Source organism: Lutra lutra, chromosome 6 (genome assembly GCF_902655055.1).
Source record: "Lutra lutra chromosome 6, mLutLut1.2, whole genome shotgun sequence".
Lineage (NCBI taxonomy): Eukaryota > Metazoa > Chordata > Mammalia > Carnivora > Mustelidae > Lutra > Lutra lutra.
In genome coordinates, this window is record NC_062283.1 from 31287084 (window position 1) to 31359172 (window position 72089).

Below are 72089 nucleotides of genomic sequence, written 5' to 3' on the forward strand. Positions count from 1 at the left end.
TGGTATCTCACAATTGTTTTAATTTGCACGGTAATAAACCCTTTATTAAAGGGATATATGCAGCCCTGCGTTTATAGCAGCATTGTTTATATTTGTCAAGGTATGGAAGCAGCCTAAGTGTCCATTGATTGATAAAAAGATAAAGAATTTTCCACAATGGAAGATTAGCCAAAAAAAAGAATGAAATCTTGCCATTGTCAGTGACATGAATGGAGCTAGAGAGTATAATATTAAGTGAAATGTCAGAGAAATTCAAATACCGTATGATATCACTCATATGTGGAATTAAGAAACAAAACAAGTGAGCAAGGGGAAAAAAAGAGAGAGACAAACCAAGAAACAGATTCTTAATTATAGAGAACAGATTGATGGTTACCAGAAGGGATTGGGGTGGAAGGATGGGTGAAACAGGTGATGAGAACTAAGGAGTGCACTTGGCATGATGAGCACTAGATGATGAGCTAAACTGTTGAATCACTTTATTGTATAATTTGAAACTAATATAATACTGTATGTTAACTACCTGGAATTACAATAAAATTTTAAAAAATTAGTGTGTTTATTAGCCATTTGTTTATATAACATCCCTTGTTACATGTATTATTTGGCAGTGTGTTTTTTTCATGTCCTATTAAATTATATTGCATTTAATTTCATTTTTAAATTAGCGATTAGTGGAATATGAAAATATCATTTGTTTTGTATAATGAAAATGCATCTATTTTTTGTTCCAAAATTCTGTGAACACCTTACTTTCAAATAAGGTCACATTCACAGGTACCAGGGATAGGGACTTTAATATATCTTTTTTGGGAACACAATTCATTACATAACAGATATCCATATGCAAAAAAGGTAAACTTAACTCAAACTCTATACCTAACAAAAATCTAATTCCAAATAGATTATAGATCTGAATATAAAATGTTAAATAGTTAAACTTTAAAAAAAATACAGCAGAAAATCTTTGATTTTTTTAAAGTCTAATAGTTTTTGAAACAGCACAAAAATCACGATCCATAAAAGACAGAAAGGATAAGTTGAACTTAAAGTAAAAACTTTTATCTGCAAAATGTACTGTTAAAAGAATGAGAAGACAAGCTGGAGGCTGGTAAAAAATATTTGCAAATTATGTTCCAATAAAGGACTTGTATCTAAAATACATAAAGAACTCTTAGAACTGAACAATGAGAAACAAACATGCTTCTCAAATGGACTACTTTCAGAAATAGATCCACACATACATAGTCAACTGATCTTTCATAAAGGAGCAAAGGCAAGTCAATAAAGAAAGGAGATTCTTTTCAACAAATGGTGCTGGAACAACTGGACATCCACATGCAAAAAAAAATTAATCTATAGATAGACCTTACATCTCTCATAATGACTAGAATATAAGCATATGAAAAGATGTCCTACATCATATGTCATTACAGAATTTGAATTTAAACAATGAGGTACCATGACACACCTGTTAGAACATGAAAATCTAAAACTAAATACCATCAAGGATATGAAACAACAGGAACTCTAATTCCTTGTTGATAGTCATACACTAGGGTACAGCAATCATACTCCTACATATTTACACAAATGAGTTGAAAATGTATGTCCACAAATGATTTACACTTGAGTATTTATATCAGCCTTATTCATAATTGCTCCAAACTGGAAGGACCCAAATGTCCTTCACCAGGAGGATGGATACACACACCAAGTATGGTATGAAGAAATATTATTTAACAATAAGACAGAGTGTGCTATCAGGCAACAAAAAGACATGGTAAAACCTTAAATGCATTTTTCTAAGTGAAGGAAACCATTCTAAAAAAGCTACTTATCTGTATAATTTCATCTATCTGACATTTGGGAAAGGCAAAACTATTGAAAGGGCAAAAAGATAAGGGGTTGCCAGAAGTCAGAAGGAGGAGAAGAAGAAGAAATGGGTGGAGCACAGAACATATTTAGGGGCACAAAACTATTCTGTATGGTACTGTAATGCCATGACATTACTTATTTGTCAAAATCCCCATAGAAGGTACAACAAAGAGTGGGTCTAATGTAAATGATGTAATTTCGTTAACAATAATCTATCAAATTGGTTCCTCAATTCTAACAAAAGCACTACTTTAAGACATTACTAGGTGAAATTCCACTAGGGAAGAGTGGATACATATATAAACTTTTTGTACTTACTGCACAATTTTTTGGTAAACCTAAAACTGCTCTTCAAGTAACATCTATTGAAATGTTTAGAAAATAGACTATGGATTAAACAGACACTTCATGCAGAAGATGCACAAATGGTATACAAGCCCAAGAAAAGATGCTTTACTACCTATTAGAGAAATTCAAGCAAAAATTTAGTGAAATATCGCTATAAATTATTATAAATAATATTAAATAATAAAAGAAAAATGAAACAAACAAACAAACAAACAAAAGGTAAACTGACAGTACCAGGCACAGGTAAGGATGTGGAGCAGCTGGCGCTCTCATATGTTTCTTGTGGGACTTCACAATGGTAAAACTCCTCTGGAAAGAGTCTCACAGTTTCTTACAAAGTTGAAACCACTCTTACCAGATGACCCAGTAATTCCATTTTTAGGTATTTATTATAAAAACGTGAAAAATAATGTCCACACAAAAAAAGTACACGTGAGTGTTTATAGCAGCTTTATTGATTACAATCCCAACATGGAAACAACATAAATGGTATTCAGTGAGTGAAGAGACAAACTGTGGTATATTCATTCAATAGAACACTACTCAGCAAATATTAGAAATGAAGTACTAATGCCTACATTAACATGGATGAACATCAAAAGCCTCATTCTGAATGAAAAGCAATCTCCAAATATAACGTTTTATTTTTGTGACATCTAAAAAATACAAAAGCATAGGGACAGAAATCTGTTTTTGTTTTGTTTTGTTTTGTTTTGTTTTTGCTGGTAGGGCATTTACAAAAAGTTTGACTACAAGAGAACAACATAAAAGTGTGTATGGGGACAAAGGGACTTGTGTCCTTATCTTGTATCTTGAGTGTAGCACTGGCCACATGAGTTTCTAAAAATGTTAAAACTCACAGGCTTGTATTGTAAAAAGTCAATTTGACTACATGTAAATTAAGAAAATGGCCTCTAAAAATATAAATGGTGATAGGAACAGAAAGGAATGCATCCATATTTCATAAGAGAGTAAAGAGAATAAAAAGTGTAAGAATGAATTTCATGAAAAGAAAATGATAAATTGAGGAATAAACTAGGAAATATTTGCTTCCCTGTGAATGTCTTACTGATTAGACAACTGAGAACACTTCAATTATTCATGTATTTGAAACTAATTTTATTTTTCTGCATATCATTTTATAAGCATAGTTCAAAACCCAAAGATAAAAAAGAGTATAAAATATAAGGTTATTCTCCTTATTTCTACCTTTGTCAGATATTAAAGAAGTTTCAACATTGTTTGGGCAATCACACACACTAGTTCCTTGTGTACATTTATAGTAATAAAATGGTTATATTATATGAATGTGCATATGTTTTATATGTATATACATTTTCATTTTCATTAAACATAGCATAAGCAGCACACATTTTTCCATGCTGCACCATGCCTTTGAGGAGTCATTGAAGGAGATAAAATGTTAGGGAGAATCAAAGAAAAGGACAAGAAAAAATAATTTGTTTCTGGTATAGGAGAATTCATGTCATGTCCTCGTACTTCAGTCCAGACTGACCTGCAGGTCTTAGGATGCTGATAATATAGAGGAGGGATCACAGTAAAAGTTATGCTTCAGGCACTGGACAGATGGTCAAATGTTTTGAATCATTGAGCCAAAGCCTGAAAAAAGGCCTTACAGACCCATTAAAGGAACCTTGAGAGAAGGTGTGAATGTGGGATTTATCTGTCATATTGTAGAATGAGATACGTCCATCCTCATATTCTAAGAAAATACACATTCTGGTAGGGTGCTTTCTTACAGTAAGCTGCATTTCTGGAGAAGTGAGTGCCCAGTACTCATCTTTATAAAACCTGATGGCCCAGAAACCATCCTCAGGTTTTACACAAATCCTCCCCTGCCTCATTACATTATTCCTGCATATTCCCAGGTCCCAGGCTCCACTATCTCTGATGTCTACTTCCCAGTAGCACCTCCCTGAGGTGATGATTGGGTGTCCTAGAACACAGGGAAGGGAATTAAATCTCTGTGGGTCCTTAGGTAGATCTTGAGGCTTCTTTCCACAGCTTACACATCTGTTCTCTTCAGACAAGATGAGTGCAGGATGGGCTGTGACTGGATCTAGAATAACATTTGCTGCAAAGACAATAATATTCTCTGAAAGACAGAATAATATTCTCTGAAAAGGTTAGAGTGATCCTGGAAACAGAGATAGCTGTGTTAGCCTGAGATATCTTGGGGCTGTGGGAGGTGTATATATTCTCAGTGGAGTTTTTCATCTGCCCTCCAGAAACTTCTCCAGAGACTGAGTTGGAGCATAAGGACTAGAGGCCCTCTTAGACCACCAGGGAATGACTCACCAGCCTGGAAAAATTCTTTCCTCCAGTCTGAAAAGAACATAAATATGCATCATCAGCCCTAATATTTGAATCTATTGGCACAAGAGGTAATTTCTTCCCTCTAACACTTATTTTGTTTATTTCCCAAATTTATTCAGTAACTTTTGCTTGACCTAAAGTTTTCACTGCTTATCTTGTTAAATATTCCCATAAGAATTAATTCCTCTAACTTGTATTTTCTTTGGTATTGAATAGAGATGTCCCAAGATAATTATCCTCTTTTTAAATAGGCAGTGAAGTTACATGTTTCCATTCCCCATCCCATTGCATTTAGGTGAGTTTATGTAACTGAGATATGGTCAATAAAATGTGCACGTGGAAACATACCATTTATACTTTTGACAATAAAATAGTTCCTATGATATTTTTTTTTTTCATTCTCGTTCCCATTGTAACACTTTCCCACTCCTTCCCTAGGTACAAGGCTAAGAGCAAAGACTCTAAAAATGGATAATATAGGAGATCAGAAGATTCCTGGTTCTCAGAGGTACTATTTTGAAGGGAGTTGCCCAGGAGAGCCATAGAACCAGATATTCTCATATTATCATTTGCAAAAGTGAGGAATACCAAGCCATTGTGTTAACCATGGAGATATAGGTATTTTTACAAAAAACAAAATTAATTATACTACTCAATGCAGAAAGTACAGCCTAAAGATGAAAATGCTACTATCAAACAAGAAAATGTGTGGTCTGGTTTAGTGCTTAGGCAATAGACATGAAAAAACAGATAAAACTGACCACAAACATGGACATCCATAATAAGTAGAGAAAACATTTGCTAAAACTGTTTCCTATGATCATTTGGAAAGCATATCATGTGTTCCTAAACACTGCAGATATGAAGGAATGTATTTGAAAAGAGAGCGCTCATTGAATCTGTTATTGACATCTTATTGAAAAACCTATTCATTCTCAAAATAATTATTTACTTTTTTCTGGCATAAATCAAAATAAATAGAAAAACTCCAATAAATGGGCAATTATTAGAATTTTAAAAGGTGATCTTTTCTAAACCAAGAATCAGCCCACCAACTGTCTTTGTAAATACAGTTTTATTGGAAGACAGCCACACTAATTCATTATGTATTGCCTATGGCTCTTTAGTGTACAAGGCACCACTGAGTAATTGTGAGCAGACCATACAGCCCACAAACCTTAAACTATTTATAATATGGACCTTTACAGAACAAGTATGGCAATCACTTTTCTAGACCACTCCGGAGAAGAGATGAAGTTAAATAATGTTTTTTTAGCACAAAGGAAGAGCGCAATTTCTTTATTGAACAAAGTGACTTAAGGAAAAGAACAAGTTAAAATGATGAATTTTTCATAGTTGCTTCAGGTGGCTTCAAGAAACCAACCATAAAAGGAGATGTATAAGAAAATAAATCAGATCTGCAAATATGTCTACAGTTATTTTGGATATAATTATTGCTACATGAAGCTAACTGGGAGGAAATATATGAGAGGTTTATGAAATTCAGATGAAAAAGTTTTCAAAAATAACATGAAGCAGGGCTCCTGGGTGGCTCAGTGGGTTAAAGCCTCTGCCTTCGGCTCGGATCATGATCCCAGGGTCTGGAGATTGATCCCTGAACCGGGCTCTCTGTTCAGCAGGAAGCCTGCTTCCTCCTCTCTCTCTCTGCCTGCCTCTCTGCCTACTTGTGATCTCTGTCAAATAAATAAATAAAATCTTTAAAAAAAAAAGGAACATGAAGCAGAGGGCTTCTGTAATGACTTAATGAATGGCTTGATAAATTCTCTCTCCCAAAGCAACAATAAGACTGGAAAAGTTCTCAAATTGGAACTTTTGAATTCTAGAAATGCACAAAGGCAAATGACAAGGGCACACAGCAAATTGAGATACACTCAGGAAAAACTAAAATTATTAATAAAAAATGTCCATAAAAGGATCTTATCTCATTACAGTGGAATCAATTTGAAAGTGAAAACAGGAGCAAATTTTAGAAATAAAGAAAAATTTGGTATTAAACAATATATTTATAAATAATCTGTGGGAAAAAAAGGAAATCAAAGGATAATTTAGAAGCTATTTTGAGTTTAATGAAAATGAAAATATTACATACCAAAATCTACTGGCTGCAGCTAAAAGCAGAGCCTAAAGGGAAATGTGGAGTTTTAAATGTCTTCTATAGAAAAGGAGAATTAAACCAATTACTAATTAAACCAATAAACAAAGCTTCTCCTTAAAGAGACCAAAAAGTAAGTAATAAACTGAGCTTGAAGCAATCAAAAGTAATGAAATTAGAAATCAGTGAAGAAGGGGCATCTGAGTGGTTCTATCGGTTAAGCATATGCCTTTGGCTCAGGTCATGTTCTCAGGGTCCTGGAGCCATGTTGTGGACTCTCTGCTCAGTGGGGAGTCTGCTTCTCCTTTCTCCTTCTGTGCCTCCCCCCCTTCATGCTCTCTCTCTCTAATAAATAAATAAAATCTTTATAAAAAGATCAATCAATGAAGAAAACCTTAAATTCAATATTTGACTGTGTCAGTCAGTTCAATAAATGTTCCTTAGAAAAGTCAGCAAAGGTCAATAATAAGAAGCACAGGCACTTGTTATATTGAGCACCAGGTGTTGTGTGGAAGTTCTGAATCATTAAACTATACATCTGAAACTAATATTACACTGTGTGTGAACTAACTGGAATTTAAAAAAAATTAAAAACTTAAAAAAAAAGAAAAAGAGAAAAAAAATTTAAAGCCACAATAATCAACTCACACTTACACATGAGGGGGTTTTGCAAGACGGGACATCACTATTAAACTCTCAGAAATTAGAAGGCTAAAATGGGATTTCTATGAAAATCCCTATGCCACTAAATTAGACTTAGATGAAATGCAAAAGTTCTTTAAAATACAAATTACTGACAATGACTTAAGGAATAGAAAATCTAGATCGAGCTCTAACAAGCAATATTTAATATCTTATTTATTAATTTATTACCAATAAATAGTAATATTAATTAATTAAGTATTAAGTATTAAGTAATAAAACTTATTAATTTATTAATATTTACTAATTTGTTAATTTGATAATTTACTTATTTACTAACTAAAATTTACTAATTTGTTAATATCTTAGTTACTTATTAGTGATACAGTTATAAGAATTATTAATAATTATAAAATTTCATCAAAGAAATTTCCAGTTTCAGTAGGCTTTACTAGTGTACATTACCAAAATTTTAAAAAATAAATAATAGCAATATTCAACAAAATCCTCTGGAAAATAAAGGAGGGAGAGATATTTCTAAACTTATTCTAGGAGGATTGTATCACACTGATTTCAAAGCTGGAAAAAATATCACAAATATCTTTTATGAATACAAATGCAAAAACTATCAATAAGAACTAACAAATAGAATATAACAAGACATACAAAAAGGATTATAGATCACTATCAAGTGGGGTTTGTGCCTAGGATGTAAGATTAGCTTAATGTGTGAACATCAATTAATGTAACAAGCCATACTAATAAAATAATCAACAAAATGACATAATCATCTCAATAGGCACAGAAAAAGCATTTGATAAAATCCAATACCATCATGATAAAAAAAATCAATAAACTAGAAACAGATGGGCAGTTTTCAACCTAATAAAGTGTATCTATCTATGAAAAATATACAAGAGATGAAATATTTAATAATAAAATAATGTGTTTTTTTCACTTCATGGTAGGAATCAAGGCAAGGATATCTGCTTTCGCTATTTTTATTCTATTCAACATTGTAATGTAGATTCTATGCAGTTAGTTTAAAAAAAAGAATCCAGATTTGAAAAAAGAAGCAAATCTCCTGTAATTCACAGTTGACTCAATATTCCTGTAGAAAATCATACAAATCTCCACAAAAGTCTACTTGACCAATGAATTAAGTAAGGTTACATGATTAAAAACAAAATTGACACACAAACTCTAATCATGTCTAAAATGAAATTAAACTATTCATTCACAATTTCAAAGAATGTCAAATAAGAAATTTAATGAAAATGTGAAAGATTTGTACACTAAAACTACAAAACATTGCTGAGACAACACAGACGATATAAGTAAAAAGCTAAACATTCTATGCTCATGAATAGAAAGTCTAATATTAAAATGGCAATTGAGGGTTAAGCATCTGCCTTGGGCCAGGTAATGATCCCAGGGTCCTGGGATTGAGATCTACATAGGGCTTCCTGATCTGTGGGGAGTCTGCTTCTCCCTCTGCCTGCAGCTCCCCCTCCTTTTTCATGCTCTCTGTCTTGCTGTCTCTGACAAATAAATACATAAATAAATAAGTCTTTAAAATGGCAATTCAACCCAAGGTTACCTATAGATTCAACACAATTCCTAACAGAATTATTCCAGGTTTTTGTTTTTGTTTTTCTTTTTGAGAAACTTTCAAGTAGATTCTAGAATTCATATGGAAATGCAAGGGAACCAAAATAGCCAAGATACATTTTTTTAAACATCAAAATGAGAAGACTTAACATCTTCAAATTTTATCTTCAGTTTGGACTAAAAATAGCAGAGAACCAAGCAATCGAAAAAGGAAGCACACCTAAAGCATGAGAGTCCAACATTCATCAGTGTTTCATCTTCAGTTCGAACTAAAAATAGCAGAGAACTTAACAATTGAAAAAGGAAACATCTTCAAATTTCAAAACATACTATAAAATGATAGTAATGAAGAGAATGGCATGAAGACAGACAAATAGATCAGTAGAACAAAAGTTTAAATCCATTAATAAACTCATGATCAATTGATATTTTCAAAAGAACCAAAGCAATTCAATGGGGAAAGGTATAGTCTTTTCAAGAGTTGGTGTTGACACATCAGATATCCACATGCAAAAAGATGTATTGGGATGTTTCCCTCATGCCACACAAAATATGAACTCAAAAAGTGTCATAGACCTAAAGACAAGAGCTAAAACCATAAGACTTCCAATAGAAAAAATTGGAGAAAAAATATTTGAAACCTCAAATTATGCAAGGTCTTCTGAAATGTGAAGCCAAAAGCTTGAGAAAAAATAAACTGATATGTTGGACCTTATCAAAATAAAATCTTAAGCATTGCAAAATACACCAATAAGAAAATGAAAGGATGATATATTCTTCTAGTGAGCACATAACCACCAAATGCTTCTTTTTTTTTTTTTTTAATTTTAATTTTTTTATTTTTTTTTCAGCATAACAGTATTCATTATTTTTGCACCACACCCAGTGCTCCATGCAATCCGTGCCCTCTACAATACCCACCACCTGACCACCAAATGCTTCTTTAAAATTAATTAATCTTTGGGGGGGGGGAGCAAGATGGTGGAGGAGTAGCAGACTGAAAAATGATTAGGTCCCAGGAGTTCAGCTAGATAGTTATCAAATGAGTCTGAACACCTACAAATTCAACAGGAGATAGAGGAGAAGAAGAGCAGCAATTCTAGGAACAGAAAATTGTCCACTTTCTGGAAGGTAGGATGTGTGGAGAAGTGAATCCGAAGTGAAAAGAAGTTAGACTACAGGGGGAGGGACTGGCTCCTGGCAAGCAGTGGAGAAGTGGAGCAAAAAAATCAGAACTTTTAGAAGTCTCTTCCACTGAGGGATATTGCTCCAGAGGCTAAGCAGTGGTGGAGCCTCCAGGGGACCATGTGGTCTCAGGACCCACAGGATCACAGAAAGACTGGGGGTGTCTGAGTGTGGCAAGCTGCCAGGTATCATAGAAGGGAAGCGGCAACAGAGATGGAGCAAAGGAGTGAGCTCTCAGCTTGGGTTACCTTAAACTGTGATCCAAGGCACAGTCAGACCACTGCTTTTCAAGCAGGACCCCCACAAATGACAGATCTGGAGACACTCCATCCTTCCTCCTCCAGGAGGACTAGTGCAGGAGCATGAGGCAGTAATCTGCTGGGTTAGGAGAATCCAAACGGGGATGCACACCAGAGACAGAAACACTTGGTCACAGGATGTGTGAGCATGGAATGCAGCCAGGGACCAGGGAGATGGGAGAGATTGATCACTTTTCTCTGAGGGTGCACTGAGGAGTGGGGCCCCGAGCTCTCTGCTCCCACAGGCCAGAGACTGGGAGGCTGCAATTTTCATTCCCATCATCCAAAGCTCTACAGAAAGTGTTCAGGGAACAAAAGCTACCAAGAGTGAACCTGAGCAGATTACTTAGCCTGGCCCCTGGGAGGTGCAATTTTGCCTCGGGCAAAGACATTTGAGAATCACTGCAACAGCCCCCACCCCCTCCAGAAGATCAGCAAGAACATCCAGGCAAGACCAAGTTTACTGACCAAGGAGAGCTGCAGAACTCCAGAGCTAGGAGAAAGAAACACATAGAATTCATGGTCCTTTAGTCTTGCAAAGTTAATTTTTTTTTAATTTTATTTTTTTCTTATCCTATTTTTTTTAACTTTTCCTCTTTCCTCTTTTAATGTTTTTAAACTATTTTATCTTAACAATAGTTTTTAAAAAAATCTTTTAAAATATTCATTGTTATAGTCATATTTTATCCCATAGTCATATTTAAGCTTATTTTTTGTATACATATGGGTTGTCCTTTTTTTAAAAATGTTGGGATACAATTTCTTCTAATAGATCAAAATATACCCTAAATCCAGCACATGATTTTGTTCTAGTCTCCAGCCTGATCACATTCTCTCTCTCTCTCTCTCTTTTTTCCCCAATCAACTTATCTTATCAATTCCTTTTTTAGAATCATCTTTTACTTTTCATCTTTACAGTCATATTCTATCCCTTCATCATGTTTACCCTTATTTTTGTATTTGCATATATATATATGTGTGTGTGTGTGTGTGTGTGTGTGTGTGTGTGTGTGTGTGTCTGTGTTTCTTTCTTTAAAATTTTGGGGGGAAATCTTTTCTAAGAGCCAGAATACACCCAAAATCAAGTGGGTGCTGTGCTCTATTCACAGTGCTCTATTCAGTCTAATATATATTTTTAATTCTTATTTTTTTTATTTTTATTTTCCTCCCTTTTTTCTCCCCCTAGATTTGGGTCTCTTCTAACTTGGCCAGTGTATATTTTACTGGGATCTTTGCCACTCATTTAGTATTTTATTCTCTTGTTCATATATTCTTATCTGTATTAAATGACAAAGCAGAAAAACTTACCACAAAAAAAAAAAAAGAACAAGAGGCAGTACTGATGGCTAGGGATCTAATTAATACAGACATTGGTAATATGTCAGAACTAGAGTTCAGAAAAATGATTATCAAGGTGCCAGCTGGGCTCAAAAAAGGCATGGAACATATTAGAGAATCCCTTTCTGGAGAAATTAAATACCTTTCTGGAGAAATAAAAGAACTACAATCTAACTAAGTTGAAATTTTAAAAAAGCTATTAATGAGGTCCAATAAAAAATGAAGGCTCTTACTGCTACAATAAATGAGGCAGAAGAGAGAATTAGTGAAATAGAAGACCAAATGATGGAGAATAAAGAAGCTGAACAAAAGAGAAATAAACAATTACTGGACAATGAGGGGAGATTTTGAGAGATAAGTGATATCATAAGGGAGAACAATATTAGAATAATCGGGATCTCAGAAGAAAAAAGAGAGAGGGGGGCGAAGGTGTATTGGAGCAAATTACTGTAGAGAATTTCCCTAATATGGCAAAAGGATCAAGCATCAAAACCCAGGATGCACAAGAAACCCCCTCAAAATCAATAAAAATAGGTAAACCCCATCATCTAATAGTAAAACTTACAAGTCCTAGTGACAAAGAGAAAATCCTGAAAGCAGCTTGCAACAAGAAGTCTATAACATACAATGGTAGAAATTTTAGATTGGCAGCAGACTTATCCACAGAGACCTTGCAGGCCAGAAAGAACTGGCATGATATATTCAGAGCACTAAATGAGAAAAATATGCAGACAGAATATTATATCCAGCTAGGCTATCATTGAAAATAGAACGAGAGATAAAAAGCTTCCAGGACAAAGAAAAAATAAAGGAATATGCAAACACCAAATCAGCCCTACAGGGAATATTGAAAGGGTTCCTCTAAGCCAAGAGAGAGCCTAAAAGTAATGGAACAGAAAGGAACAGAGACAATATGTAATAACAGTCACCTTACAGGCAATACAATGGCACTAAATTCATATCTTTCAATAGTTACTCTAAATCTCAATGGGCTAAATGCCCAAATCAAAAGACACAGGGCATCAGAATGGATACAAAAAACAAGACCCATCGATATTCTGTCTACAAGAAACTCATTTTAGACCCAAAGACACCTCCAGTTTTAAAGTGAAGGGGTAGAAAACAACTTACCATGCTAATGGATATCAAAAGAAAGCTGGAACAGCAATCCTTCCATCAGACAAATAAAAGATGAGGAAGGACACTATGTCATACTCAAAGGGTCTGTTCAAAAGAAGAGCTAGCAATTTTAAATATATCTGCCCCTAACAAGGGAGCAGCCAGTTATATAAACCAATTAATAACAAAACCAAAGAAACACATCAACACTAATACAATAATAGTAGGGGACTTTAACACCCCCCTCACTGATATGGACAGATCATCCAAGCAAAAGATCAACAAGGAAATAAAGGCTTTAAATGATACAGTGGACCAGATGGACATCACAGATGTATTCAGATCATTCTATCCCAAAGCAGCAGAATACACATTCTTCTCTAGTGCACATGGAACATTATCCAGAATAGATCACATCCTGGTTCACAAATCAGGTTTCAACTGGTACCAAAAGATTGGGATCATTCCCTGCATATTTTCAGGCCACAGTGCCCTGAAGCTAGAACTCAATTGCAAGAGGAAAGTTGGAAATAACTCAAATACGTGGAGGCTAAAGAGCATCCTACTGAGGAATGAATGGGTCAACCATGAAACTAAAAAAGAATTGAAAAAAAATCATGGAAAAAAATGATAATGAAAACACAACTGTTCAAAATCTTTGGGACACAGCAAATGTAGTCCTGAGAGGAAAGTATATACCAATAGAAGCCTTTCTCAAGAAACAAGTATGGTCTCAAGTACACAACCTAACCCTACACCTAAAGGAGCTGGAGAAAGAACAGCAAAGAAAGCCTAAACCCAGCGGGAGAAGAGAAATCATAAAGATCAGAGCATAAATCAATGAAATAGAAATCAAAAGAACAGTAGAACAAATCAATGAAACCAGGAGCGGGTTCTTTGAAAGAATTAATAAGATTGATAAAACCCCAGCCAGACTTATCAAAAAGAAAAGAAAAAGGACCCCAAAAATAAAATAATGAGTGAAAGAGGATAGATCATGACCAACACCAAAGAAATACAAACAATTATAAGAACATATTATGAGCAACTATATGTCAGCCAATTTGACAATGTGGAAGAAATGGACACATTCCTAGAGTGATATAAACTACCAAAAGTGAACCAGGAAGAAATAGAAAATCCAAACAGTCCCATAACCAGTATGGAGATTGAAGCAGTCATCAAAAATCTCCCAACAAATAAGAGCCCAGGGCCAGACAACTACCCAGAAGACGCAAACATTTAAAGGAGAATTAATACCTATTCTCCTGAAACTGTTCCAAAAAAATAGAAATGGAAGGAAAACTTCCAAACTCCTTTTATGAAGCTAGCATTACCTTGATCCCAAAACCAAAGACCCCCATCAAAAAGGAAAATTACAGACCAATATCCTTGATGAACATGGATGCAAAAATTCTCACCAAAATAATAGCCAATAGGATCCAAAAGTACATTAAAAAGATTATTCACCATGACCAAGTGGGATTTATTTCTGGGTTGCAAGTTTTTTTCAACATCCACAAATCAATGTGATACAATACATTAATAAAAGAAAGAACAAGAACCATATGATATTCTTAGTAGATGCTGAAAAAGCATTTGACAAAGTACAGCATCCTTTCATGATCAAAAGTCTTCAGGGGGGCCTGGGTGGCTCAGTTGTTAAGTGTCTGCCTTCAGCTCAGTTCATGATCCCAGGGTCCTGGTATCAAGCCCCACATTGGGCTCCCTGCTTGGCAGGAAGCCTGCTTCTCCCTCTCCCACTCACCCTGCTTGTGTTCTCTCTCTCTCTGTGTCTCTCTGTCAAATAAATAAATAAAGTCTTTTAAAAACAAAACAAACAAAAAACAAAAAACCTCTTCAAAGTGTAGGGATAGAGGGTACATACCTCAATATCATCAAAACCATGTATGAAAAACCCACAGTGAATATCATTCTCAATGGGGAAAAACAGAGCTTTTCCCCTAAGGTCAGGAACATTGCAATGATGTCCACTATCACCAGTGCTATTCAACATAGTACTAGAAGTCCTAGCCTCAGCAATCAGACAACAAAAGGAAATAAAAGGCATCCAAATCAGCAAAGAAGAAGTCAAACTCTCACTCTTTACAAATGATATGATACTTTATGTGGATATCCCAAAAGACTCCGCTCCAATATTGCTAGAACTCATACAGAAATTCGGTAGTGTCAGGGTATAAAATCAATGCACAGAAATCAGTTGCATTTCTATACACCAACAGCAAGACAGAAGAAAGAGAAATTAAGTAGCCAATCCCATTTATAATTGCACCCAAACCATAAGTTACCTAGGAATAAACCTAACCAAAGAGGCAAAAGATCTGTACTCAGAAAACTATAAAGTACTCATGAAAGAAATTGAGGAAGACAAAAAAACTGGAAAAACTTTCCATGCTCTTGGATTGGAAGAACAAATATTGCAAAAATGTCTATGCTACTGAGAGCAAGCTACACATTTAATGCAATCCCTATCAAAATACCATCCATTTTTTTCAAAGAAATAGAACAAATAATCCTAAAATTTGTACAGAACCAGAAAAGACCCTATTTAAGCTAGAGGAATGTTGAAAAAGAAAGCCAAAGTTAGTGGAATCACAATTCCAGACTTCAAGCTCTATTACAAAGATCAGCAGGACAGTATGGTACTAGAACAAAAACAGACACATAGATCAGTGGAACAGAATAGAGAGCCCAGAAATGGACCCTCAACTCTATGGTCAACTAATCTTCAACAAAGTCAGAAAGAATGTCCAGTGGGAAAAAGACAGTCTCTTCAACAAATGGTGTTATGAAAATTGGACAACCACATGCAGAAGAATGAAACTGGACTATTTCTTTATACCACACACAAAAATAGACTTCATATGGATGAAAGACCTCAATGTGAGATAGGAATCCATCAAAATCCTTGAGGAGAACACAATCAGTAACCTCTTCAACCTCAGCCACAGCAGCTTCTTCCTAGAAACATCACCAGAAGCAAGGAAGCAAGGGAAAAAGTAAACTATTGGGACTCATCAAGATCTAAAGCTTTTGCAGAGCAAAGGAAACAGTCCACAAAACCAAAAGACAACTGATAGAATGGGAGAAGATATTTGCAAATGACATAATGGATAAAGCGCTAGTATCCAAAATCTATATAGATCTATCAAACTCAACACCCAAAGAACAAATAATCCAATCAAGAAATGGGCAGAGGACATGAATAGACATTTCTGCAAAGAAGACATCCAGATGGCCAACAGACAACATGAAAAAGTGCTCCACATCACTCAGCATCAGGGAAATACCAATCAAAACCACAATGATCCCAACAAAAAAGAGAACTGAACACAGATGCAAAAATTCTCGCCAAAATACTAGCCAATAGGATTCAACAGTACATTAAAAGGATTATTCACCACGACCAAGTGGGATTTATTCCAGGGCTGCAAGGTTGGTTCAACATCCGCAAATCAATCAATGTGATACAACACATTAATAAAAGAAAGAACAAGAACCATATGATACTCTCCATAGATGCTGAAAAAGCATTTGACAAAGTACAGCATCCCTTCCTGATCAAAACTCTTCAAAGTGTAGGGATAGACGGCACATACCTCAATATTATCAAAGCCATCTATGAAAAACCCACCGCAAATATCATTCTCAATGGAGAAAAACTGAAAGCTTTTCCGCTAAGGTCAGGAACACGGCAGGGATGTCCGTTATCACCACTGGTATTCAACATAGTACTAGAAGTCCTAGCCTCAGCAATCAGACAACAAAAGGAAATTAAAGGCATCCAAATCGGCAAAGAAGAAATCAACTATCACTCTTTGCAGATGATATGATACTATATGTGGAAAACCCAAAAGACTCCACTCCAAAACTGCTAGAACTTGTACAGGAATTCAGTAAAGTGTCAGGATATAAAATCAATGCACAGAAATCAGTTGCATTTCTCTACACCAACATCAAGACAGAAGAAAGAGAAATTAAGGAGTCCATCCCATTTACAATTGCACCCAAAACTATAAGATACCTGGGAATAAACCTAACCAAAGAGACTAAGAATCTATACTCAGAAAACTATAAAGTACTCATGAAAGAAATTGAGGAAGACACAAAGAAATGGAAAAATGTTCCATGCTCCTGGATTGGAAGAATAAATATTGTGAAAATGTCTATGCTACCTAAAGCAATCTACACATTTAATGCAATTCCTATCAAAGTACCATCCATTTTTTTCAAAGAAATGGAACAAATAATCCTAAAATTTATATGGAACCAGAAAAGACCTCGAATAGCCAAAGGAATATTGAAAAAGAAAGCCAACGTTGGTGGCATCACAATTCCGGACTTCAAGCTCTATTACAAAGCTGTCATCATCAAGACAGCATGGTACTGGCACAAAAACAGACACATAGATCAATGGAACAGAATAGAGAGCCCAGAAATAGACCCTCAACTCTATGGTCAACTCATCTTCGACAAAGCAGGAAAGAATGTCCACTGGAAAAAAGACAGCCTCTTCAATAAATGGTGTTGGGAAAATTGGACAGCCACATGCAGAAAAATGAAATTGGATCATTTCCTTACACCACACACGAAAATAGACTCAAAGTGGATGAAGGATCTCAATGTGAGAAAGGAATCCATCAAAATCCTCAAGGAGAACACAGGCAGCAACCTCTTCGACCTCAGCCGCAGCAACATCTTCCTAGGAACATCACCAAAGGCAAAGGAAGCAAGGGCAAAAATGAACTTTTGGGATAATATCAGGATCAAAAGCTTTTGCACAGCAAAGGAAACAGTTAACAAAACCAAAAGACAACTGACAGAATGGGAGAAGATATTTGCAAATGACATATCAGATAAAGGGCTAGTGTCCAAAATCTATAAAGAACTTAGCAAACTCAACACCCAAAGAACAAATAATCCAATCAAGAAATGGGCAGAGGACATGAACAGACATTTCTGCAAAGAAGACATCCAGATGGCCAACAGACACATGAAAAAGTGCTCCATATCACTCGGCATCAGCGAAATACAAATCAAAACCACCATGAGATATCACCTCACACCAGTCAGAATGGCTAAAATTAACAAGTCAGGAAATGACAGATGCTGGCGAGGATGTGGAGAAAGGGGAACCCTCCTACACTGTTGGTGGGAATGCAAGCTGGTGAAACCACTCTGGAAAACAGCATGGAGGTTCCTCAAAATGTTGAAAATAGAACTACCCTATGACCCAGCAATTGCACTGCTGGGTATTTACCCTAAAGATACAAACGTAGTGATCCGAAGGGGCACGTGCACCCGAATGTTTATAGCAGCAATGTCTACAATAGCCAAACTATGGAAAGAACCTAGATGTCCATCAACAGACGAATGGATAAAGAAGATGTGGTATATATACACAATGGAATACTATGCAGCCATCAAAAGAAATGAAATCTTGCCATTTGCGACGACGTGGATGGAACTAGAGGGTATCATGCTTAGCGAAATAAGTCAATCAGAGAAAGACAACTATCATATGATCTCCCTGATATGAGGGAAAGGAGATGCAACATGGGGGGTTGAGAGGGTAGTAGAAGAGTAAATGAAACAAGATGGGATTGGGAGGGAGACAAACCATAAGTGACTCTTAATCTCACAAAACAAACTGAGGGTTGATGGGGGGAGGGGGTTGGGAGAGGGGGGTGGGGTTATGGATATTGGGGAGGGTATGTGCTATGGTGAGTGCTGTGAAGTGTGTAAACCTGGCGATTCGCAGACCTGTACCCCTGGGGATAAAAATATATGTTTATAAAGCTGTAAAAAAAAAAAAAAAAAAGAAAGGAAAAAAAAAAACAACCACAATGAGATATCACCTCACACCAGTCAGAATGGTTAAAATTAACAAGTCTTGAAACGACAGATGTTAGTGAGGATGAAGAGAAAGGGTAACCCTCCTACACTGTTGGTGGGAATGCAAGCTGGTGCAGCCACTCTGGAAAAATTCCACTCTGGTAATGCAAGTGGTGCAGCCACTCCACAACATGAAGATTCCTCAAGAAGTTGAAAATAGAGCTACTCTAAGACCCAGTAATCACACTGCTGGTTATTTACCCTAAAAATACATATGTAGTGATCCAGAGGGGCATAAGCACCCGAATGTTTATAACAGCAATGTCCACAATAGCCAAACAATGGAAAGAACCTAGATGTCCATCTATAGATGATGGATATAGAAGTGGTGTGTATACACACACACACACTCACACACACGCACGTGCATGCACGCACACACACACACACAATGGAATACTATGCAACCATAAAAAATGAAATCTTGCCATTTGCAATGATGTGGATGGAACCAGAGGGTATTATTCTGAATGAAATAAGTCAATCAGAGAAAGACTATTATCATATGATCTCTCTGATATGAGGAATTTGAGAGGCAGGGTGGGGGTTTGGGGGTAGGGAAGGAAAAAAATGAAACAAGATGGGATCAGGAGGGAGACATACGATAGGATACCCTTAATCTCACAAACAAACTGAGGGTTGCTGGGGGGTAGGGAGGTAGGGAGAGTGTGGTTGGGTTATGGACATTGGGGAAGGTATGTACTATGATGAGTGCTGTGAAATGTGTAAGCCTGATGATTCACAGACCTATACCCCTGGGGCAAATAATATATATGTTAATCAAAATAATTTTAAAAAAGAAAATGAAAGGATAATGCAAAGACTAGAAAAAAATATGTTCAAACAATTTATCTGATAAAAAATTTGTATCCAAATAAAAAAGATTTCTTAAAAGTCAAAAATGGGATGAAAAACATTCCAAATGAAAAATGGCAAAATAGGGTGCCTGGGTGGCATAATTATTTAAGCTTCTGCTTATGTCATGATCCCAGGGTCCTGAGATCGAGCCCCTTGTCAGGATTCCTGCTCAGTGGAGAATCTGTTTCTCCCTCTCCTCTACCCTTCCCTTCCCTGCTCATGCAAACTTGCTCACTCTCTCTCATTTGCTTTCTCTTTCAAATAAATAAATAAATTCTATTTAAAAAGTAAAAATTAAATTTAAAATGGCAAAATAATAAATAGATATTTCATCAAGGAAGGAATACAAAGGCTATAAACCACATCAAATAATATTCAACATCATTTTACATTAGAGAAAGTCAAACCAATACCACAAAAAGATACACTTCACATCCACTAAGAAGATCATAATGAGAATTACAGATAGTAATAAATGTGGTCATGTATTGCTGTCCAAAATGTAAAATGGTACAGACACTTTGGTTAACAGTTTGACAATTTCATTGCATGTTAAACATAAATTTATCATATGATTTAGAATTCCCACTCCTAATCTATAACCAAGAAAAAGAAAAATATATTTTTGATCAAAGATGTGTATGTGAATGCTCCTAGCAGAATTGTTCATAAGGCTTCAAATGTGGAAACTGGTGCATCCACTCTGGAAAACAGTCTGGAGTTTCCTCAAAAAGTTAAAAATAGAACTACCCTATGATCCAGCAATTGTGCTACTAAGTATTTAACTGAAGTTAAAAAAATATTGGTTTGAAGGGACACATGCATACCGATGTTTATAGCAGCATTATTTACAGTAGCTTAACTATGGAAAGAGCCCATATGTTCATTGACTGTTGAATGGGTAAAGAAATTGTGGTGTGTGTGTGTGTGTGTAATATATATATATATATATATATATATATATATACACAAAAATGTATACATACATACATATATATGTATGTATATATGTACATACAAAATGTATACATATTTGTATACAATTTGTATATACAAAAATGTATACATACATGTATGTATGTATATATGTATACATTTTTGTATATATGAATGTATACATATACATACACACACATATATATAATGGAATATTATTCAACCATAAGAAAGAATAAAATTTTATCATTTTGCAACAACATGGATGGAGCTAGAGTGTATTATGTTAAGTGAGGTCAGTCAGTCAGAGAAAGACAAATACCAGAGCTCACTCATATGTGGAATTTAAGAAATGAAATAGATGATCATAGGGTGAGAAAAAAGAGAGAAAAACCATAAAACAGGCTCTTAATGACACAGAACAAACTGAGGATTTCTGGAGGGGAGGTGGGTTCGGGGAATGGGCTAAATGGGTGATGGGTAATAAGGAGGACAATTGCTGTGGTGAGCATGGGGTGTTATATGTGAATGAATTACTAAATTCTATTTCTGAAACGAATATTACACTATGTGTTAACTAACTAGAATTAAATTAAAACTTAAAACTATACAATAAAGTGGAAGTATTCTAAAAACCTATTATCTAGGGCATAAATAAGCATAATGTGGCATATCCTTACAATGGAATACTATCGGGCAATATAAAAGAACAAAGTACTAAAACATGCTAAAAGGAGAGTCTCAAAAACATGTTAAATGAAAAAAAAAAAAAGAAAAGAAAGACCATTTATTACATGATTCCAATTATACATGTCCAAAAGGCAAAGCTATAAGAGAGAGTAAGTAGACTAGGGATTGCCTGAGCCTAGGAAAGCACTGGCAGAAAATGGAAACAAAAGATCTTTCCAGGTGATAGAAATCTTCTAAAACTGGATTTGATGATTGTTGCCCAACTGTGTAAATGTATTAACAAATCATTGAATTGATTTTCAAAACATGAGTGAACACTTAATTAGATGTGTAGTATGTATATTATATCCAATAACATTTTCTCCAAAAAAAAAAAAAAAGAGCTTAGAGTAAAACATACTGTAAGCATGAAGCTGCCAAGCATATTTTGAAAAAAATTTCAACGAGCCAGAAGAGTGCTTTGCCACTATGCATTTGAAGTGGGGGAGAGCCAAGGGCTATTGAGGAAAACTGGAAGCAAGTTACATCTCAAGAGCAGAACAATGATCTACATAATCAGGAAAACACTTCCACCCTCAGAATAGGGGGCCGTCACAGTATCCCTGGTGGAAATTCTTACTGCTGTTGGTAAATGATGACTATGGTGCTTTCTCCTTCCTTATTCCAAACATAATTGTTATCCATGTTTTATTGCATTGTCTAAGTATGGAATGAAGGGTGCAGACAACTCCTGTCTATGAGTACACAGATTTCAAGATCCAGAAGAGTTACATCCACTGACAGAAGACAAGTGGGCATCTCGTAGAGATCTTGGCCTTAGAGTTAGTTGCAGTGACTCCATGGACCCTTGGCTTCTCTTTTTGAAAAAGATCAAGTTAGATAGATACAGGAAAAGAAGCATTAAATTGATCTTTGGTTACCTGAAAGTCAGCTTGTTGTAGAGATGGCAAAACTCTAACAATACTCATTGCTTTTCTGTTTTCTGGGAAAACAGCTAAACCACCTTTCCCAGCTCCCTTTTTGCCTAGGTGAAACCACATGACAGAACTGGCCTATGTACGTGTACATGGTCAATGCCCTGTTAACCCCTGCCACAAAATGCTATAGATTTTGGTGATCTTCACGTTTCTTTTTCTCAAAAAATTGTGACTGTCTTTGAAGGACATCTAGAATATTGGGAAGTTACACAATGAAAGAGTCTAGGTCTAAGTCTTTGCTTAGAGGGCATCTTCCAAGTAGATCTTCTTCTTTTTTTTTTTTTTAAGATTTTATTTATTTATTTGACAGAGAGATCATAAGCAGGCAGAGAGGCAGTCAGAGAGAGAGGAGGAAGCAGGCTCCCTGCTGAGCAGAGAGCCCCATGAAGGGCTCGATTCCAGGACTCTGAGATCATGACCTGAGCCGAAGGCAGCGGCTTAACCCACTGAGCCACCCAGGCGCCCCCCCCAAGTAGATCTTCTTAAGCAGGAATATTTGTATACACATTAAAGATACACTCTAGCTTGCTAAACTGTTTCATGTTTTGATGCTTTTTTGAAAGAGTAGCTAGGATTAATTCACAAAAATAAAAAACTTCCTTTAATTGTGATAAAGAAAAAAGAAAATTTGTTAAATTGACAAGATACTATTTTTATTTCTTAGTATCTTCTTTAGTTAACTTGTAAGTGTCCCACGAGACACAGGCTAGAAAAAGATGGAAAGAAAAGTAATTCATATTTCTTGGTAAGTTTTCTATGGGACAGAAGTTATGCACAATACATTTTTTCCCCTCTGTCATGTGGTAGTTGGTAGCATGAAATCTTGCAGAATTGGGGAGCTTAGTTACATATCTTAGATTCAGGGAAAATTATCATGGTCAGGATAATGTACTCACCAGGGTACAATGATGCGTTCTGCCAGTCTGCAGGTGAACAAAATTATGAAATATTATTACTCTCTCCTGGTCCTTCTTATATCTTTTCCTCTCTTCTCATCACTGACATTCTCTAAGCATTCAGTGACATATATATCTGTCTGTTGCTTTTCTTCCTCACAAGCATGTGACCATTCCTTTCTTAAACTAGAAAATGGTTGAGTTGTGTATGTATGTGGAAAAATATAAAGTCAGGAAAAAAAGCAAACTAAAAACAATAAAAAGAAGAAAGGAAATAAGGGAGATAGAAAATGAAGAAGTAATGATAGGAAGGTGGGTAGTTTGAGATAAAGATAGATAAGAAGGATGGGAAAATGGAAGGAAAGAAGAGAGGTGAAGGAAGAAGAAAAGGAAGGAATTAGGAAGAACAGAGTAAAGGAATAAATAATTGAGAAAGTGAGATGAAGTGTAAAGGATATTCCAAATTAGGGAAAAATGAGTTAACTAACTACAGATTCTCTTCCATTTATTCTCCTACACAGTGAATACAGGCAATGGTATAATACGCCTGACTCTCTGGGAACAGGGTTTAGAGCTGAGTTAGGAGTCTTATTATTTATGGAATTTAAGAACGCCATGAAAGAACTTCTGAGCTACTTACCATTCCTAAATTGGGCTCTTCTCTGATCTGAAAGGAAAAGTACACAGAAGACTGAGACTCTTGAGGAGATAAAAATGCAAATAATGACATGCATTCTTTGATAATCTAATTATCACTATCATATTAGTCAAACCATTGCTCCTTATAAATTATCTCTTACGGATATAATAAAGATGACTCACATGATTTTTAGGACTTAATCAAGGTAAACAGGTAAATCATTCCTAGCATGATAACTACAATATAGAGAGGCTATAGGAAAATTAAAAGACACCCAAAATAAAGAGGTAAAGAAACAGGATAAAGTGAAGCATGGGATTTCCACAATATATCTTGCAAATATTTTAACTATTGGAATACAATTACCAATTTCCTTTTGCAATTCTCCTGAAATACAAAAGTGAAAACCCCATTTTAATATCACAGAGAAAAGAAAAATTAAAGTTTTTTAAATGAATTACACGTGAAATAAGTTACTTTAATTAAAGTTTTTTTAAAAAGCCCTCACTTCTTTAGAACAGTTAACAGAAACAAAACAATACAAAAATATATCACATGCTTACATGGATAAATTATTTTACATTTGAAATTCAAGAGAAAATTCCCCAAGTCCCCAGTGATATATTGTTTTTGAAGTAGTTTAGAATGCTGATACTAATAAATATCATCACCTGCGATGTGATACTATCCATCATCTGTGCGGTAACAGCTACAATTTATTCACTGAGATAGGTATTATTTAATGGCTTTATATTATTACCCAATTGAATGCTAGTAAAATAATGGGGAAGTAGTATTCCTCTGTTTACAGAATAAAGATCTGAGAATCAAAGGGGTGAACAACATGGTGAAGTTTCTGTTGGTAAATGGACAGATCAGATTTAAATCTAAGTAAATTAAACTGCAAATTAAAGACTCAATCACTATGCCATAATCCTCCACTTTCCATCCAGCCAGCTGATGCTTCAGTCAAAACGTAGAGTAGTAGTGTTTGTTCTGTATAAGGAACAACCTATTGCACATTTCTTTGATAAAATAGTGTCATATTTAGAAGAGTTTCAGTTTTGCTTAGAATCAGGTTGTGGGCACAGCAAACATGGTGAGAGCTCTTTCAAATTTATTGTCAGATTAGATTTGACTTATTTCAGAGCCAAGAGAAGAAGTTATTGCTAATGTCATGGAGACGGCTGAAAAATAATACATTAAATTAAGACAAGGGTGAATGAGAGAAGTGAGTTAACTAATGGGAGAATAACAAAGAAAGAAACAGGAAGGAAATAGTAATATAATAAACATGAATGAAAATCGTGAGAGAAATTATACAGAGAAAGTAGGGGGAATGGAAAAGGAAAAAGCAACAAAAGTCCATATGGGAAGATCATATCTTGAAAATAAGTTATTAAATTTTACCATTTTTCTCCTTGAGTTCACCTGAAAACAAAACAGAGCGATATGAAAATCACTATGACATAGACAATAGGAATATCATATTTTGTAAATAGTCATTAAATTTTACCATTTTCTTTCCTAGGTTCACCTGAAAATAAAACAGAGTAATATGAAAATCACTATGACATAGACAATAGGAATATCATATTTTGTAAATAGTCATTAAATTTTACCATTTTCTTTCCTAGGTTCACTTGAAAAATTAAAAGAAAGTAGCATAAGAATCATTATGAAACAAACAAAATGAACAAAAAACCTTGCAAAATTCTTTTCTCCTGTTGTGTATATCATAGGTTAGCCACTTCAGAGAAAAAAAGATTACGTTTATTTTATAGGTGTTTTACTGAAAAGCTTATGGGTTTCCACATTGTTTTATGTGAAATGGTAAAGCAGAAAAATAACTTTAAATTTCTTGTGACTGAACTTAACATCTCCCAAAATAATTTCCTGAAGTCTTCTGTAGGCATAATATCATTGTCATAATAACCATCACCATCATCATCATCATCACTATCATGGTCACCATCATCCCCACATCCCCACTGACATTCATTAACCCCTTTCTCTGCATTAAGCTCTGTGATACATGTTTCATAAGCAGCATCACATTTGATCACCAAAAGTGCTTCAGATATCATGATGCTTATGCAAAAGAGTAAAGTGAAGTTAGAGCAACAGAAGTGATCTGCAAATAAAGTAACAGAAGGTCAAATCAACTCATTTACTTAGGGACAATGTCCTTGGTTCAACACAATGCCAAGATGCCCAGGGCTGCTCTCATACAGTCAAGAGCTGACAATATTTAATTGCATGATTTGTACTTATGTGAGGATAAAATGGCTACCTTGCTCTTCTTTCTTCCTTTTCTCTGAAAAAGAAATTAGACAAAAATTTAGACAGTTTAGAAAAAAAAAACAGGAAAGTTTTATTACATATTAAACTGAAACAAATTACAAGCATAACAATAGAGTTACCAGTAGATTGGTGTACTAGGAAGAAAGTTTTATTTGGTATAATGTCAAGATACCAAACACCTTTTCTTTTTATTGTCTGAAACTGAGTTTGCCGCAATGTTATCCTTTCTAAGTGATTTAAGATTTGAAACTCATCATCTTTTATTTTCTCTGAAAATCAAATGAGAATTTTTTTTATTTTTTAAATTAACATATAATGTAGTATTAGCACCAGGGGTACAGGTCTGTGAATCGCCAGGTTTACACACTTCACAGCACTCACCATAGCACATACCTTCCCCAATGTCCATATCAAATGAGAAATATTGATTAAAATAATTGAAGTAATTCATAAATAAAAGTACAGAGGATCAAATATGAGTTCTTTTAGGGGCAAACTATTTTTACAAAATACCAAAGTACCAAAAGCATTGCTTTTCTATAATCCAGGACAGGGTTTCCTTTAGTAATACATTTTCTGTTCTGGTGGAGATAAATTTCCCTTTAACTTCCTCCCTTTCTCTGAATAAATTCATTAAGCTTATTTATTTCAAATAATTGATACAACATAAAAATGAACTCAAAAGGGTAAAATTTATTAGATCATTAATTAAATTGCTTGTGGATGAAGAGAAAAAACATTTTCACATTTTCAAAACAAAATAGAAGAAATTTTTGAATTTCAGAATTTACAATCTCTTATTTCTATTCACATGTTTCTCCCTTCTCATTTGCTCCTTCTGTTATTTCCCTTATGTTCCAGAAGTTTCTTTAGGATTTCTTATGAGACAAATCTGGTAACTAATTTATGTCTTGTCTTTCTTTTCTTGACTTTTCTTTCTTCCATGCATTAAAGATTTTCTTTTGTTTTTTTGCTGAAGTCTCTTTTCACTGAATATATAGACTAGTGGGTTGACACTTCTTTCTTTCAGTATTTTAATGACTTTGCTTTATTTTACTCTTGCTTCTATGATTTCTGGTGTGAAGTCACCTGGTTTTGAATCATTTGTCCTTTCTCATTTTACTTTAGATAAGTTCAAGAGTTATTTCTTTATTTTGGCTTTCAAAAATTATGATCATAATAATTCTAGGCATGTAGGTATTCTTTAAGTTTATTTTGCTTATACTTTGCCAAGCATTTTGCATCTTTAAGTTTACATTTTTTACCAAGTGTGAGAGAATTTTGACAGTCTTCTTCAAATAGATTATATGCTCCAATCTTTCTCCTCTCTTCCTGGGAATTTCTTTATTAATGTGCAAAAACTTTTTTTTTATTTCCAAATATCTTTATGCAGAAAACTTACACTGTAAATATTTCCACTTTCTTTTCCTTTGTAAATTAATTTTTCTACTTTAATGTTAATATAATTAACACACAGTTATATTGGTGTCAGGTGTCTAATATAGTGACTCAATGATTCTACAAGCTACTCAGTGCTCATCATGATAAGTATACTCTTAATCCCCATCACCTGTTTCACATATTCTCCCCACTCGCCTCCTTTCTGGTGACTCTTGATTTGTTAAGAGTCCACGTTTTTGAGTTGTATTTCTTTTACTTTGTTCATTAATTTTGTTTCTTAAATTCCACATATGACTGAAATCTTATGGTATTTGTCTTTGTTTGTCTTATTTCATTTAGTATTATACTCTCTAGCTCCATCCATATTGTTGCAAATGTCAAGATTTCATTCTTTTTTATGGCTGAATAATATTCTATTTTGTATATATTCCTTTTGTTCTTTATCCATTCATCTATCCATGGAGATTGGGCTGCTTCCATAATTTGTCTATTGTAGATAATACTGCAAGAAATACAGGCTATGCCTATATCCTTTTGAATTAGTGGTTTTGGATTCTTAGGGGTAAATAGCCAGTAGGACAATTGTTGGATCATAGGTTAGTTCCAGTTTTAACTTTTGAGGAACCTCCATACTGTTTTCCAGAGTGGCTGCAACCAGTTTGCATTCCCACAAATAGTGCGTGAGGGTTCCCTTTTCTCTACATACTCATCAAGACTCATTGTTTCCTGTATTTTTGATTTTGGCAATTCCATTTTCTGGTCTTTTTCCTTATTATCTACATTTTCCTATTGTGCTAATGCAGTTGTATTTAAATTTCAGATATATCTTTCAATTTTAAAATTTTGATTTGACTATTTTTTCCTAGTTTCCATGTGTCTGGTGTGAATTTTCATTCTTTTTATTTCTAGTCTCTTTTATTTTACCTGATGAAGCACAGGAATCATAGTTTCCCCCTCTTTTTAATGTTTTTATATAAAGCCCTATATATCCTTTACCCAGATCCCCTAATGAAAGAAAACATCTCCTATAACTGTAGTAAAATATCAAAGATATTTTATATCAAAGAAACTGACGTGGTTATAATCCTGTTAACTATACCTCATTCAGGCTTCACCATTTTTGCATGCATTGATGTGCACATGCACGTGTGTGTTGATGCATTTTCTGCCATCTATAGACTCAAGAAACTATAATCAAGATATAAAACTGGTCCATAACCACAGTCTCTTAGGCAATCTCTTTATATTCTCAGTCTCCACTCCTGTTCTTCCTTTGTCCCATGGCAGCCACTAATCTATACTCCATCTCTATAGTTTTGTCAGTTTTCACATGTCATACAAATGGGATCATACAGTACACAATCTTTTGAGATATACTTTTTTCCTACTAAGCACAGTGCTATTGAAGCCCACCACATTGGTTGTATGAATCAATACTCTGCTCCGTTTTTTGCTGAATAGTATTCCATTGTACTCATTTATCATAGTTTAACTCTGCATTCACTGAAGAGTATTTTTTTTTGTTTCCAGTTTTTTGCTAATATAAGTAAAATTGTTCTGCACTGAAGATTCCATATGAATGTAAGGTTTTATTTCTTTATTCTTTATAATAAATGCCTAAGTGTGTGATTATTGATTTATACAGCAAGTGCATATTCATTTTTTTATTTTTTTAATTGTGTTATGTTAGTCACCATACAATACATCATTAGCTTTTGATGTTGTGTTCCAAGGTTCATTGTTTATGTATAACACCCAGTGCTCCAGGCAATATGTGCACTCCTTAATACCCACCACCAGACTCACCATATTCATTTTTACAAGAAAATGCCACATTATTGAATAGAATGGCTGTACCGTTTTATATTCTTACCAGCAATGTTAGAAGTCCAGTTTCCTCATGTTCTCAGCACTACTGGGATAATTAGTCTGTTTAATTTTTTTTAATTTTATTTTTTATAAACATATAATATATTTTTATCCCCAGGGGTACAGGTCTGTGAATCGCCAGGTTTACACACTTCACAGCACTCACCATAGCACATACCCTCCCCAATGTCCATAACCCCACCCCCCTCCCAACCCCCCTCCCCCCATCAACCCTCAGTTTGTTTTGTGAGATTAAGAGTCATTTATGGTTTGTCTCCCTCCCAATTCCATCTTGTTTCATTTACTCTTCTCCTACCCCCTTAACCCCCATGTTGCATCTCCTCTCCCTCATATCAGGGAGATCATATGATAGTTGTCTTTCTCCGATTGACTTATTTCGCTAAGCATGACAAACTATGGAAAGAACCTAGATGTCCATTAACAGACGAATGGATAAAGAAGATGTGGTATATATACACAATGGAATACTATGCAGCCATCAAAAGAAATGAAATCTTGCCATTTGCGATGATGTGGATGGAACTAGAGGGTATCATGCTTAGTCTGTTTAATTTTTAATTTTAGTCATTTTAAAAGATGTGTAGTGATACCTCATTGTGGGTTTCTTTAGGTTTCTCCCATTTGTGGACATTTCGGTATCTTGAATCTGTAGAGTTTTGCATTTTACCATAATCTCATCTATATGTATATTTTTTCAGCTCTATACTCTTTGTAATTTCTCTGAGGATTCTGATAACAAAAATGATGGATTATTTTTATATCGTCTACACATTACAGGTCTCTGTTTCTTCTTGTGTCTATATTCTCACTTATTTCCTGATTAGATAATTTCTATTGATTTTTCTTTTGTTTGGTTTCTTTCTTCTGTCATCTTCAATTTAGCATGCATTGAGATCATCAAGTAACTTTTCTATTTCAGTTATCATAATTTCTAGTTCTGTAATTTTCCTTTGGTTATTTGTAAAATCTATTTATCTCCTAAAATTTTCCATTGTTCTTTGTTTCAGGAGTTTCTACAATTGCTCATTGAATCTTTTTTTATCATTGCAGCTTTATCATTCATACCAGATACTTCCAACAGTTGTGTCATCTCAATGTTGGTTTCTGACAATTGTCCACTGTCATTCAGGTGGTGATTGTCTTTGATCTTGACATGATGAGTGATTTTTTTTTTTATTTTATTCTGGACACATTGGATATTCTCACACATGTGAGACCATAGATCTTATCTATTCTTCTGTATTAGCCGGCAGTCATTGGGTTTATATATAGCAAGTGTTTCCAGGGTGGGAGTGTATATAAATTCCCTCTTGGTCACTGGTAGAAATGGAATGCTGACTATTACTGCCACATTGGCTACTAGCAGAAGCCTAATTCAGCTTGCCCCTCTGCCCCAGTGATACTTTCCTGAAGAAAGCAGATCATCACCTCACATCTCCTCACATCTCCTCCTCACTCTGTATATGGATGAAAGCTTAGCTAGAACACACAGATGGCTGGGTGGAATGAAAACAGAATGCCACCTAACACAGCCTTACACTGCCTCCTTTTGCCTCATGCTGCCAGCTAGGAGTGGAAGCTTAGTTATTCTCTAAGGCTGAAACTATTGGGAGGTTGGGGAAAACGGTTGTTACTTGTCCTAAAGTAAGGCAGGTGTTATCCTAAAGCTCTTCTGTTCTGTTAGGCCATAGTTTTCCTCATAGTTTTTCTAAACAAATTCAGCTAAGTTGTAGAATATGAGATCAACATACAAATGGTTTTCTCCTACATATAAGTGATGAACTTTCCAAAAATGAGACTAAGAAAACAATTCCATTAACAATAGTTCCTAAAAGAATAAAAAGGTTAGGAATATATTTAACCATATCCCTCCTTGGTTAAATATATTATATATTTATATTTAAATATATATAAATACATAAATATATAAATATATATAAATATAAATATATATAAATATATATATATATATATATATATATATATATATGCACACTCAAATTTTGCTTCTGTTTGTACCAATATACATTTTTATTATTGGGGTGAATATATTATATTCATTTAAATTTATTTTTTAATTAGGTCTTGCTTTTATTTAACAGCATTTATTTAGATCTAGTGTGTTTGTTTTCAGAATAAAATATACTTTATAGGATTTCATTTATTAATAACAATTTATTCCTATTGCCATCTATAAACACTGAAAAAAAAATCCCAATTTATTTATTTGGATATCTCTACCTGTTCAGGATTTTTTAATTTGTAGGAACTGCATAGTGTACTTTTCTAAGGAGGTAATTTTTTTTTGTACGAAAGAATGCTAAAAATTATGAAAAATATGGGAAAAAACATTTCCCCATAAATGTTATTTGAGAATTAAGGATTCCTTTCTTATACTTTCACATTGCTTATGATAAAATATATTATATTTTGATCTTCCATCTAACTGAAGATCCATTCTCTAATATAAGAATCTATTCTCTAATTAAGATAAACAAGTCCTTTATATGACCATTAAGATTTCCATTAAATGCTATCAGTGGTAGTGAACTCATGACTTCCTTTGCAAAGTACTCAATAAGGAGAAAAGTCTTATTATTAAACTTTTTCTTTATATAGAGCTCAAATATTACTCTTTACAACTTTAACCAGTTATTTCTAATCCTAACAGTTGAGATAAGTTATCAAATGACAACTTATCAAAGTAATCAAATATTTTACAAGTAACTCAAGTGTTGTAGATTTCCCTGTTAAACATTATTTATACTGTTAATTTTAGAGACATGTTTCCAGAACCTTTACAGTTTGGGGAATAATATACTTGATGAGTTGCAGTTTGTTAAAATCTCTCTTAAATATGTTGATTAGAAGTAAATGTGAAAAGGTGAGAAGTAAACAATAAAGCGAGACTGTCACAACTCTCACCTCCAATTCTGTTTTTATAATAAGAAGGTCAGATTCCACTTATCTCTGTTATAATCACCACTTATATGTCAAAATCAGTGAGAGTAGTGAACCCTTAAGATACCAGGACTTTACATATTTTCTAACTTACCATGATTATGATAATTCATCCACCAAAAAATAATGATGAAGATGCCTAGGTGTAGGAGAGGATTGGTGATTATTAAATCTTCAAAGTGGAATTCTGAAAAATGAATGCCAGAGAATTTCCCTATTAACATCCAGACCAACCTTATTACTGTTTTTGCCATAGAAGTTTTATTCTATATTTCTGATAACTTATAGGTGTTTGACCAAGTTTCAATTTTCAAAGATGAAGCTGAGTGATCCCATTACTCTTAAACACCACAACAGCAGATCACAACAGTTACTTGGAAGACAGAATGGGACTGAATATCTCAGAGGTTAGGGAGATGCTTATCCCATGGGTTGTGAAGAATTCTTGGGAATGGACACTTCACAGTAAATGAGGGAATCTTTCTTAAACTCCAGGTCTCTCCTCATCACTTTGCTATACTTTATGAAGCCAAAACTGATATAGCCATACTTTGGTCTACAAATCAAATCAAAGCTGGCATGTATTTTTGGAAGACTTGGTATTTCAGGATAGATTTCACATTTTAAAAATACTGAAAAAATTTTAAAACACATGATGCAAAAATAATATGAAATTTGAATTTGAATGTCAACAGAACTCAGCTACGTTTTTTTAAATTAACATATAATGTATTATTAGCCCCAGGGGTAAAGGTCTGTGATTCATCATGCTTACACATTTCACAGCATTCACCATAGCACATGCCCTCTCCAATGTCCATAACCCCACCAACCCTCCCCCTACTCCCCTCCCCCCAGGAACCCTCATTTTGTTTAGTGATATTAAGAGTCTCTTATGGTCTGTCTCCCTCCTGATCCCCCCTTGTTTCATTTTTTCCTTCCCTCCCCCCCCAAACCTCCCATGCTTTGCCTCTCAAATTCCTCATATCAGGGAGATAATGTAATAATTGTCTTTCTCTGATTGACTTATTTCACTCAGCATAATACCCTCTAGTTCCATCAACATCATTGCAAATGACAAGATTTCATTTCTATTTTTTAAGATTTTATTTATTTATTTGACAGAGAAGTAACACAAGTAAGCAGAGTGGCAAGCAGAGGGAGAGAGAGAAGCAGGCTGTCTGCTGAGCAGGGAGCCCGATGCGGGACTCAATCCCGGGACCCTGGAATCATGACCTGAGCCAAAGGCAGTAGCTTAAACAACTGAGCCACCCAGGTGCCCCTCATTTCTATGATGGCTGCATAGTATTCCATTATATATATATATATATATATATATATATATATATATATATACCACATCCTCTTTATCCATTCATCTGTTGATGGACATCTAGGTTCTTTCCATAGTTTGGCTATTGTGGACATTGCTGCTGTAAACATCTGGGTGCACATGCCCCTTCGGATCACTATATTTTTATTTGTGTATAGTCTATAGCTGTTTTTCACAACAATAACAAAGATGAGGAGCTACAGTCAAGACTGTTTGTAGTGCAGTGATGCAATTATAACAACATTATTTGAGCAGCTTGACTATTACAGCACAGCCACAGTTTATTTTGTCTTTGTTTTCTTACCAGGGAGTATCAGTCATGATAAAACAAGAAAAGAAGAACAAAGTAGATTTTGAATAAAACATCTTAAGTTATATTGGAGTGAGGATTCTTTTTTTTACTGAATTATATGTATTTGTTATGCAATGACACTATAGCGGTTCTAAAAGAAAACAATGGAGAGGGAAGATAATGACAGACTAGGAGAACACTAGGCTTGCTCCCACCTATGAACACAATTAGGTAACTATCAAATCATCTTAGATACATCAGAAGCTGGCCTGAGCAGAACAAGCTCCACAACTAAAGGTAGAGAAGACACCACATTGGAGAAGTTAGGAAGCACAGAGATATGGCTTAGCTGGGAAATGATTCCTGAAAGCTATGGAGGGAAAGGAGCTCTGGTCATGGAGAAGGATGAAAGAGAGAGAAGAGCACACAGGGGAATGAACAATCAGAATTTTCATCATAGCCATTGGCTTAGAAAGAGAAACATTTCCATTCCAAGTGGCTAAATTTCAACCAGAGGGGATTAACCCGAAGTTTTAAATGTCAGAGAGCTTGACTCCAGGAGACCGTGAAAACATTGAAGCTGCTCTTGGAAAGAAGGCAAAGAGTCCATGGACATGCAGCATGGAAACAGTGATCTGAAGAGTACCTGGGGTACACAGTAGGGAAATTATTTGTTCTTCTCAGAGTATGTCACAGAGAGGCATAGTTCACAGAGACAGCTCTCCCAGAACAAAGGTACTGCCTGGCATCATTTCTCTTTCCCATTCCTCAGCAGAAGCACACGTTCACCTGTGGGAACTGGCACAGTGCCAACCTGGCTGCTTAACGTGCATACACCAAGACACATGCCCCCTGCAGTCTGGTGGAACTTCCCTTCTAGGTCAAGCTGGCCTTAGTCCCAGGATAACAGGTTGCTCCCCCTAGAAGGCAGCACAACACTTGTCCACATGATGTCTCCTAACCAAAGAAGTTCGCAGAGCCTCAGTTCTAGTGGAGGTGGTAACAGGTCTAATTTCACCAACAGATCACAACACACCTAGCTAAAATTCACCACATTCAGGCTAGGGACAAAAGAGTGCCTCCTGCAGGCAAAGAGAGCCTGTGAAGACTACTGACTGAAGGATAGAGCAGTCAGAGAAAAATTGTGAAGCATATACAGCACACACTGGAGACAAATCCTGAAACACCAGGCCCAGGACATTACATGACCACTTCTTCATAAGACCATTATTTTCAGGAGCATAGCTGGCTTTTCTAACACAGGAAAGAACGCAGAGACTTAGGCAAAATAAGATATTTGGGAATTTCTCATTTGGGAATTTCTCCCAAATGAAAGAATAAGATAAGGCCATAGCCAGAGATCTAAGTGAAACAGATATAAGTATCACGCCTGATGGAGAATTTAAAGCAATGATCATAAAAATACTGACTGGACTTGAAAAAAGAGTAGAAGACTTTGGGAGGGAAAACGACAACAGAGTGGAAGGACCATAGGCTCAACTCATCCCACAAACACAACTAGATAATTATCAAATCATCCTAAATATCCAAGAAATCAACCTGAAGACTGATGGAGCTAAATAAAGGTAGAAAAGTAGCCACACTGGAAAAGTACGATGTGCAGAGACATGGTTTATGCAAGAAATGAACGTCAGGTGCTGTGGAGGAGAGGGAGCCATTGTCATGGAGAAAGGCGGGGGGGCGGGGAATAAGAAGAAACAAACAGTGGAATGTACAAGGAGAGAGTTTCCCCAAACCCCTTGGCTTGACAAATGAAAGAGGCTAAATTTCATGAGTTCTTACAACCAGTGGGACCTAAAACCTGGAGTTTGAAAGTTTGGTGTACTTGGCAAAGATAGAGCACTGAAGGCATTGCCCTGCTTCTGGAGAGAAGACAGGCAAACTAGGGAACAGACAGCATGTAAAAGGTGATCTGAATAACACCTGGGGCACATAGTGGGGAGATTATTCACCCTTCTTGGAGCATATCTCTGAGAGGCAGCATTCACTGAGACAATCTCTGAGAACAAAGAAACTGGCTGTCACTGTGTCCCTCCCCTACACCTCAGCATAAACACAGAGCCACTTGCAGAAAGCAGCAAAGTGCTGGACTTGCATCTGCTTAAATGCTTAACTTGCTCACCAAAACCCACCTCCTTGTACTCTGGCAGGACTACCCTTCTCAGTCAAGCTTGCCCCAGTCTCAGTGTGGTGACTCTCTACCTCTGAAGACCAGCACAAACTACCACCTACATCATGTATCTTAACCAAAGAGTTCTGCAGGGCCTCAATTCTGGTGGAAATGGTGTCAATTTTCATGTCACAACAAAACCAGAGCACACCTACTTAAAACTTGCCGCATTCAGGCCACGAACAAAACACTGCCCACAGCAGGCAGGGAAAGCCTAAGAGAATAACAAATCCAACTCTTAGCTATTGCACCCTGGTGTCTGCTCTATCTCTGTGGCTCAAATACTTTTCTTAGGGACACTGGACATGTGGGCCCCCCACACACACACACACACACATCAAATAATAGCAATAACAAAAGTAAAACTTACTTTTACATGTCTCTTTATTCACACTTGCATTTGTATCTTGAGCTATTTCCTGAGTCACCATTTCAGTAAGGAGTCCTTTTCAGGTTGGTCACTCGTTCTGAGCTGTCTTGGCAGAATTCTAAAATGTCTTTGGGATCCTTACACAAGCACAGAGACGAGTGATTATACCACTCAGGGCAATATCCTGGGTCAGACAGAAGCCTCCGTCACATGCATCAGTAACATGAAGGTATCTTGATCCTGCTCTCCGAAGCTAGATGGAATATGGACTTATTCCAGAAACAAGGCAACTCTGGACTCTGGACCTTAAAGACAGCAAAACATATTTCAGTTGTGGTTGTTCATTTACTCACTTGAATACATGCACAATTTTTTCTTGTCTCTGTACAGATCTCCAGTGCATTGTTGAATAGAAGTGGTGAGGGTGGATATGCTTTTTGTTCCTGAACTTAGAGGAAAGATTTGAGACTTCTCATCATTTAATACGGTGTTGTTTTCATAAATGGCCTTCATTAGTTTGAAACATTGCCTCTATCCCTAGTGTGTTAAATGTTTTGTTTTGTTTAATTAAGAGAAGACATTGGATTTTGTAAAATATGTTTTTACATCCTTTGAGATGGTAATGTATTTTTTTCTCTTCATTCTCTTAATATGGTATATTATATTGATTGGTTTTTGTATGCTGAACCAACTCTGCATTCTGGGGTAAATCCCACTTTGTTATCGTGTAGAATCCTTTAATATTCTGCTGGATTAAGTTTACTAGTATTTTGTTGAGGATTTTTGCATCCGTATTCATAAGGACTATTGGTCTGTAGTTTTCTGGTAATGTCTTTCTTTGCCTTTGGTATCTGGCTTCATAGATTGAGTTAAAAAGTGTTCCCTCCTGTTCTGTTTTTTGTGAAAGATTGGTATTAATTTTTTTTCTTCAAAACTTTGGTAGAATTCGCTAGCAAAACCATCTGGGCTGGGTTTTTTTTATAGTTTTTTTTTAATACTAACTCAATCTATTATTATAGGTATATTGATATTTTCTATTTCTTCCTGAGTCAGTTTAGTGTTTCTAAGAATTTGTTCACTTCGTTGAGTTGATCTAGTTTATCAGCATTTGTTTATAGTATTCCTTTATAATCCTTTCTATTCTGTAAAGCTTTAGTAATGTCTCCTCCTTCTTTCCTGATTTTAGTGTTTTTGAGTCCTCTCTTTTGCTGAACGTTTGTCACTTCTGCTAATCTTCAGAAAACCAGCTTCTGTTTCTATTATTTTCTCTATTGTTTTCTATTCTATTGTCTCTCCACTTTAATCTTTATTATTTCCTTCTTCCTGTTTGCTTTAGGTTTATTTGTTCTTTTATTTCCCCCACAGTTTCTTAGGGTGACATTTAGGGTACTGGTTTGAGATCTTACTTTTTTTCCTTTTTAATGTAGATGTTTATAACTATAAATTTCTCTTGGCTATGCTTTTGCTGCATACCATACGTTTCAGTGCTTTGCATTTTAATTTTTGTTCATATCAAAGTATTTCCTAACTTCTTGTATTTCTTCTTTGACCCATGGGTTGTTTATAAGTGTGTTGTTTAATTCTACATATCTGTAAGTTTCCCAAATTTGATTTTGATATTGATTTTTAATTTCCTTTCAGTGTGATAAAATAAAATGCTTTTTAAGATGTTATTTTTTTATTTATTAAGATGTGTTCTAACATATTATCTATCTTGGAAATGTATATTCTGCTATTGTTGGGTGGAGTGTTCCATAGATGTCTGTTAGTATAGTTGGTTAATAAAGTCTTCTATTTCCTTTTTTTTTTTAAGATATTTTATGTATTTATTTGAGAGGGAGAAAGAGAGAGAGAAGACAAGTGGGGTAAGGGTCAGAGGGAGAAGTAGACTCCTCTCAGAGCAGGGAGCCCTATGCATCACTCCAACCCAAGACTCTACGATCATGACCTGAGATGAAGGCAGCCACCCAAAGGCTAAGCTACCTGGGCACCCAAATATCTTCAATTTCTTTATTAATATTAAATCTAGATGTTTTACCTATATATTGAAAGTGGGGCATTGAAATCTCCAACTACCGTTGTTAAGCTGTTTTTTTTTCTCCCTTTAATTATGTCAGTTTCTTTTTGATGTGTTTTAGGGCTCTACTGTTAGATACATACATATTTATAAATGCTATATCTTATCTATGGACTGATGCTTTTTCATTATATAATTTTTTTTATCTCTTGTAACAACTTTTTTTTTAATTTTTTTTTATTTTTTCAGCATAACAGTATTCATTATTTTTGCACCACACCCAGTGCTCCATGCAATCCGTGCCCTCTACAATACCCACCACCTGGTGCCCCCAACCTCCCACCCCCCACCCCTTCAAAATTCTCAGATCGTTTTTCAGAGTCCATAGTCTCTCATGGTTCACCTCCCCTTCCAATTTCCCTCAACTCCCTTCTCCTCTCCATCTCCCCTTGTCCTCCATGCTATTTGTTATGCTCCACAAATAAGTGAAACCATATGATAATTGACTCTCTCTGCTTGACTTATTTCACTCAGCATCTTGTAACAACTTTTATCTTAAAGTATAATTTGTGATATTAGTATGACCACTCTAGCTCTCCTTTGCTTATTGTTCACATGGTGCTTTATTTTCAATTTATGTCCTTAAAGCTAAATTGAGTCTTTTATTGAAAATATGTAACTGGATCATATTTTTCTTAATCCTTTTTCCAATTTGCCTTTTTTTTTTTTTGAGTTTTCAGTATTTTACTATTTGGAGGAGGGAATAAGTCAAACACAGCTTGCGCTTAAACAGCTTTCATCATTCAGCAAACCTGAAAGTGTTTGTCTGTATTTCCCAGAACAATGTGTAGGCAGAGAGGCAGGCAGAGAGAGAGGAGGAAGCAGGCTCCCTGCTGAGCAGAGAGCCCGATGTGGGGCTCGATCCCAGGACCCCAAGATCATGACCTGAGCTGAAGGCAGAGGCCCAAACCACTGAGCCACCCAGGTGCCCCCAATTTGCCTTTTATTGAACAGTTTAATCATGTACATTTAATGTAATTACTAACAAAGAAGACTTTCAGCAATTTTGTTTTTCTTCACTGTATATTATTTCTCCCACCAATGCCTCTATTTATGCCTTCATTGCATGAAACTAATATTGCCTAGGGTGCCATTTCTGTTCTTTTTTTGTTATCATATTATATAATTTTAGCTTATATTCTTAGTTCTTTCAATGGGAATTACAACTAACATGTTAATTTATAAAAATTTGGTTTATATTAACAGCAATTTTATCTCAATAGTGTACAAAAATTTGGGTCCTACATAACTCCACCCTTCTTTTTTTACTGTTATTGTGGTAAATCATATCTTTATGCATTATGTGCCATCAGTTTAACTTATAATTATTGCTTTATGTAGTTGCTTTTCAAAATCAGATAGGAAAAATGAATTATAAGAAAGATACATATATATTTATGTCTTATATTTACCTAGAATTTGCCCGTGAAGACATCTGGACCTGGACTTTTGTTTCTTGGGAGTTTTTTTATTATTGATTCAGTTTCTTTTCTGCCTATCAGTCTCTTCAAGTTTTCTATTTCTTCTTCCTATTGCAGTTTTGGTAGTTTAAATGTTTCTAGGGATGCATTCATTTCTTCTAAGTTGTCCAGTTTGTTGGCATATAATTTTTCATAATATCCTATTATTATTATTTGTATTTCTGTGGTGTTGGTTGTTATTTCTCCTCTCTCATTTGTGATTTTATTTATTTGGTTCCTTTCTCTTTTCTTTTTGATAAGAATGGAGAGAGGTTTTTCAATTTTATTAATTTTTCAAGGAACAAACTCTAGGTTTCATTGATCTGTTATATTATCATTATTATTGTTATTGTTATTATTATTTAGTTTCTATATCATTTTATTTCTCCTCTAAATATCTTTTTTTTTAAAGATTTTATTTATTTATTTGTCAGAGAGAGGGAGAGAGAGCAAGCACAGGCAGACAGAATGGCAGGCAGAGGCAGAGGAAGAAGCAGGCTCCCTGATGAGCAAGGAGCCCGATGTGGGACTCGATCCCAGGACGCTGGGATCATGACCTGAGCCGAAGGCAGCTGCTTAACCAACTGAGCCACCCAGGCATCCCTCATTTTATTTCTCCTCTAATCTTTATTATTTCCTTCTTTCTGCTGGCTTTAGGCTTCGTTTGTTGTTCTTTTACTAGATTCTTTAGGTGTAAGGTTAGATTGTTTATTTGAGATTTTCCTTGCTTCTTGAAATAAACCTGTATTGCTATATACTTCACTCTTAAGACTGCTTTTGCTGCATCCCAAAGTTTGGGACCATTGTGTTTTCATTTTCAGTTATTTCCATGTATTTTTAAAAATTTCTTCTTTGGCTTCCTCATTGACTCATTCATTGTTTATTAACATGTTAAACCTTCATGTATTTGCAGTCATTCCAAATTTGTTTCTTGTTGGTTGACTTCAAGTTTCACCATGTTGTGGTCTGAAAATATGCATGATATTATTTCAGGGTTTTGTTTCTTTGTTTGTTTGTTTTTCTTTTTGTTTTTGTTTTGTATTTGTTGAGGCCTGATCTGTGACTTAATATGTCATCTGTTCTGGAGAATGTCCTGTATGCACTTGAAAAAAAATGTGTATTTTGGTGTTTTGGGATGGAATATTATGAATATATCTGTTTAGTTCATCTAGTCAAGTGTGTCTTTCAAATTCCCTGTTTCCTTATTTTCTATTAGATGATTTGTTCATCGATGTAAATGTGTGTTAAGGACCTCTACTATTATTGTATTGTCAGAAATTAGTTCCTTTATGTCTGTTTTTAATTGTTTTATATATTTGGTGTTCAATGTTGGGTGCATAAATACTTACACTATTGTTAGATCTTCTTGTTGGATTGTCCACTTTATTTTGATGTGATACCCTCTTCATCTCTTGTTACAGTCTGCGTTAAAGTCTAGTTTGTCCCTTATAAGTATTGCTACTTTTGCTTTCTTTTGATATCCATTTGCATGACATACATTTCCATCCCTCACTTTAAATTTGAATGTGTCTTTAGGTCGAAAATGAATCTCCTGTAGGCAACATTTAGATGGGTTTTATTATTTTATCCATTCTGACACCCTATATCTTTTGATTGGAGCATTTAGTCCACTTACATTCTGAATAATTATTGATAGATATGTATTTAGTGACTTTTTAAAAAATATTTGATTTATTTGTTTGAGAGAGAGCACTAGTCGGGGTGAGGGGCAGAGGGAGAAGCAGACTCACTGCTGAGCAGGGAGCCTGACACAGGGCTCTATCCCAGGACCCTGAGATCCTGACGTGAGCAAAGGCAGATGCTTAACTGACTGAAGCCCCAAGGTGCTCCTATTTAGTGCCATTTTATTAATTGTTTTATCATTGTTTCTGGAGATTTTCTCTGATCCTCTTGTTTTGTCACTTTTAGTTTTTCTTTACCATTCACAAAATCCCTTTAAAATTTATTGCAGAGCTGGTTTAGTGGTCACAAACTCCTTTAGTTGTTCTTTGTCTGGGAAATTCTTTATCTCTCATTCTATTTGAGTGTTAGTCTTGCTGGATAGAGTATTCTTGACTACAGATATTTTCCATTTAGCACTTTGAATATATTATGGTATTCCTTTCTCACTTGCCAGGCTTCTATTGAGAAATCTCCAGCCAGACTTACAGGTCTTCTCTTGTAAGTTAAGGACTTCTTTTGTCTTGCTGCTTTTAAGAATTTTTCTTTATCACTACTTTTTACAAATTGAATTATAATATGTCTTGTTGTTGATGGGAGTTCTCTGTGCCTACTGAATTTGGCTATCTGTTTCCTTTCCCAGACTAGGAAATTTTTCAGCCATTATTTCTTCAAATATATTTTCTAAACCCTTGTCTCTCTCTTCTTCTGGTACTCCTAGAATACAAATGAAGTCACTGAGTTCCTAAGTCTTTTCTCATGTTGCATGACTCTTCTTTCTCTATTTTGTTCAGCTTATTTTCCATATTTTGTCTTCTATATCTCTAATTCATTTCTCTCCTTCTAGCTTCTTGTGCATTGCATCAAACCAGTTTCCATCTCCATCGTTGCATTCTTTACTTCTGACTGCTACTTTTTCAGCTCTTTAATCTATGTGGTAAGTATCTCCCTGTCTTCCATTTTTCTCTCAAGCCCAGTGAGTAGCCTTATGATTGCTGCTTTAAATTATCCACCAGGCATGGTACTTAAATCTGTTTTGCTTAGACTTCTGTCCATGGCCTTATCTTTTTCTCTCATTTGGGATGAATTCCTCCATTTTGGCATTTTGTCTAGGTCTCTGACCTCTTCTCTCTGTTAAAAAACAAAAAAACCAAAAAAAAACTGGTCATGTTTCTTGCTCCTGAGAATAATGCTCCTGAGAATAATGGCTGAGAATAATAAGGTCATGCAGTGTCCAGGGCCTGATGCTTCAGAGAGTCTGTGGTGTGTTTTTTTGTGTGGCCTGCTATTGTGATTTGGCTACTTTTTCCTTTAGGCTAGTCATCTGCAGAGGCTCTCCTTGCTTACAATGGGCAGTGTTTTGTCCCTGCCAGAATGTAGTGAGTGTGAAAGGAGACCTGATGCTAGTTCCACTAAACTAAAGCCCTGCAGAACTCTGTGGTTAGTAGCGGTGTTGTGAGCGGGGGTTTCTTTTGGTCTTATGGCTAAGAGGCCCACTGTGCTGGAACTAAGCAAGTCTGACTAAAAAAGGATGTACTGGCAGAGCACAGGCGTGTGGGACTTGGTGTAAGCAAGTTAAGTAACCTGTGTTAGTGCTGTGTTGCTTCCCATGGGTGGTTCTTTGTTAATGCTGAGGTTTGGGGAAGGGAAAGGGTGCCAGTCAGCTCCTTTGTCCCCAGATTGGTGTCTCCATGAATGCTGCCTCTCATGGATATGCTCCAAGAAGAGAGAATAATTTCATCACTGTGTGCCCCAGGCATTCTTCAAATCACTATCCTCATAACCATCTGTACCTGTGTTCTCTGCCTGCCTTATATCCATGAGCAGCACAGTGCCCTCTGGTCTCCATCCCGCCTAAGACCACTGACCTTTAACTCTAGACTTTAAGCCCTGCTGGTTACAAGAACTCATGAAATTCAGCACCTGTCTTTCCCAACCAATGGCTTTGGGGAAAAGTTCTTCTTGTTCATTTCCCTCTGTGCTCTCCTCTTTTTTTACCTTATCTGCACTGATGGCTCCCTCCCCTCTGTAGCACCTGTGACCCATTTCTTCCATAAACCACCATCTCTTCTACCTTCTTCACTGTGACCTCTTTTCTCCTTTTAGCTGTGGAATTTGTTCTGTCAGTCTTCAGATTGATTCCTGGGGCATTTAGAATGATTTAATAGTTATCTTGCTGTGTTTGTACAGTGAGGTGAGGTTAGGGTCTTCCAATTCCACTGCCATTTTCTCATCAAACCCTTAAACACTTTGATTTTTAACCTACATTTTAAAATTAAATATCACATCCTATGTAACTTTTTTCCTGTAACAATTATTTTTTTTCTCCTACACCAACTTTCTATGGAATGTAGAGGAGGATTGGTGTTTTGCAAATTCATGGGCCTGAGCCTCAACTTGGCATTCAAAATGTTATCAAATAATTTATCAGTGTCCTTTATGCCCACTACATCTCTTTTAAACCTTCAATAACACCTTCAAAAGCTTATGTCCTGGGCGCCTGGGTGGCTCAGTGGGTTAAGCCGCTGCCTTCGGCTCAGGTCATGATCTCAGGGTCCTGGGATCGAGTCCCGCATCGGGCTCTCTGCTCTACAGGGAGCCTGCTTCCCTCTCTCTCTCTCTCTCTCTCCGCCTGCCTGCCTCTCTGTCTACTTGTGATCTCTCTCTGTCAAAAAAAAAAAAAAAAAAAAAAAGCTTATGTCCTTAATTATTCAGTCTCCACACCTTGAACTTTTAATCCATACAACAGTTTCTCTTTTTGCACAATATAAAATTCTTAAACATCCTGCTCTTCTATCACAAATTCATGTCTTTTGATTTTTATTTCCTTTCATCATGCAAATTATATTCTACTTCCTATAAATTTTCTTTCCCTTTCTTAAAAATCTCATTTCCTTAAACTATTTTCTCTTTAAAAACTTGCTTTATCACTTAGCACTCCTTCTCAAATTTTTTCCCATTTACTCTTTTTTCTTCATATGAAAATACTCAGTTCACACCATTATTAATTTTAAAAAAACTAAACTTATGGCATATAAGTCAAAATCAACAGAAAAAAGCAAAATCAAGTTTTTTTTATGCAGTGTCTCCATACATTTTTATCATCATCAAGGCATTTAGGAAAAAAAAAAACAGAGCATTATGAATAATTATGTTTAAAAAATGAGACACATGACAATCTACTCATATGTCAATTTATTTTTTTTCCCATTCCTTACATTTTTATTCAAACTCCTTGAAGTAGTTGACTGTAATGGCTGCCCTCAATGGAGGGGATTTGGCTCACCAAGGGTTTTTAGAAATTTCTGTTTATGTTTTTCCTTCTTATAAATTGGGACATTGCTATTGGCATCAGGTGGAAGTTGTTGAATAACTACAATACATATAGGGCATTCTCCCACAACAAGGAATTACCCAGACAAATATGTCAATAGTGGTGATGATGAGAAACCCTGATGTATAATAGTTTATATTTTTGCAGTCTAATCTATTGCTAAAATTTCAATGGAGGCTTTGAACACGTTTCTATATAAAATTGCTTTTCTTAAAATTTTATATACTTATTTGACAGAGAGAGAGAGAGAGCTCAAGTAGGCAGAACAGCAGGGAGAAGGAGAAGCAGGCTCTCTGCTGAGCAGGGAGCCCGATGTGGGGCTTGATTCCAGAACCCTAGAATCATGACCTGAGCTGAAGGCAGCTGCTTAACTGACTGAGCAACCCAGATGTCCCTATACATAACTTCTGAAATCTAAACCATCCTTTTTACCTGTGATACTGCATATTCTTGTCAGTTTTCTGTCTTTCACCAGAGCAGCCCTTCTCAATCAGAATTTTAAGAGAAAATGAAGCCCTAGTGACTTAAAACATCCATTATATGTAATAAATTAACTTTTCTTCTATACATATAGAATGTTACTAGTTACTTATATTCCTTTGAAAATGGACAAAATAGTCACTCTAATAATATTCTGTAGGGCCTAATTCTTTTGTGGAACCTCAGCCCAAGAAAGGGTGTACTAGAACATTACAAAGGGGTATAATGAGAAAAAATTCAGTAGGAAAAATGGAAAACAAATAAGAAATGCTTAAAAAATGAAAATGACAATAAAAACTAAGTGTAATTTAAATGAACTCTCCAGATTAAAGACAAATATATCTGTATTGGATTAAAAAATTAAGTTCCTGGAGTATTACACTGTATGATATTAATAATTGCAATCATAAGGCTGAAGAAGCAGAAAGTTATAAAATAAAGGAATACACATGGTTAGATAATTTAAGAAAAGGGTTATATGAAGAGTTATAAATGATCATTGTATATATCAAAGTAAAGCAGTTGTAACTTTTTTAAGTAAATGGAACAAATTATTCTTCAAGGCAAAGGTATTTTTGAAAAATAAACAGAAACAATAAATATTAAAAATTCAGTTCATGAAGAATAAACACAACTTGTATGTGTCATATAATAAAATTTCAATATATATGACTATAGTTGAAAGAATGTAAACTTTATAAAACCAGTATCATTGTGATGGGTTTTATTAAAATTTACTCTGTACTTATAAGTTGGACAGATGTTACTTAGTTGAAGATGTAGGAAGATTTCAGTAAAACATGCATCAAGTTAGATATTGTGATTTTATTGATTTAGTTTATACCTAAAATAACATTCTTATGTTTTTGAATTTTGACAAATATATACACCTTGTTTCTACCAACCCAAAAAAGGAATAGAATTTTGAGCATCCCGGAAAGCTTCTTCTTCTTCTTCTTCTTTTTTTTTTTAAGATTTCATTTACTTATTTGACAGAGAGAGGCACAGTAAGAGAGGGAACACAAGCAGGGGGAGTGGGAGAGGGAGAAGCAGGCTTCCCTCTGAACAGGAAGCCTAATGTGGGGCTCAATCCCAGAACCCTGGGGCCATGACCTGAGCTAAAGGCAGATGCTTAATGACTAAGCCACCCAGGCACCCCCAAGAAAGCTTCCTTATGCTCCTTTCCAGTGGACTCCTCTACCTTGAAGCAAATATTGTTTTTATTTCATTCACTATAACTGCTTAATATTGAGTCTATCAGAAATTTGTTTCTTTTATTGCTATTATTTCATTATGTGACTGACTATATGACAAATGTTTACCCATTTACCTATTGATATCTGTTTTTGTTATTTCTAGTGTTTGGCCTTTATGAATAATTCCACTTAAACATTGTTATACAACTCCTTTGTGGATACTTGTTTACACTTTGCTTGAGTAAATATCATGAGTAAAATCATCACCTCACACCAGAAAAATAAGTTTAAATTTATAAGACACTGATAAATTCAATTCCAACTGGTTGTACCATTTTTTATTCCCACCATCGGTGTTTGAATATATTATAATACAATGTAAAAACCAGGGAATTACCATGGATACAACTCACACCTCTTATTCAGATATCACCAGTTTCACATGCACTTGCATTTGTGTGTGTGTAGTTCCATGCAATTTTGTCACATGTATGAATTCATATAGCCACCAGCTCAATCACAACACAGGGCTGTTGCATCATTACAAAGATTTCCCCCATATTATCCCTTTGTCCCCACAGTATATGGCCATATCCATTCTTCCCCAGTTATTGACTCTTGGCAATAGCTAAACTATTCTCCATCTCTTTAGTTTTATCATTTTGAGAGGAAGTTTTTCTAGGATGCATGTAGGAAAAGATGAAGAATTGGGACCATTAATGAAATTAACATACCACTCAGGAATACAGCTCATTAGAAAGTGGTAACTGCTAAAGGAAAAGAAAACATTGCAGTAGATGGAGACTACTGACAGCTGCAGAACAGGGTGGGGTTCAATTTGAGCAGGTCAACCTGGACAGGACTTTTTGAGAAGATGATACTTAAGTAAGATCTGGAGGAGATAAGGGAGTTGTCTAAGTGGATTTCTGGATGAAGAAGTTTCCAGTCAGAGGAAACAACTTCAACAAATTCTGTAAGACAGGAGCATGCCCAGTATTGTTAAGGAATGGAAAGAAGCTGATATGAATGGTGTGAAGGAGCCAGAAGTACAGTAATTGGAGAAAAGGTCAGAAAATTAACAGATTCATATGACATCTAATAAGCCATTAACATAACTTTTATTTTAAGTTGAGTGAAATAGGGAGATGCTATGGATCATTGAGTAGAAAAGTGGCACGTTTTGATTTATGTCCCTAGTAAAATATTCAACAGTTATTATTGCTGTTGTAGTAAGATTAGTCAGTAGGATGAGAAAGAAAACAAGGGGACTATTGTTAAAGTGATCCAGGCAATAACTGATGGTATCTTTGTCTAGTTTGTGAATTGCTAAAGTGGTTAAATGTGGTTGAAACTGGAGCAGGTTTTTGTGTGTTTGTTTTTTCCCCTGGGGGTAAGGGATGATTGCAGAGGAATATCAATACCTAGGCATTAAGGAGAACATAAATGTGGGAATGAGATCATGTAGACAAAAGCTAAAAGAATTAAGAATGCATCTGAGACAATGTCTGGAAACCAGAGAGAGGAAACAAGGTGAAAAGAAAGAGGATGGGAGGGGTTGTCAGAACAGAAACCTCTATCTAGTTGTGGTAGTTGTTTATTCTTTAATCAGAGGACTCCTAAGTGGCAGTTATTTACATAAGAATTTATTAGATGACAGTATATTAGATGAGAGTATTGACCTACCATGGTAGATCATAATCTTAAAACCTTTGCTTTGGGTATTTGCTTTTCTTGTTGATTGTTTTTAATCCATACTCTGTACCTGCACACACTTTTCCTTCCCTTCAACTTCCAGGATCTTGGTCTCAAGCCCACATGGTTTAACCATGATCTAATAAGAAAAGTCAGTCACATGACTGAGATATCTGAGTCTAAACAATTAGCAAGACTTAGCTCTGATTCCATCCTCCAACTCTTGGGAAATGGGAATGTAGCATATCTTAGTATTCCAATAATAAATTCTGATAAAAAGATATATTTTAGAGTTGGGGAGTTTCAGTGAATATTAGAATAAAGGGAATAAAACTCATGTGCAAGTGAAATAATTGTATATTTAGCCTTTGCAAAAAAATTCCACAGTTAAATTGTTGGAATTCATGAACTTACCAAGGTTATTAGATACAAGAATAATATTTCTTTAGAAACAAAACATACAGAAAACACAATTTGAAAAAGATATACAATTCATGTTATCATCAAAATCATAAAATACTTAGAAATAGTATTCTTATAGCTAATAATCTTGGTAAAATCATTAATGCCAATAACTTAACTATGACATTTTTTCAGTGGCTAAATGAACACTGAGAAAATAATTACACATGTGTAGAGGATATCCTAAGAAGAAGCCAAGAGGAAAATATCATCATATGCATTCTTTATGAAAACTTGCCAGTAAGACCACAAGAAGAAGCAACTAGATGCTTCAGTCAGTCAAATTCTCAGAGTTTTATAAGAAGTGCTTAGCGAGGTGGAGGATCATGTCTGCTAAAGAGAAAGGAAAATTTGAAGACATGGCAAAGGCAAGCAAGGCCCATTATGAAAGAAAAATTAAAACTTTTATCTCCCCTAAAGGAGAAGCAAAAAAGAAGTTCGAGGATCCCAAATGCACCCAAGAAGACTCCTTCAGCCTTTTTCTTGTTTAGTTCTGAGTATCACCCAAAAATCAAAAGAGAACATCCCAACCTATTCCTTGGTGATGTTGCAAAAAAACTGGGAGAGACGTGGAATAACACTGCTGCAGATGTCGAGCAGCTTTTGAAAGGAGGATGCTAAGCTGAAGGGAGAAGTACAGAAAAGATATTGCTGCAGAGCAAGCTAAAGGAAGTCTGATGCAGCAAAAAAAAAGGGGAGTCATCAAGGCTGTATAAAGCAAAAAAAAAAAAGAAGGAAGAAGAGGAAGACAAGGAAGAGGAGGAGGAAGATGAAGAAGATGCATATGAAGAAGATGATAATGATGAATAAGTTCTAGTTCATTTTTTATTTTGTTTTTATTTTTTGTTTGTTTGTTTGTTTTTGGTCTATAAAGCACTTAAAGCCCTGTACAATACTTTTTCCTTTTAAAGGGAAAAAAATTGAAATATAAGGCTGTGTAAGATATGCTTTTAACCTGTACGGTCTTTTTTGGTATAGTTAATACACTACCGAAAGCATCTTTAGATAGCCTTGTCACGGTGATTATTTAAGTACCCACTAACTTTGTTTGGTACAGTACGGGGGTTGGAAATTGGCATGGAAATTTAGAGCAGGTTTTATTGGTGAACAGCACAAATTAATTATATATGGGTGGTAGTTTCCATTTTCAGTTATCTCTGGAACAACTTATATGAAATAATTGTTGTTCTAGTAATTGAATCCTAATCTGTAATTACAAAAAAAAGAAAAGTTACAGCTGCTTTGTTGACGTTCTGAATGCTTCTAAGTAAATACAATTTTTTAATATAAAAAATCCCACAAAGATGGTGGACTCACACTTCATAATCTAAAATCAAACCCCAGAGCCACTGTAATTAAAACAAGGTACTGGAATATAGAGTAATGAGACAGAACAGAGACTCCAGAAGTAAGCTGTCATATATATGGTAAAATAATTTCCAATAAGGTTGCCAAGACCACTCAATGTGAAAAGAATAGTCACATGGTGTTGTGAAAATTGACATCCATATGCAAAAGAATGAAGTCAGACCTCTACCTTACACATATAAAAATTAATTCAAAATACACCAAAAACCTAAATTTAAGAACTAAAACTATAAAACTACTGAAAGAAAAGTAGATAAAATCTTCATGACTTTGGATTTGGCAATGGTTTCTTCAATATGACAACAACAGCACAGGCAACAAAAGAAGTATACATAAATTAGGGTATTTTAATTTTTGTACTTAAGGACACTATCAAGAGAAAGAAAACACAGCCCACAGAATGGGTTGCACAGATGAAAAAATCTAATTGAAACAGTAATAAGTCGAAGCTAATAATAAACCAAAACCATAATACATAATGAACAAATACAGTTTAGTTTACTGTATTAACAGAATAAAACAAAAACAAAATTAAAAACAATAATGCACATGTAACAACAGAAACTTTGTAACCATAGATGGTGCAAAATTTTTTTGACAATAAATGACAATTTTTTATAATGAAAATAAAATTATAAAAGAAATGAAATGTGTCCACAATAGACTTTAAATGCAAATCTTTAGCAACTTTATTCATAATAGCCAAAACCTAAAAACATACCAAATACCCATCAGCAGGAAAATGGGTGGAAAAATTGTGGCATATTCATATAATGGAATTCAACTCAAAAATATAAAAGGAATAAACTATTGATATATACAATAGCTTATACCATATACATGGTCTCAACAACATTATATTTAGTGAGAGAAATGAAATACAATAGTGTATTATTACCATTATAAGAAGTTCATGAAAAGGCAAAACAAAAAACATTGATGATGGAAATTAGACCACAGTTGCCTGGGGAAAATTGATAGTCTAAACCTTGATTGAGGTATGGGTTATTTGGATATGTAGACTTGTCAATTTATCAAAGTTTATACTTGAGATATGGGCTTATAAAGACATATGTCTGTAATTATACCTCAATCATAAAAAAAGGAGGTACTTCAACACTTTTAGTATGAGGGCAGAAACCCCAGACCATCTTAGTAGACTTTTAACACTACTGAATTGTAACGAAGACACATCCGAGTTCACTTTATAACATTAATATATGGGTTGGAAGAGAGAAAAAAAATTACTTTTCACCCTTTGATTGCAGCCATGCCTTCTCATATCCACAGTTTCATCAGTTTCATATTTTTGAAAATTCTGTTTCACAAATATGGAAGAGAAACCCCAAAATTCTCCCCTAGGAATATCATGTTTCAAAATAAGGAAATCCTATTTCACTCCTATATTCCTGTAGCAGTAAGATAGAATTTTCTCTGGAATATATGATGATCCTTCTGTTTCAATGTGAGAAACAGAATTAGAAACAGGGAGAATGAGAATAAGGTTGATTTTTAAAAAGTGCAAAACCACTGTCAGTACTGGGCCAGCAAAATAATGAAAATGTTTTGCTTTCTAGAAAGGAAGATATGATAACCAGCCTCCACAATGGCTCCCCAGGTCTCTCAACCCACAGTAATCACACTCTTGTACAGTCCTCTCCCACATTTTATCAGAGTTGGTCTGGACATCACTATGATCAACTGAAACAGCAGAAGTGATGGTATATCACTTCCAAGAACAGGCTATGGAAGACATTGCAGTTCTGAACCCTTTCTTTCATTGCTTCCTCAGCTGCATATCTTGAATATAATAGGTGGTTCCATGGAAATGTACACATGATGAGGAACTGAGGCCTGCAGTCAACGGTCATGTGAATGAACTCTCTTGCAAATAGATCCACCAGCCCCCGTCAAGCCTTCAGATGACTATAGCTTTAACGAAAAGCTTAACAGCAATCTTATGACAATGACAAGCCAAACTAACCAGTTAAACTGCTCCCCACTTTCTGACCTGAGAAATACTATGCAATTTGTTGTCCTACGCTACTAAGTTTTGGAGTAATTTGTTATACAGTAGTATGATTCACTGGGACCCTGTTGTAATCTCTGAGGATTAGTTACTCACTTACCACCATGGTCCCAGAAATACATTCTGGTGTCCAGAATTCATTCAGCAGTTTTTATTTATATATAACAACTTTTCATTTAATATTTCTGATTACATTACATATTTGAAGATGCAGAATAACCTGCCTTGACCCTCAAAATTAGTTCCCATCTCCTCTGATACAAGAATCTGGCTGCTGTTTCCAAAATACTGCTCATCATGGCATTATCCTAGCTTGAAGTTTAATTGATATGTCATAGACATTTACTCTATTATAGAGAACTAGTAATTTCCATGTGAAATTTTGCCTCCACAAATGCCAATTTTCCTTGTTCTACCCACTGGCCCAAGAGCATAAGTCAATAATGGGAAAGAAGTGAGAAGAAGAAACTGGGGATACCAAGTTCTTATAGGACTATTAAATATTTCTGCCTAGTATCTCATTTATCCTGGTTACAGATGCCTTGGGCTTAGGTGCAGGATAATTTTGGACAGCACAATCATGTGCTTTTCCCCATGTAAACTGGCGATCAGAGTTATGGAAAATGTCTTATGTCTCTTGAAAATACCTGAAAGAGAAAGGGAATTTTCTCTCTTTTCCCTCAAGGTCTCTACTTAAACTATTGATGGGGAGAGAAAACTTGCCTGAAAGGAAGATCCTCACCAGTGTTATTTTCCAAGAACATTCACCCAAAGTCTAAAGCAGAGCTTATCTATGCTACTTCCCTCAGTCTTTCTTAGGCAATGACAACTGGAGTCTTATCTTCTTCAGACTTTCTCAGCTGTCCAACTTTATGGAAAGAAGCTTTATTTTCTCCCTCTTCCCCAGTCATATGGAAAGACCATGAAATATCCTAAAAGAGGAAGTCCCTTTATATCCTATTATTCTTAAATTAGTATAATTCATAGCATCTCTTAACTGCTATGGGTGAACGAAAAAGCAGGCAGAGGCAATGTGGTTGGGAAAAGAACTAAAGACTTCTTTTATATCATGACTATCAAAAGTACAAGATTAATCCCAAAATCTGCTTAGTAAAAATACAAAAAATTAAAAATTTTTAGTCAGCCAATAAGCCATATACCAATTCTCATTGTCCTTGCTTAGAAATATATATTCTAAGAGGCACAGCACAATAAAGACTGGTATCAAAGTTCATTTGGCTACTCAACTGGTTTGAAATATTAACCCTACTTCTTGGTCAGCAGGGCTCAAGTCCAACTTCCTGCTAGGTTTACCTAAACGACTTTATAAAAAAAGTACCATTATCAAGGTCCCACCTCACACTAATCAAGTAGAAATTTCTTGGAAGTGGGGGAGAAGAAGAGAAGGTAGGGTTATGAATCAGTAATTTAAAAGATATTTTCAAGTGATTATACTGTGCACCAAGGACTAAAATCCACAGGCCTAGGCTGACATCTCTATGTCTCCTATTCCTTATCTAGTAGCTCAGGCTGAGCCTTAAAGGCAGAGTGAGGTGGAAGGGAGTGTATTGCTCAAGGACCCTCTTACCTCACCCACCACAATGGAAAAGAAGGAAATATTTGAACTCCGTTCTTTTCACTCAGAGTTTCACCCACAATTAACTGAATGGATTTTTATCAATATCACTATCTTCAGGAGTGTAAAGATACTGAGTTGCCTCATAAATCTTTTGGATGTTAATAAAAATCATAAGGGTAATTAAAGTGTAACTGGCCTTGGAGTAAAGCTATGGTAGAATCCTTTGGTTCTATCTTGAATATGTTATTTCATTTTCTTTATCTTTTAAACACTCTGACTTCAAATAATATATTATGCAAGAGTGATCTTTGAAATGAAATTGCAAGAATAAGAGATTGCTTTGGAAGAAATTGCAGGTCATTACTCTGTAATTACAACCAAATAAAACTTATAGCCATCTTATAAACATAGAGAAGCCAGCTCAGATTTCCTTACGATGTGGAAAACAAGGGCAAAAGAAATATAGAAAAAGTTAAACTTTTTAATAACTTACAGCCAGCCCATTGACAAGTACTTGGGATAGGCAGGGTGATCTTCGTCCAAGAACCCAACTGCCTTAATGTTAATACTTTCCTAGAGGGAAAAAGAAAACTTTAGCTTGAAATTAGCCTGACCTCTAGGAAACTTTGCTTCCAAATTCCTTAGAGACTTATACTATGCCTAACCCCCTCCCAACTTGAAAGTGTATAATCAGCCACTCTTCACAACCACAGTGCAGCTCTTTCTGGCCATGGGTTCCACCCCATGCTTTAATAAAACCACTCTAAATGGAATCGATTCTCTAATTTCCCTTTCTGTATTTTCATTGTTAGTGTATAAGAAAGCCACTGATTTCTGTACATTGACTTTGTATCCTGCCACATTACTGAATTGCTGTATGAGTTCTAGTAGTTTGGGGGTGGAGTCTTTGGGGTTTTCCATATAAAGAATCATGTCATCTGCAAAGAGAGAGAGTTTGACTTCTTCATTGCCAATCTGGATACCTTTTATTTCTCTTTGTTGTCTGCTGTTGCTAGGACTTCTAATACTATGCTGAACAAGAGTGGTGAGAGTGGGCATCCTTGTCGTGTTCCTGATCTCAGCAGGAAGGCTTTGAGCTTTTTCCCATTGAGGATGATATTTGCTGTGGGTCTTTCATATATAGATTTTATGAGGTTCAGGAATGTTCCCTCTATCCCTATACTTTGAATCATTTTAATCAGGAACGGATGCTGGCCTGAATCACTAAGGAAATGTTGAAAAACAAAAATAAAACTGGGGGCGTCACATTACCTGATTTCAAGCTTTACTATAAAGCTGTGATCACCAAGACAGCATGGTACTGGCATAAAAACAGACACATAGACCAATGGAATAGAGTAGAGAGCCAGATATGGACCCTCAACTCTATGGTCAAATAATCTTCGACAAAACAGGAAAAATATACAGTGGAAAAAAGACAGTCTCTTCAATAAATGGTGCTGGGAAAACTGAACAGCTATATGTAGAAGAATGAAACTCGACCATTCTCTTACACCGTACACAAAAGTAAACTCAAAATGGATAAAAGACCTCAATGTGAGACAGGAATCCATCAGAATCCTAGAGGAGAACATAGGCAGTAATCTCTTTGATATCAGCCACAGCAACTTCTTTCAAGATATGTCTCCAAAGGCAAAGGAAACAAAAGCCAAAATAAACTTTTGGGACTTCATCAAAATCAAAAGCTTCTGCACAGCAAAGGAAACAGTCAACAAAACAAAGAGGCAACCCACGGAATGGGAGAAGATATTTGCAAATGACAGTATGGACAAAAGGATGATATCCAAGATCTATAAAGAACTCCTCAAACTCAGCACACACAAAACAGACGATCATATCAAAAAATGGGCAGAAGATATGAACAGGCACTTCTCCAATGAAGACATAACAAATGGCTATCAGACACATGAAAAAATGTTCATCATCACTAGCCATCAGGGAGATTCAAATTAAAACCACATTGAGATACCACCTTACACCAGTTAGAATGGTGAAAATTAGCAAGATAGGAAACAACTTGTGTTGGAGAGGATGTGGAGAAAGGGGAACCCTCTGACACTGTTGGTGGGAATGCAAGTTGGGGCAGCCACTTTGGAGAACAGTGTGGAGATTCCTCAAGAAATTAAGAATAGGGGCGCCTGGGTGACTCAGTGGGTTAAGCCTCTACCTTTGGCTCAGGTCATGATCTCAGGGTCCTGGGATCAAGCCCCACATCGTGCTCTCTGCTCAGCAGTGAGCCAGCTTTCCCCTCTCTCCGACTGCCTCTCTGCCTACTTGTGATCTCTCTCTCTCTCTCTGTCAAATAAATAAATAAAATATTAAAAAAAAAGAAATTAAAAATAGAGCTTCCCTATGACCCTGCAATTGCACTACTGGATATTTACCCCAAAGATACAGATGTAGTGAAAAGAAGCTCCATCTGTACCCCAATGTTTATAGCAGCAATGGCCACGGTCGCCAAACTGTGGAAAGAACCAAGATGCCCTTCAGCGGATGAATGGATAAGGAAGATGTGGTCCATATACACTATGGAGTATTATGCCTCCATCAGAAAGGATGAATACCCAACTTTTGTAGCAACAAGGACGGGACTGGAAGAGATTATGCTGAGTGAAATAAGTCAAGCAGAGAGAGTCAATTATCATATGGTTTCACTTATTTGAGGAGCATAACAAATAGCATGGAGGACAAGGGGAGATGGAGAGAGATGGAGAGGAGAAGGGAGTTGAGGGAAATTGGAAATTGGAAGGGGAGGTGAACCATGAGAGACTATGGACTCTGAAAAACAATCTGAGGATTTTGAATGGGCCGGGGTGGGAGGTTGGGGGAACCAGGTGGTGGGTATTAGAGAGGGCACGGATTGCATGGAGCACTGGGTGTGGTGCAAAAAACAATGAATACTGTTACGCTGAAAAGAAATAAAAAAATTTTAAAGTTAATGTGATATTAATATCATATAAAGTAGACCTCAGAGAAAAAATTTATCAGAAGAAGGAACATTACATAATGATAAACAGAATACACCAAAAAGACCTAGAAACCAACAACCCATAACACGAAAATAAGAATAGTATTTTGTAACATGTGACAATTATATGAAATCTAAATTTCATGGTCTACAAATAATGTTTTAATGGGACACATCTTTATTTATTTATTTATTTATTTATTTATTTATTTATTTATTTTTACATATTGTCTATGACTACTTTTGTGCTACAGAAGCAAAGTTGAGTAGCTATGATAGAGATCTTGTGGCTTGCAAAGCTTAAAATATTTATTATCTGATGCTGTACAGCAAAGTTTGCCTACCTCTGCCCTAAAGGAAACTAAAGTACAAGAAATAGATTGGGAACTTACTAGTAGCTATTTGAGGTATTCATGAAAATTGAAACAAGAAAGTATATAAATGATGGTGTTTGGGGATCAGATACACAGTTTTCTCTTCCCATTTCCTTAGTTCTTTCTTCTAAGGTAACATTCAAGATTCCTAGCAGTATACAATACTATATAGTAGGACAGCAGATCCCTCAGTACATCTTTACCTGGTACTTCTCACGATCATTATGACTCTCACTGTGATCCAAGTTATTTTCATATTTCTGGTTGCTCTATTTTACTCTTACCTTCCAGTCAGTACCAATACAGCATTCACAGGGATACTTTTATTTTTTTTATATTATTTTTAATAAACATATATTTTTATCCCCAGGGGTACGGGTCTGTGAATCGCCAGGTTTACACACTTCACAGCACTCACCATAGCACATACCCTCCCCAATATCCATAACCCCACCCCCCCTCCCAAACCCCCTCCCCCCATCAACACTCAGTTTGTTTTGTGAGATTAAGAGTCACTTACGGTTTGTCTCCCTCCCAATCCCATCTTGTTACATTTATTCTTCTCCTACCCCCTCAAACCCCCATGTTGCATCTCCTCTCCCTCATATCAGGGAGATCATATGATAGTTGTCTTTCTCCGATTGACTTATTTCGCTAAGCATGATACCCTCTAGTTCCATCCACGTCGTCGCAAATGGCAAGATTTCATTTCTTTTGATGGCTGTATAGTATTCCATTGTGTATATATACCACATCTTCTTTATCCATTCGTCTGTTGATGGACATCTAGGTTCTTTCCATAGTTTGGCTATTGTAGACATTGCTGCTATAAACATTCGGGTGCACGTGCACCTTCGGATCACTACGTTTGTATCTTTAGGGTAAATACCCAGCAGTGCAATTGCTGGGTCATAGGGTAGTTCTATTTTCAACATTTTGAGGAACCTCCATGCTGTTTTCCAGAGTGGTTGCACCAGCTTGCATTCCCACCAACAGCGTAGGAGGGTTCCCCTTTCTCCACATCCTCGCCAGCATCTGTCATTTCCTGACTTGTTAATTTTAGCCATTCTGACTGGTGTGAGGTGATATCTCATGGTGGTTTTGATTTGTATTTCCCTGATGCCGAGTGATATGGAGCACTTTTTCATGTGTCTGTTGGCCATCTGGATGTCTTCTTTGCAGAAATGTCTGTTCATGTCCTCTGCCCATTTCTTGATTGGATTCTTTGTTCTTTGGGTGTTGAGTTTGCTAAGTTCTTTATAGATTTTGGACACTAGCCCTTTATCTGATATGTCATTGCAAATATGAAGTCCGGAATTGTGATGCCACCAACTTTGGCTTTCTTTTTCAATATTCCTTTGGCTATTCGAGGTCTTTTCTGGTTCCATATGAATTTTAGGATTATTTGTTCCATTTCTTTGAAAAAAATGGATGGTACTTTGATAGGAATTGCATTAAATGTGTAGATTGCTTTAGGTAGCATAGACATTTTCACAATATTTATTCTTCCAATCCAGGAGCATGGGACATTTTTCCATTTCTTTGTGTCCTCCTCAATTTCTTTCATGAGTACTTTATAGTTTTCTGAGTATAGATTCTTAGTCTCTTTGGTTAGGTTTATTCCTAGGTATCTTATAGTTTTGGGTGCAATTGTAAATGGGATGGACTCCTTAATTTCTCTTTCTTCTGTCTTGTTGTTGGTGTAGAGAAATGCAACTGATTTCTGTGCCTTGATTTTATATCCTGACACTTTACTGAATTCCTGTACAAGTTCTAGCAGTTTTGGAGTGGAGTCTTTTGGGTTTTCCACATATAGTATCATATCATCTGCAAAGAGTGATAGTTTGACTTCTTCTTTGCTGATTTGGATGCCTTTAATTTCCTTTTGTTGTCTGATTGCTGAGGCTAGGACTTCTAGTACTATGTTGAATAGCAGTGGTGATAACGGACATCCCTGCCGTGTTCCTGACCTTAGCGGAAAAGCTTTCAGTTTTTCTCCATTGAGAATGATATTTGCGGTGGGTTTTTCATAGATGGCTTTGATAATATTGAGGTATGTGCCATCTATCCCTACACTTTGAAGAGTTTTGATCAGGAAGGGATGCTGTACTTTGTCAAATGCTTTTTCAGCATCTATGGAGAGTATCATATGGTTCTTGTTCTTTCTTTTATTAATGTGTTGTATCACATTGATTGATTTGCGGATGTTGAACCAACCTTGCAGCCCTGGAATAAATCCCACTTGGTTGTGGTGAATAATCCTTTTAATGTACTGTTGAATCCTATTGGCTAGTATTTTGGTGAGAATTTTTGCCTCTGTGTTCATCAAGGATATTGGTCTGTAGTTCTCTTTTTTGATGGGATCTTTGTCTGGTTTTGGGATCAAGGTGATGCTGGCTTCATAAAATGAGTTTGGAAGTTTTCCTTCCGTTTCTATTTTTTGGAACAGTTTCAGGAGAATAGGAATTAGTTCTTCTTTAAATGTTTGGTAGAATTCCCCCGGGAAGCCATCTGACCCTGGGCTTTTGTTTGTTTGGAGATTTTTGATGACTGTTTCAATCTCCTTACTGGTTATGGGTCTGTTCAGGCTTTCTATTTCTTCCTGGTTCAGTTGTGGTAGTTTATATGTCTCTAGGAATGCATCCATTTCTTCCAGATTGTCAAATTTGTTGGCGTAGAGTTGCTCATAGTATGTTCTTATAATTGTCTGTATTTCTTTGGTGTTCGTTGTGATCTCTCCTCTTCCATTCATGATTTTATTTATTTGGGTCCTTTCTCTTTTCTTTTTGATAATTCTGTCCAGGGGTTTATCAATCTTATTAATTCTTTCTAAGAACCAGCTCCTAGTTTCGTTGATTTGTTCTATTGTTTTTTTGGTTCCTATTTCATTGATTTCTGCTCTGATCTTTATGATTTCTCTTCTCCTGCTGGGTTTAGGCTTTCTTTCTTGTTCTTTCTCCAGCTCCTTTAGGTGTAGGGTTAGGTTGTGTACCTGAGACCTTTCTTGTTTCTTGAGAAAGGCTTGTACCGCTATATATTTTCCTCTCAGGACTGCCTTTGTTGTTTCCCTGATTCTGAACCGTTGTGTTTTCATTATCATTTGTTTCCATAAATTTTTTCAATTCTTCTTTAATTTCCTGGTTGACCCATTCATTCTTTAGAAGGATGCTGTTTAGTCTCCATGTATTTGGGTTCTTTCCAAATTTCCTCTTGTGATTGAGTTCTAGCTTTAGAGCATTGTGTTCTGAAAATATGCAGGGAATGATCCCAATCTTTTGATACCGGTTGAGACTTGATTTAGGACCAAGAATGTGATCTATTCTGGAGAATGTTCCATGTGCACTAGAGAAGAATGTGTATTCTGTTGCTTTGGGATGAAATGTTCTGAATATATCTGTGATGTCCATCTGGTCCAGTGTGTCAATTAAGGCCTTTATTTCCTTGTTGATTCTTTGCTTGGATGATCTGTCCATTTCAGTGAGGGGAGTGTTAAAATCCCCTACTATTATTGTATTATTGTCGATGTGTTTCTTTGATTTTGTTATTAATTGGTTTATATAGTTGGCTGCTCCCACGTTAGGGGCATAGATATTTAAAATTGTTAGATCTTCTTGTTGGACAGTTCCTTTGAGTATGATATAGTGTCCTTCCTCATCTCTTATTATAGTCTTTGGCTTAAAATCTAATTGATCTGATAGAAGGATTGCCACTCCTGCTTTCTTCTGATGTCCATTAGCATGCTAAATTCTTTTCCACCCTCTCACTTTAAACCTGGAGGTGTCTTCGGGTTTAAGATGAGTTTCTGGTAGGCAACATATCAATGGGTTTTGTTTTTTTATCCATTCTGATACCCTGTGTCTTTTGATTGGGGCATTTAGCCCATTAACATTCAGGGTAAGTATTGAGAAATATGAATTTAGTGCCATTGTATTGCCTGTAAGGTGACTGTTATTGTATATTGTCTCTGTTTCTTTCTGATCTACTACTTTTAGGGTCTCTCTTTGCTTAGAGGACCCCTTTCAATATTTCCTGTAGAGCTGGTTTGGTGTTTGCAAATTCTTTCAGTTTTTGTTTGTCCTGGAAGCTTTTAATCTCTCCTTCTATTTTCAATGATAGCCTAGCTGGATATAGTATTCTTGGCTGCATGTTTTTCTCATTTAGTGCTCTGAATATATCATGCCAGCTCATTCTGGCCTGCCAGGTCTCTGTGGATAAGTCTGCTGCCAATCTAATATTTTTACCATTGTACGTTACAGACTTCTTTTCCCGGGCTGCTTTCAGGATCTTTTCTTTGTCACTAAGACTTGTAAATTTTACTATTAGGTGACGGGGTGTGGACCTATTCCTATTGATTTTGAGGGGGGTTCTCTGAACCTCCTGGATTTTGATGCTTGTTCCCTTTGCCATATTGGGGAAATTCTCTCCAATAATTCTCTCCAATATACCTTCTGCTCCCCTCTCCGTTTCCTCTTCTTCTGGAATCCCAATTATTCTAATGTTGTTTCGTCTTATGGTGTCACTTATCTCGCGAATTCTCCCCTCGTGGTCCAGTAGCTGTTTGTCCCTCTTTTGCTCAGCTTCTTTATTCTCTGTCATTTGGTCTTCTATATCGTTAATTCTTTCTTCTGCCTCATTTATCCTAGCAGTGAGAGCCTCCATTTTTGAGTGCACCTCATTAATAGCTTTTTTGATTTCAACTTGGTTAGATTTTAGTTCTTTTATTTCTCCAGAAAGGGCTTTTATATCTCCCGAGAGGGTTGCTTTAATATCTTCCATGCCTTTTTCAAGCCCGGCTAGAACCTTGAGAATCGTCATTCTGAACTCTATATCTGACATATTACCAATGTCTGTATTGATTAGGTCCCTAGCCTTTGGTACTGCTTCTTGTTTTTTTTTTTGTTGTGAATTTTTCCACCTTGTCATTTTGTCCAGATAAGAGTATATGAAGGAGCAAGTAAAATACTAAAAGGGTGGCAACAACCCCAGGAAAATATGCTTTAGCCAAATCAGAAGAGATACCAAATCGTGAGGGGGAGAAAGGGGATAAAAAGGGGTTCAGAAGAAAAAAAAAAAAAAGAAACTATTAAAAAAAGAAAGCTGATAAAAAATATAAAAAGGAAATATATATATATATATATATATATATATATTAGATAAACTATTTAAAAAACGTTAAAAAAAGAAAACGGAAAAAGTTAAAAAAATTTAGCAGAAGAAGAGAAAAAAAAATTGAAAAAGAGAAAAAAATTAAATTAACTGCAAGGCTAAAGAATCATGGGGAGAAAGCCATGAGTTCCATGCTTTGCTTTCTTCTCCTCTGGAATTCTGCCGCTCTCCTTGGTATTGAAACTGCACTCCTTGGTAGGTGAACTTGGTCCTGGCTGGGTTTCTCATTGATCTTCTGGGGGAGGGGCCTGTTGTAGTGATTCTCAAGCGTCTTTGCCCCAGGCGGAGTTGCACCGCCCTTACCCGGGGCGGGCTGAGTAATTCGCTCGGGTTTGCTGGGTTTGCTTTCGGGAGCTTTTGTTCCCTGAGCACTTTCCGTAGAGTTCCGGAGGACGGGAGTGAAGATGGCAGCCTCCCGGTCTCCGGCTGGGAGGAGCCAAGAGCCCGGGGCCCCACTCCTCAGTGCGCCCTCAGAGAACAGCACCCAATGACTCCCGTCGCCCTAGCCTCCGGCCATGCTCCGAGCTGACCAAGCCTGCGACCGGTTCAAGGTAACCCCGAGTTTAGAGCTCACTCCTCGGCGCTGTCTCTGTAGCCGGCTTCCCTGTTCTAATACCGGTAAGTTCTGCGACACTCAGACTCCCCCGATCCTTCTGTGACCCTCCGGGACCTGAGGCCATGCTGACCCCGCCTGGGCTTCACCCCAGTTAAGCCTCTGGAGCGATGTCCCTCAGCGGAACAGACTTTTAAAAGTCCTGATTTTGTGCTCCGTTGCTCTGCCGCTCACCGGGAGTCGGCCCCTCCCCCCGCGGTCTATCTTCCCATCGCTTTGGATTCACTTCTCCGCCAGTCCTACCTTGCAGAAAGTGGTTGATTTTCTGTTTCTGGAATTGCTGTTCTTCTTCTCTTCAATCTCCCGTTGGATTTGTAGGTGTTTGCAATCTTTAGATAAGCTATTTAGCTGATCTCCCGCTACCTGATGTAGTCTCAGCCTGCTACTTCTCCGCCATCTTGACTCCTCACCTCACAGGGATACTTTTAAGATTCAGGTCACCCCTCTGCTGTGATCCATGAATAACTCGCCATCTTTCTTGATTCAAATTCAAAGTCATTACAGCACCTCTTGAAAGAAAGTCCTGAGGATGCTTGGGTGGCTCAGTCAGTTAAGCATCTGCCTTCGGCTCAGGTCATGATCTCAGGGTCCTGGGATTGAGTCCCACATTGGGCTTCTTGCTCAGTGGGAAACCTGCTTCTCCCTCTGCCTCTGCTTTTCCCCCTGCTTGCATGACCTCTTTCTCTATCTTTCTCTCTCTCTCTCCTCTCTGATAAATAAATAAAATCATTAAAAAAAAAAAAAAGGTCCTGGGTTGGGATATCTGTCCCCCACAACTCTCTAATAGCTTTCCTTCATCTTTTTTTTTTTTTTAATTTTGTTCCAGCCACACTTGCTTTTTTTCTGTCACTCAAATAGTCTAGAAAGATTCCTACCTCAGACTGGTTTAGTCATTGTCCTCTCTGTCTGAACTCTCTACTCAAACATCTGCATGGCTGATCCTCTCACCTCTTTCATGTTCTTTCTAGTAGTTCTACCAACTGCTGAGAATGGGGTATTGAATTTCCCAGGTAAAACTGTGAGTTCTTCTATTTCTCTTTTCAGTTCTATCAGTTTTTTCTCCCATGTATTTTGAAACTCTTTTGTTTCATGCAACACTTTTTTCTTATATGTAGCTGTTATGAAGAAATGCAATGAGCTATAAGAAAACTCAGAAAGATAATCCAGTAAATTCAGAAATAAAATTAATGAAGAGAATAAGTTCTTTACTTAAGAGATTAAAATTATTAAAAAAAACAAATTCTGAAACTACAAAAGTCATAAATGAGATGAATAATGCAATACAGAGCATAGATAACAGGGCAGACTAGATGAAAGAAAGAATAAATGACTTAGAGAATAGGAATATAGAAATACTTCCAGCTACAAGAGGATAAAGGAGAAGAGAGGGAGAAGGTTACAAAGAGTTTACTTAAATAAATATTAGCTGAGAACTTCCCAAACCTTGAGAAGGAATGGAACATACAAGTCAGAGGGAGAAGACACTTTCATCCTCCCAGCAAGACAGATAGTGACTTAACCAAACTTGAGTAGCACAAGGGGTGAGAAGTCCCTCTTCAGAGATCCCGCAGAGCTCTTCCTGCAGAAGTGTATGTTGTGACATGTCTTCTATGTCTCAGAAGACCAAGGTTTGTAAGGGAATGGTGAGAGTGAAAGAAACCTTCCATTATAAGAAGTAGTAGTTTGGATCCTGTGATTGATGGAGTGAGAGAAGATTTTAACAGAAATAGCTGTGGGCTCAGTTTTGAGGCCACACATAATTCAACTGAGGACAAACACATGAACAGAAATAATAAACTTAGGAACATGCACAGGGAAGTTCCAGATGTGGACCAATGAACAGAGAGGTCCCACCTAGGCCACAGATGTGCTCTTTAGTCAGTTTTATGTCCTGTTAACAGGGCCAGGTTAGAGCTGTGGTTCTCAGGTGTAGTCCCTGGAATATCAGTATCAGCATCCCTGTCAACTTCTTAGAAATGTGCATTGTAGGGAAGGAAGGCTGTGTGGCTCAGTCAAGTTAAGCAATCCAGAGGGGTGGGAAAAAAGCTAGTGGTATCACACTTGCTGATTTTAAACTATACTATAAAGCTATAGTAATAAAAACAGTTGGGTACTGATATGAAAATAGATACATGGACTAACAGGATATAATAGAGAGGCCAGAATAAAACCCTCACATATACAGTTAACTAACAGTCAAGGCAGGAGCCAAAACGTTCAAAGGAGAAGGACAATCTTTTTAACAAATGGTGCTGGGCAAACAAGATACAAATATGAAGAATAGCAATAAAAGTAGGGGATTTTAACACCCCACTTACAGCCATGGACAGATCATCTGAACAGAAAAACAACAAGGAAACAAAACTTTGACTGACACACTGGAACTAATATATTAGGTACATTCAGATCGTTCCACCCCAGAACAGCAGAATACACATTCTTTTCAAGTGCACATGGAACATTCTCTAGAATAGATCACATATTAGGCCACAAAGCAACCCTCAACCAATTCAAAAAGGTCAAAATCATACCATGAATCTTTTCTGACCACATTGCTGGAAATTAACCATAAGGAAAAAAAAATAGGGAAAGACCACAAATACACAGAGTTTAAATAATATGCTACTAAACAATGAATGGGTCATCCAGAAAATAAAATAAAGAAATTTTAAAATACATGGAAACAAATGAAAGTGAAAATACAATGAATGGTTCACGGCATGTAGGTGGCTCAGTCAGTTAAGTGTCTGCCTTCACTCAGGTCATAATCCTGGGGTCCTGGGATCAAGCCCCACATCGCGCTCCCTGATCAATGGGAAGCCTGCTTCTCCCTCTGCCTCTCTCTTTCTCTGTCTCTCATAAATAATTAAAATCTTAAAAAATAATACCATGGTTCAAAACCTTTGGGATGTAGCAAAAATGGTTCTAGGGGGAAGTTTATAGCAATACAGGCCCACCTCAAGAAGCAAGAAAAATCTCAACTAAACAACCTAACCTTACACATAAAGGAGCTAGAAAAAGAACAACAAACAACTCAAATACAGCAGAAGGAAGTAAATAATACAGATTAGAGCATAAATAAATTGTATAGAAACCAAAAACAAAACAAAACAAACAACATAAAACCAGGAGACCAATAATGAAGCAGTAGAAGGAAAAACTAAGAAAACAATATCATTTACAATTATTTATTATTATTTATTTCTTTTCGGCATAACAGAATTCATTGTTTTTGCACCACACCCAGTGCTCCATGAAATGTGTGCCCTCCATAATACCCATCACCAGGCTCACCAAACCTCCCACCCTCAACCCCTTCAAAACCCTCAGGTTGCTTTTCAGAGTCCAGAGTCTCTCATGGTTCATCCCCCCCCCCCCACACATTTTCCCCAACTCCCCTCTCCTCTCCATCTCCCCAAGTCCTCCGTGTTATTTCTTATGTTCCTCAAATAAGTGAAACCATATGATAATTGACTCTCTCTGCTTGACTTATTTCACTCAGCATAATCTCTTCCAGTCCTGTCCATGTTGCTACAAAAGTTGGGTATTCAGCCTTTCTGATGGAGGCGTAATACTCTGGAGTGTAGATGGGCCACATCTTCCTTATCCATTCGTCCATTGAAGGGCATCTTGGTTCTTTCCACAGTTTGGCGACCATAGCCATTGCTGCTATGACCATTGGGGTACAGATGGCCCTTCCTTTCACTACATCTGTATCTTTGGGGTAAATATCCAGTAGTGCAATTGCAGGGTCATAGGGAAGCTCTATCTTTAATTTCTTAAGGAATCTCCACACTGTTTTCCAAAGTGGCTGCATCAACTTGCATTCCCACCAACAGTGTAAAAGGGTTCCTCTTTCTCCACATCCTCTCTAATACACGTTGTTTCCTGTCTTGCTAATTTTGGCCATTCTAACTGGTGTAAGGTGGTATCTCAATGTGGTTTTGATTTGAATCTCCCTGATGGCTAGCGATGAACATTTTCTCCTGTGTCTGTTAGCCATGCATGTCTTCTTTGGAGAAGTGTCGGTTCATGTCTTCTGCCCATTTTTTTTGGATGATTATCTGTTTTGTGTGTGTTGAGTTTGAGGACTTCTTTATAAATCCTGGATACCAGTCCTTGGTCTGTATTGTCATTTGCAAATATCTTCTCCCCTTCTGTGGGTTGCCTCTTTGTTTTATTGACTGTTTCCTTTGCTGTGCAGAAGCTTTTGGTCTTGATGGCATGATGCTTTATATGGAAAATCCAAAAGAATCCACCCCCAAACTATTAGAACTCATACAGCAGTTCAGTAATGTGGCAGGATACAAAGTCAATGTACAGAAATCAGTTGCTTTCTTACACACTAACCATGAAAATACAGAAAGAGAAATTAGAGAATCGATTCCATTAACTATAGCACCAAGAAGGATAAGATACCTGGGAATAAACCTAACCAAAGACGTAAAGGATCTGTACTCAAGGAACTATAGAACACTCATGAAAGAAATTGAAGAAGTCTCAAAAAGAAGGAAGACAATTCCATGCTCATGGACCGGAAAAATAAACATTGTTAAAATGTCTATATTGCCTAGAGCAATCTACACTTTCAATGCCATTCCGATCAAAATTCCACCGGTATTTTCAAAGAGCTGTAGCAAACAATCCTAAAATTTGTATGGAATCATTAGAGACCCTGAATTGCTAAGGAAATGTTGAAAAAGAAAAAAACTGGGGCATCACGTTGCCTGATTTCAAGCTTTACTACAAAGCTGTGATCACCAAGACAGCACGGTACTGGCATAAAAATAGACACATAGATCAGTGGAATAGAGTAGAGAGCCCAGATATGGACCCTCAACTCTATGGTCAAATAATCTTCGACAAAGCAGAAAAAAATATCCAGTAGAAAAAAGACAGTCTCTTCAATAAATGGTGCTGGGAAAATTGGACAGCTATATGTAGAAGAATGAAACTCGACCATTCTCTTACACCCTACACAAAGATAAACTCAAAATGGATAAAAGACCTCAAATGAGACAGGAATCCCAGAATCCTAGAGGAGAACATGGGCAGTAACCTCTTCGATATTGGACACAGCAACTTCTTTCAAGATATGTCTCCAAAGGCAAAGGAAACAAAAGTGAAAATGAATTTTTGGGACTTCATCAAGATCAAAAGCTTCTGTTTCTTTGTTTTTATGGAAGCAAAAATTTTTGTAGTTTGCCTGGATAGTATGAAAGGCAAGTCTCAATCAATTCTTTGAAGGAGAAGAAGTCAGAAGAGGCTTTTAAAGTACCCTGACCCTTTTTCACTGAACAGCAGTGGTGGTTCAGGTTTAGATATGATAAACTTTACAAAGGAGAAGACAAAGATCTGCCTTTATTTTTTGTCTTCAGCTCTATTTTACTGTTTTCTTTGTTTGCATGTGCAGTCTGTCCCTCCTAATGCTCTCACTCATATCTTCTCATTATATGCTTTTCACCTATTATCTTTTGGAATTTTGTTTTGTGACTGTAGAGCTTCAGACTGAAATATAATTTTCTTAGGTGTTATTTCCATGGTTTTTCCTGTGATCTGACCCCAACATATTTTATCAGCATTGTTTCCCTTTGTTTCTCTTTTGTAACTTAATATGGTAACCAGAGAACAACTTTTTTCATTGTCTTTGCTATTCTGTGGACCTTTGATATACTACCCGTCACTCCAAAACTATTTGTAAATTAAAAGAATACTAGAAAATGTGGAGGAGAAGAGGTGCAAAATAATCTAACTCTCAGGGCTCAGGCTGGCCAGGTGTGAAAAGTATTAGTGTAAGTAAAGTCACCCCGATGTTACAGAGGACCAGAGGATACTGAGAAAGCAATTAAAACTTACCAGCTGCTAAAGGAAACAGTGAACAAAACCAAAAGACAACTGACAGAATGGGAGAAGATATTTGCAAATGACATATCAGATAAAGGGCTAGTGTCCAAAATCTATAAAGAACTTAGCAAGCTCAACACCCAAAGAACAAAGAATCCAATCAAGAAATGGGCAGAGGACATGAACAGACATTTCTGCAAAGAAGACATCCAGATGGCCAACAGACACATGAAAAAGTGCTCCACATCACTCGGCATCAGGGAAATACAAATCAAAACCACCATGAGATATCACCTCACACCAGTCAGAATGGCTAAAATGAACAAGTCAGGAAATGACAGATGCTGGCGAGGATGCGGAGAAAGGGGAACCCTCCTACACTGTTGGTGGGAATGCAAGCTGGTGCAACCACTCTGGAAAACAGCATGGAGGTTCCTCAAAATGTTGAAAATAGAACTACCCTATGACCCAGCAATTGCACTGCTGGGTATTTACCCTAAAGATACAAACGTAGTGATCCGAAGGGGCACGTGCACCCGAATGTTTATAGCAGCAATGTCTACAATAGCCAAACTATGGAAAGAACCTAGATGTCCATCAACAGACGAATGGATAAAGAAGATGTGGTATATATACACAATGGAATACTACGCAGCCATCAAAAGAAATGAAATCATGCCATTTGCGACGACGTGGATGGAACTAGAGGGTATCATGCTTAGCGAAATAAGTCAATCAGAGAAAGACAACTATCATATGATCTCCCTGATATGAGGGAGAGGAGATGCAACATGGGGGGTTGAGGGGGTAGTAGAAGAATAAATGAAACAAGATGGGATTGGGAGGGAGAGAAACCATAAGTGACTCTTAATCTCACAAAACAAACTGAGGGTTGATGGGGGGAGGGGGGCTGGGAGAGGGGGGGTGGGGTTATGGATATTGGGGATGGTATGTGCTATGGTGAGTGCTGTGAAGTGTGTAAACCTGGTGATTCGCAGACCTGTACCCCTGGGGATAAAAATATATGTTTATAAAAAAAAAAAAACTTACCAGCTGCTACTGGACCAATTACTAAAAAAGAAAATAAAATACATTATTATTTTAAAAATTTATGAACTTAGTTCCTATTGAAAATCTACTTGGAACATTGGAAAAGGGACTTTTGGGAAACATAAAATCTTACATGAATATGCTTTATCTTATTAATTCAGTATTAACTATTCTTTAATAACCTAAGGCCATTTTGATGAGTTATATGAGTAAAGTTCCTTTTTCTAATGCAATAACTTTTTTTAAACATTCTTAACCATGTCCAAGGGTAACAATCTTACAGGAAACTGGCTACCAGTTAAAGGTTAGTAACTTAAGTTCCTTCTTCATTTACTTCTCTTTCAGCATTCTATCTCACTTTCAAAACTGTCACCATGTCAGCTCTCATCATGTTCCTTTTTGCAGTACAGAAAGTTTATAACTATCAACGTAAACACTTTTGTCATGATAATATTTCTCTGTGTGTTTCTTTTTCTTTCTGATAATCTCTGGGGTTTAATCAGAATTTTAAATCTGACCTATGAAGTAGCACAAGTAAGACCTGTAAACCATGTAAGATGATGGTTCTTGCACATCTTTCAAGGGTGGAGAATAGGGTATAGTGAAAATCAGTTATAATAACAAATGAGAAATCCCAAGAGTTTCAATCTCCTGATCCTCTTCATTAGTCCTAAATCTTTCATGATAGTTAACTTTAGAGTAAACAAAATGGAGTTGAGGTTAGCCCCTCTTCTTTTCTTATCAGTTTTTATGATAATGTAAAATTCCTTAGGAGCTAGCAATGATTATTTAGGTTTCACTTATTTTGCTTTTCTTCCCATTTCAGTCTCTTACCTCATAAGTTTTTGGTCTATTCTTTACTTTTCATAACATTATTATTTTAGGTTTTTTTGTTTGTTTGTTTTGTTTTGTTTTTATTTTATTTTATTTTTATTTATTTATTTGACAGAGAGAGATCACAAGTAGACGGAGAGGCAGGCAGAGAGAGAGAGAGAGGGAAGCAGGCTTCTCGCTGAGCAGAGAGCCCGATGAGGGACTCGATCCCAGGACCCTGAGATCATGACCTGAGCCAAAGGCAGCGGCTTAACCCACTGAGCCACCCAGGCGCCCCTTGTTTTGTTTTTAAATCTGAGCTAAATTCTTCATTACTTTAGGAAATTTGTGTTTTTTTAATTGAAAAGTTCATATTATGCCTGTCCCTTTTTTCCTTTGCATTAATAGATTTTTTACTTAAAATCATTAATTTTAGGACATGCAGAAAAATCTGAGATCAAAGAGATGGGAAAATATGCCACTTAAGTTTGCATTAACAGAAGTGATTATAGCCCACGAGAGCATGAAACCTCAACCCTGTGGGAGTCCAAAGGATGCTAGAATTGCCAAGCAATGGTGTTGAGGGTTTTGGGGGGGGAAACAAAACAAAACAAAACTCTAATCAACCTAACACAGAATTTAACTTCACCAAAACTCAATTACTAATCATATTCTTTATAGCAGAGGTAGAAAAGAATTCCTGAAACTATCTTCTCTTCTAAAAAGGCAGCTGCAAATAAATATGATATATCAATTCCTCCATTGTTTTGTCCAGTAACCTTGAGAAAGGACAGAGGACAAAGCTGGAGGCATCAGTATACCCCCAACTTTATATAAATTGCAGGCAACAGAGCGCATGCCAAACTATTACTGTTAGTTATGTTATTAGGAATCATTAATGTCTGGATATTAGTTTCCAGTGAGTATCAAATATTAATTTCTTACAGTCATTGTTGATAAGCATTGTTTATGAGTTTTGAGCTAATACTGACTGTAAAGACTTATTACAATAAAATAAAGATTCATTCTTTGCTCATCAGTAATTTAGAAAAGAGTTGAAATACAGTCATTCAATGGAAATGGCTGCCCTTTTTATATGAGGTAAAGGGAATATGGAGAGCTGCTGAAAGACAGGCAGCTGTTGAGTTTATATAGAAAATTTCATCCGGGTCAAAGTCATACCTCCACCTAGGGTCTTGAACAGAATTTGTCTTAATTCTAGTGCTCTTAATTATGGTAACAACGGACAAAGGTTATATAATCTGGTAAAAATACCCAGCTCTCTCACAACACTTAGTGATTGCACTAGCTTATGTCAACTTCGAAGCTCTTTTATGACCACCAAAGAAGGGACTAAA

At 36.2% G+C, this 72089-nt stretch overlaps 1 protein-coding gene and 1 pseudogene across 2 annotated transcripts; one reads left to right on the plus strand and one right to left on the minus strand.

The window, feature by feature from the left end:
* Positions 1 to 2955: 2955 nt before the first annotated feature.
* On the minus strand, positions 2956 to 36762 carry LOC125103083 (butyrophilin subfamily 1 member A1-like). Of its 2 annotated transcripts, none has more exons than XM_047734872.1 (10): positions 36526 to 36762; positions 32434 to 32526; positions 26077 to 26100; positions 25300 to 25320; positions 25194 to 25214; positions 24150 to 24170; positions 23784 to 23810; positions 23144 to 23170; positions 4546 to 4572; positions 2956 to 4342 (listed from the first exon to the last, which is right to left on the minus strand). In XM_047734872.1, the coding sequence occupies exons 1-10, from the start codon at positions 36584 to 36586 to the stop codon at positions 3792 to 3794; spliced, it is 873 nt and encodes a 290-aa protein (XP_047590828.1). In that variant the 5' UTR covers positions 36587 to 36762; the 3' UTR covers positions 2956 to 3791. The 2 variants fall into 2 exon arrangements, with proteins under 2 accessions (XP_047590828.1, XP_047590829.1); XM_047734873.1 differs by having other exon boundaries at positions 2957 to 4321; positions 36526 to 36760.
* A 10976-nt stretch (positions 36763 to 47738) lies between these two features.
* On the plus strand, positions 47739 to 49716 carry LOC125101563 (high mobility group protein B1-like; annotated as a pseudogene).
* Positions 49717 to 72089: the final 22373 nt, after the last annotated feature.

Excerpts from the sequence above, each read along its gene's own strand:
- LOC125103083 (XM_047734872.1), bottom strand. The coding sequence starts at position 36,586 with ATGGTGACTCAGGAAATAGCTCAAGATACAAATGCAAGTGTGAATAAA. Across the intron at positions 32,527-36,525 it reads GAATAAAGAGACATGTAAAA|AATTCCACTTTGAAGATTTA; the intron begins GTAAGTTTTACT and ends TTCATTTTTCAG. Across the intron at positions 4,343-4,545 it reads GAAAGAATTTTTCCAGGCTG|AGAATATTATTGTCTTTGCA; the intron begins GTGAGTCATTCC and ends TCTGTCTTTCAG.